The sequence below is a fragment of the Corvus kubaryi genome, unplaced genomic scaffold (genome assembly GCF_017639235.1).
Source record: "Corvus kubaryi isolate FWS band 111438036 unplaced genomic scaffold, C.kubaryi_AGA036_p1.0 37249, whole genome shotgun sequence".
NCBI classification, from domain to species: Eukaryota; Metazoa; Chordata; class Aves; order Passeriformes; family Corvidae; genus Corvus; species Corvus kubaryi.
The window spans coordinates 65,916-138,004 of record NW_024581072.1 but is presented as its reverse complement, the minus strand read 5'-3'; the positions used below and the strand labels follow the sequence as shown (position 1 = coordinate 138,004).

Sequence of the window (72,089 nt, the reverse complement as noted above, 5' to 3'; positions counted from 1 at the left end):
AGTGCTGGAGTCAACTGGTACAAGATGTCATGGATGTAGGGGAATCTTCTGCATCTTCTCACAGAAGCCACCCCTGTAACCTCTCCACTACCAAAACTTTTCCATGCAAACCCAATACGGCCCTTAAATGGTTTACACCTAAGAGCTGCTGTAAAACCTGGATGGATTGCCCTCCTTTTAAAGGGCGGTAGAAAAATGGATTCATTAAGAACAGAAAGACTGAACCATTATAGAAATTTCCTTCCTTTTTAAAAATTTTATTTTCAGGTTCAATGAAAGAGTTTATACAATGTTTCAATTTTAAAAAACATTATGCTAATATAAATTTAAGTTCTTGGCTACCTAGGTGTCATGGGTTACCAAGCATAGTCCCGGAAGTGATGTTCTTGCAAAGGGGTGCTTACAGCTCCTCTATGACCTGACAGAACCTATCAGCTGGCCAGTTTGAATATGGACAATTCTTTAAGCCACTTAAAGTTGTGACCACCTCTGTGATGCACACTTAAGAATAGACAGACCCCAGGCAGAGCCCTCTCTCATTTCTGGTTTTGGGACAGGTGGCTGTGGGCCCCATGCGGGGGGTGGGCCCAGCCCAGGCCCTGCTTGGGCCAGGCCGGGCCGGGCCACAGCCATCCTGGAGCCGATGGGCCCTGTTCCACCCGCGGAACACACCCCCCCACAGCCCTGCTGTGGGCAGCTGGAGCGGCCTGGCTCCCCCCCCTCTCCAGTGCAGCCAAGATTCAGCTAAAGCTTCACCGATGTCCGGCAGAGGTCAAGTGACCAACAGCGATAAGCGACATTCCAGCTGCAAGGCCTAGGTGAGATTAACCCTTTTAGTGCTGTGAAGAGCTGAAAACCTGAGGGAGAAGAAAGAGGAGATGCTTAAAGCTGAAATTCTGTTGTGAATCTATGATGTATCAGAGTACCCGTTGTAATTTCATGAAGATATGGGGGTGGAGCATTCAACTTCTACTTGTGAGCAAAAGCACCTGCGCTGAGATAAGCAGATGCTGAAGCAGCTGTAATTTCATGAGAAGTTTGAACAGGGAGAGATGGAAGTGATGAGGATTTTTGCTCCAAATGGAAAAGGAGAAAACCTCAGTTCCTAGAGATGCTCCCAGAGATAGTCCTAGAGATGAAGATAAGGAGGACCCTTTGCTCCCAGGGAAGGAGAAGGGCCTCTGTTCTTAGAGATGAAATGCTCCCAGAGATGGGTGAAGAGAACTTTTGTTTCTGAACGGCTCAACCTTAAAATTGTACCCCAAAAAGCTTCAAGAGTGGACCCTCGAAAGCAGTTGTGGGAAAAGCTGCAAGTCGGGGGAAGGGACTCACATGCGAGCAGAGAACCAACCTGAGCGGCTGGCTTGTTGTGATGTTTCCATAGCATGGGCAAGAGAGACTCCTCTTCCTAAATGGACTGAACAAGGTTATTATGGAAGTGATAAACAGACTGAACATCTCAAGGGTTGTCTTTTTACATTGTCAGTGGGAGAAGGGAGGAAGGTTGGGGGAGGAGAAGAGTTCTGAAGCTGTGGTATGATTTTTTTTTTCTTCTTTTAGGTCTGTTAATAAACTTCTTTATATTCTTTCAAGTTTGGTGCCTGCTTTGCATTTCTCCTAATTCTTATCTCACAGAAGATAAACAGTAATGAGTATTTTGGACCAAACCACTACAATAAATTGGTGTTTCTGCCTGGTTTCAAACCAAACCCACTACACTAGGCCATCATTTGTCCTGTGAGATACATTTGAAGTAGCTGAGCTGTCTTTGCTGATTCTTAGTCCCATACAAATGTTAAAGAAAGGAGTAATCTCAGTTCTGAAATTCTGCTTCTTCTTTGTTTCCAGAAGTATCTAAACACTTGGTCAAAAAATAATTTATGTACAGTAATTTACTGACAGCCATGAACAACAGAGCTAAGATCAGTGAGTGACGTAGTTAATGTCATTCATCTATGTTTTTTAAGTCACAAGTTTCTTAACCTTTCTTCTTCACAAAATTTTTCTTCAGGGTGCCTGGCTGATTACAGGTCAAGCACACTGTGGAGTTTAGTGTGAATATTGATCAGTAAATGGAAAGACTGCTCTTAACAAACAAATTTGTATCCAGTATACTGTGCCATGAGTGCTTATACAAACTAATACAGAAGTACTCTGATTTTCTATAAAGCGTTCTTAACAATTTAGAGATTTCACAAACTTCTAATAACATTGCTAATAATAATAAATATGGTTTATGGATTTCTAACAAAGCTTAGTTACCTTTTTCTCCTCAAGTAAGTTGAATGTGACCCTTTTTATGCTTACAACAAAGAAATTTTCTTTTTTTGTTCTCTTTGGTTATTATAAATGCCATGAATATTTTTTTTTTAAACAATCATGGTAAATACTGAGTAGTGCTATACTCTCTTACCCTTTCAGAGAAAATCAGATTAAATGCAGTTAGCTATCAATTTTCAGTGACAATTACACTCTCCCCTGCATACCGCAGAAAGATATTAGAGAATGCACTCAATGGCCTATCTCTTTCAATCACCTTTATGGTATCTGACATCCCAGAAACCAATGAGGGTTAAATCTTGTCTTGCTTTCCCTGTAAATCAGCAGCAAATCTCTTACTCTCAAGTGTTTAGAACCAAGTTCTGGAGTTATGACCCTCATACAGGCAATAAGGCAAAAATGCCTTCTTGTTCCATTCCCTTCACTAATAATCAGGTTAAAATTTAGAAAATTTTGGTTCAGAGTAGTACAGCCAGTAATGGAGATTGCAAGTCAAAAAGGTGTTTAAAGGCAACTGTATTCATCCTATTGAGGTGTGAGTGAGAAAGACTGGGCTGAAATCCACTGAAAACTAGTGGAGAAGAAAATGGTACTCTGTGGAATCTGATAGTACTTTCTCCAAACTACCAATTTCATCTACTGTCTGTAAAGAATGACATGTCTTGTGATTTAGTTGTACTAGCTGCTTACTTTTATTGCAAGCTAAGAGCTAGGCAGGATTTTATTGCAACAATATTTTTTTTTAATTTCTGTGTAACTTTCGTGTGCAACACAAAGTTTCCTTGCCAAAAAAAAAAAAAAAAAAAGAGCTAAAAGTCCACAGCTAGCAAAAGCAGTACTTATCTATCTGCCCACAGGGCCTGAAAATACTACAGCGCAAGATGCCCCCTCCAGAAGCTTTCTCCAGTGCTTTCTCCACAACACAGAGCAACACTGGTTGTCAGGTGAAACTTTGCTATTTGAACATATTGGGTAAGGACCCATTTTTCTAATCCAATCAAATCAAGAAGTAATCTGGAGTCCCCTCAGTAAATGAGAACCTCAATTACACCCAGGAAGAATTTGGTCCCATCATCTCATGGTTTGGGTGTAGACCACTTACAGCTTGATATACTTACATATGTTTTAATCACATTTGATTTATACGTAAGATGTAATTCTACCAGAGGTAGTCACCTGCTCCAGTGCATTGTAAATTGTCTATGATGCACTTAGCCGAATTGCAAAAGTACAGTAAATAATATAATAACTATATTTTTTAAATTATATGCAGTAGTTACTTGATTGCTATATTTTTTTTTTTGAGTTTTCCAGGTTCTAAGCAGTATGCAGGCACTAAAAATACCATGACAATTTTATGCTTCATTTACAAAATGGTGGAAGTTGCCTAGTATTCAGACATAGTGCACAAATACAAAATACGGTCTTTATGATAAACTGTCCTGTAGCTGCTACCATATCATAATCATGGGGCAGGAATCTAATTACTTCAGGAAATTAAAAGATCCACTGCTGACAATCAGCTGTCCTGGAGAATCTCTCTTAATAATATTTTTTTTCTGAAGACCAATTTCTTCCTGTTGGAAAAAAACTCCTGTAAATATTTCTGATGCTAAGATCTTTTACAGTGTCCTCCATACTGATGATGTAGACAACAGATTAGCTAATTTTTAGTACAACTAAACACAGTGTAGGAAGATACCAAAGTACTATTATAAATTTACATTTTTATATACATTTACATTTTCCATTCTGAAGGATAGCTGGAAGAAAGAACTAAATTTCTTTATGACATTGCATAGCTAAGACATTAACTTTCCAAACATGTAAGAGAAGAGGGTTATATTTTAGCCAGGTTGTGGTTTAGTGAAAGCATTCCAGAGAAACAGAGGTTAACAGGAGGAAAACCATCCCAGAACAGACAAAACTGAGCTTAGTTCTTGCTCTCTGCTGGCTTCTCTTTGTCAAGATTTTGTTCGGCCTTGCAGAGAGAAAACCTTTAAATGTGAGCCACAGTTTTACATCTTAAACTTTTCCAGGCAAACTGAAGACTTTCTCATTTTCATATGCTGTATATAGGCCATGGATTGCATTTTGACTCAAAAGCTGTACTTTCAATGCTCATGCAGGTTTGTGCTAAATGTGCATTCAAGCTTTAGGCAGCCCCTATTTTGCTAACTAAGCAGATCTCTTGTTCCTTAAATGCCCTCTCTAGCTCGGATGCAGCACAGAAACCTGACAATCACGTAGCTTGCCTAAGATTTTCTTTGTGAGGGAAGCTTGAACAGAGATGCTCTGGTAGGGCTTTGTGTCCTTGCCTTCTGCACTTTCCCTTCTGTGCAGTAACAGATGATGTACACTGGTAGATGTTTTGTAGAGTGGAGCTCTGTGGTGCCACTGGGAGAAGGGAAGATCTTCACCACACACAGATCCTGTCCATTCTGCCCCATGTTCCCATGCATCAGCATCATCCTCCCTGCAGCTTAGGGTAGGAAAATATTTGCCCAGCTGTGCCTCTGCTGGCCTGTGTGGGACTGACCTGGGTTTAGTTCTGTGGGATCCTCTGCTGGGACCACGTGTGAATACTATCATTAGGTGAGGCATGCCTGAGATTTTGGCAGTCTGTCTTGCCTGGCACACCTGAACAGTGCCATTTAAAGCAGAAATGTTACAAAACCATTGCTGAGGGTAGGAACTGCCATGTTAGTTTTCAGCAGAGATAGTCAGGGAAATCCCACAAAAGACTCCTTTACAGTGAATTATAGCATGACAATTCAGTACTGTGCTTCTGATCAGAAAAATCTCATGGTGGTTTTGGTGGGATAGAGCCTGGGTGGAAGCTGTAGAAATGAACCTTTTGTTTCTCAGTCAGGTGCATATCTGCAACCTGTACATGAAAAATTTCAGTTCCTTGGACAGGTAGGGAAAGAATGAAGACAGGATATATTTATACTTTTATTTCAAATAAATTCAGTCTTGGAAAGAATCAGCCTTTTGAAAAAGTGTGTTTTCTAAAGTTTGAACATCCATCCTGTTGGAATACGGTATAAGAACTAGATTTTCCCAGACTTGCAATATGAACTGAGTGAGTGAAAGTTGTGGCAAGTCATGACTCTAAAATTCTACAGATGCTTCCACTGTTTTTAAGGAAAATGGAAAGCTGTACCCACAATAAGGATGCACTCACTGAGGACTGAGATCTGTTAACCTTTGAAAATTGCCCAGAAGCCATATTCTTTGTAAATACAAGAGCATTTTGATTTCTTGAATAAATGGGTCTGAATTCTGAACCCATGCTACCATAGGGCAGAATCAGGAAAAATCACAGGCTAAATCCCTGAGCAATATTATAAATGTTATAACTTGACCTTTGCTGTGTTGCAGTAATTATACTACCATTTTTAATTTATTACACAATTTTTTCATGTTGAGATATTAATTAGCTAATTCTCCATGCACACAGGATTAAGATATCACTGAGAAATGGTGACAATGCCAAAGGCAGGGCTTTGCTGTCAGGCTCTAGGAGCAGGCCTGCAGCACACGGTTTGATCCACAGCTTGCTGCCTGGGAGCCTGTGGAAACAGGGCTCAGGATTAATCTGTAGCAGAACCGCACACTAATGCAAATTATTTCCTCAGGCCATATTTTGCATTATGTATCCTAATATACATATGCCCTGTAAGACACACACGTAGAGGAGAAACATCTTCATTTCTGGGTTCAACAAAAGTGTTAACACAATAAATGAATCTTTCATAAAAGCAATCAAAACAAACCCATTTTTAAAAAGCAAACAAAATATATTTTAAATGCCATCAAAGGTGCCATTTAAAAACTGTCATACCAGCTGTAAGGAGCTAGCTGCTCAACTGGTCAGTCACAGCAGGCATAAAAACAGAAGTGTTTCCTTGCTGCTGTGACAGGTGCTGGGTGCCACCAGTCCTCCACAGGGCAGTGCTCCTCAAGACTGGCATAGAGGCCTTTTATGTCACTCAGCTACATGTTAGCAGCTGGCTTAGAGGAGCCACCATCCTGCATACTCCTGCTATTTGGTTATAAAGGTAGCATCTCACAGACCACAGAATATCCTCAGCTGGAAGGGACCCACAAGGAACTTTTAACATACTTATTGTGGGATTGAACCCACAACCCTGGTGTTTAAAGCACTGTGTTCTAACCAGCTGAGCAAACCTCAGGCTCCACACACTGTCCCTGGGGATACACACAGATTCATAGAGAGACCCTGTACTTAGGCTTCCTTTCTGCAGTGGCAGTTCAAACACCTTCACTGGACCCCACTTCTAGCCTAGAAAAAAAAGCACTAGGAGCTGCTAGAAAAATAAAGAGCTGAAGGAGACACTGGATTCTGCCTTTGGATTTTTCACCAAAAAGAAAACCAAACCAACCCACCATTAAAAGTGGAGAAAACCTCTTAATTTATGTTTGTCTATAAACCTCAGGAATCCTGTTTTACACTGCTGTCAGGAAAAAAAAAATCTAATCTGTTTCAGATGAGTGAAATTCTGAGGGGCTATGCTGTACAAAAGCTATTTTTTAAGGCACATTTTTCTTTCTACTGGTTTGTTTGGGTGTTTTTTTGGTTTTGTTTTTTTTTTTTTTTTTTGGTTTTTTTTGGTTTTTTGTTTTTTTGTTTTTTTTTTTTTTTATTGTGAATAAATATGAGACCTAAGGAATTAAATTCCCAACTAATAAAAATCAGCACAGCTCCATTGATCTGAATAGGGCTGTGCTGGTTTTTGCCCTGGGGATTAGCCTCACCAAAGGCTTTGTAAGCTTTTTTAAGTTAAAGAGACAGGCCTGTTCTCTGTTTCAGTGCTGAAAGAAAGGGAGAATTGTGAGCACAGTTTAATGTTATCTACAGCTTTAAATGATAAACTATAGGATGTTTGGAGGCTTTAGAGACTAATTGTAAAAATCTACTACATTGGTTGAGAAAACCAGAAAATTACAGCTTATATGTATATATACCTATACATATATGTATTCCACAACTATTCAGTAGGTGGCAGTTAAAAGCTTAGATGAGCTTTGCAGTCGCCATTTAGGCAGTAGCACTAGCAGAGGCTGGAGTCAGTCTGTCCGTAAAAGCAGAAAGAGAGAGGCTGCGATCCAGCCAACAAGAGCATTATCCGCGACCCAGGTACTGGGAGCAGGCGGGAGGGGAGCGGAGCCGCGGGAGCAGAGGACGGGCAGCAGCCAACACCGGGCGCAAAGGGAGGCTGCAGCCCCCTTGATTAAGACAGGGGCTCCTTTCTGGTGGAGGGAGCCCAGGACAGAGCGGGAGAAGAGCTGGTGCAATGACAGGCAGAAACTGAAGAGCATTTGAAGCTTTCTGTTCCTACACAGGTAAATTCTTTTCCACTGTTTTTCTATACTATCTTGTACAATAGGCATAGCTTTGCACTGAGATTAGAGGTCTTCATTTTCTTCAACCAAAATCCACAGTGCTCACTCGGGCAAAATTTTCTCTGAAGTCGATAGAGTTTTGCATGAGTTACAACTGCAAGATTTACTCTAAGCTAATAGCTTAGGCAGAGAACATGGCATGCTGTAAACTGAGGCTGGCAAGGAAGTCAGACGCTGGTCATAGGCAAACTGGCCAGTTAACAGTATCATTTTTCTGTGTGCTGGGATGCTAGTAATGACCTTTTTTCCAAGCTTTCTTTCATTAAAACTCAATGTGCTGAATTTTGCCCTAGTTTATAGTGCTGCCACTGCAGTGGCTTAAGGAGAGATTAATATTTTTGGTTTTTTAAATGAAAGCTACATTTTAACTTAACTGATAGAAGAATGCAAAAATGTGGAGTCTGAATAAAATAACAAAAGGTGTTTCTTTCTCTGAGACAGATACAACTTTGCAGCATCCCACTGACAGGCAGGAATTTTTTTTTCAGTAGATTGTCCGTCTCCCAACTGAATGAAAGAAAATAAATCATGAAAGACCATCTCAAGTGCCTGAGAGCTGCTGAATTCAGATTTGATAACACCTTCTGTCTTTTTATCTTCCCCATAAAATGTGGGATGCTGTTTGCTGCACCAGTCAGCCACAGAAGGGTGAGCACAGAATGGAGCTACAAATTTGGATGTATTTTAATTTTAAAGAATTTTCTGAATGTCCTGTTTTCATGAGTACCTAGTAGGTGAACACATATATGCCTGTTTATAGATGCACACACATACAGCTATGTAAGCTGTGTACAGCTATGTACACCCACATACATTTAGAGGTAAACAAAGCTGATGAAACTGATTGCTGTTGTACCTTTGCCAAGCTTTATAGTTTACCCTTATCTAGAATGTTTGCAGGTCTCAGCATTTTTAATTCTGGATAAAAAAGACTATTTTGTCTTGCCCCCCTCCCTTTTTTACTTTTCTGGCTAATGGACTTCAGTTATGCTCAGGAGCTGCTCTCTGGGGTCCATCTGTCCTTACTAAATGCAGTAGATCCCAATTAATGCAGAATGGGTTTTGTGCCATTGTTCTGGAGCTATGAAATATGGTCTTCCCCCAAGCTTCGTGCTCTCTCACACACCACACACTACATTTCTGCAGCTCTTGGATGAAGAACCATACAAACATGGAGCAAGTTATAGTACACAGCTGCAAATCAATGGTCCCATGGATCTGGAGGCATGAGCGTGATGTACAGCTATTTCTCTCTGGTAAGAGAGAAGAATTGGTATAAATGGGCTGTGAATACACTCAGACTGGAAGATTTCAAACCATTAGAGCACCAAGGTCCTTAAATTACATTCTGATTGAAGTAATATATAGAAAACATCTTAAATGCTTTTTAGTTGTAGCTTGATAGAAGGGATTATGTGGAATGGTTGCCTGCAAGGGCAAGGCATTGGATTTGATAATCCAGAAAGTGTCTTTCAGTACTAAATACCATTTTTACTTTTCTCTGGAAGTTGTCTGCACTAGAGAGTCCCTTTGCAAGTGAGTCAAGATGTTTGGAAATACAGTTTTCCACATAACTCACATAGTCAGATGAAAGCATATATCTGCACTGTGCTGCACTAGTGTTTACACCAGCAGACTCACCAGCCCTGATGAACCTCAGGCTGAATAATACCCCTTTTTCACAGTGCAGAGCAGAGCTCCTTGGAAGTTGATTGGAGTTCAGAGGCTCCTTCTGGCCAAGTGGTCATGCTTATATTACACTAGCACTGCAGTCTCTGTAGTACCAATAAAAATAGCAGACTATATATAAACTGATACTGCTGTTCCTGAAGTCAGTACCAGCACTGTTTCTAGTTTCCTTTGAGGATCACCTGATAACTTTCTTTTCTGGCTTTCTCTTATGTTAGCCAACACAGCTGCCCATGTAGAGCATCATGTGTGAAAAATCAGACTTAGACTTTCATTATGACAGAGTATGTGCTATGGCTCCCAATATTAATTTTTAAAAATAAATGTGCAATAAACAATACTCTGGTTCAAAGATGCTCCTGTGGAAAGACTGCATTCAATTCCATAATCCCTTTTTCTCTCATTCCTTATGTTTATAAACTTAACCTTTTCTTCTTTTTTTAATGGTTTTGATTTATACACTGCATTGGATTGTATCCAATTCACAGTGTTCCTCAGTAACTCTTCTGTAATATGTAATAAGCTGCATTTAAATGTTCCATCTCACACATTTTGAGTGAGTATCAGGACATTTGTACACGTAAGCTGAAACAGTATTCATTGTGGGACATTTGGTTTGGTATCTAGACTGATTCCAAATGTTTGTGAATTACCCCTTAATATTTTTTATTACTAAGACTAATTGAGCAATAATCAATATTAAGTAGAGGACAAAAAATGACAATTTTGTAAAACACGGATATTAGCAATATTAATTTCCCTTTAAGATGAGAAATTTCCAAAAATATACCATGAAAAAATATTTCTGGAGATTTTCTTTTCCATTTGGTATTTTTACTTTACATACGAATATTTCCAAGTATCAGCAAACAGATACTTGCACTGCATTCTTATTGTGACATTAAAATTAAACGTGCATTAAATTATCTCACTCTACTGCTGGAAGAGAAGTGGAAAAGACTCCCTGAGTGTCAATGCAGCTGTATATATTACTTGAAACAGAGTGCTCTAACTTGCCTTTTTGAGAAAACAAATATTCATTATTTTTCAACCGGAAAATATTGATAACAGAATAATTTTTGAGATGGGTATCAAAGAAAGACAAGAGCAAAATGTGAAAAAATGTGTGTCAAGTCTGTGATAAATGCACTTTTGACTCACACTGAGTTCATGAGCACCTCCTCTTGAGAAAATAACTTTAAGCTGAAAGTTAAGCTTCTCTATCTAAATTTGTTTAGATTAAAATTAGTCTCTCTGGCTATGCAGGTCTGCAAAATGCTATGGCAGGAAAATCCAGTCAGCATCAGCCTGACTGCAGGTAATGAAATTGGTTTCAGTTGCATCTGAAAAGATGTCTTAAAAGTGAAGTTATGTCAGCCTTTTAATGTCCTCATTCAAAATATGTACATATTAAAGAAAGGGTATGAAAAGGGCAAATCCATTCCTGGGCTGCAGCTGTTTCCTTCCCAAAATGCCCAGTAGCTCTTACTTAAAATTAATCTGAAGCTAAGAAAAGAACATTTGCCCTTTTTTATTTTTTCTTGTTTATTTTATATTCTTCCCTGAAAATTTAAGCTGACAACTTTTATCTCTTCTGAAAGATTTAATTATTTGAATCATCAAATACTAGCTACTATCAATAGCTATAAAATATTGTGGTTAACCCAAATAAATAACATTACCACTTTCCCCATCTGTACACACAAATCTTACAATGCTATCATGTGTTAATCGGTATTTTTTATTCTTCAGGATATAATTTTTATAATTTTGTTTAATGCTACAAGGAAAAGAAACATGAGTCCAGAAAAAACTACTCTTAAGGCTAAACCTACCTGTCTTCAGAACTGAAAGTATTGGAAGTTGGGGTGATGAACATTTATAAACTATCAGAAAGCTGCTATTATTATATTGTACCCCACACTTAAAATTTAATTACTGTTTTTCAAAGCACTCTGATTTGCAGAAAAATTTCAGTGGAAGAACAGGCTTTTTACTAGTGTCTGGAAGCATATCAATGATGGTATTACATTTTTTCATTTAATTGTCAGGGATCATTTTGGGTCCTGAAACCCACTGCATTAACCTATTCCTAACTTATTGCCAACAAACCAGTGGCAAAATGTTCTGTTTAAGCCACTATTATTTGGGCTGTATAAGACCATCAGAAATATTTCAGTGGTCAGGATAGCAATCTAGCTGTCCTTCCCAGCCAAGCAAGGAAAATTAATTACAGGTGTTATAGCACAGGAAGTCACAAGCACTTAACCTTTAATAATTTTGCTTCTACAGAAGATTTACATACGTAGTCTCAAATTAACGCTATGGAATAGAGAACGACAGTGAAAGGCAAAATGACCACCTGTCTTCAGAGTTTCCTCTGCTGAGTGGAAAACAGTCTTCCATGAATTCACTATTCTTCTGTGTAAATAGATATATTTACATGGAAATAGCTTGTTGCCTATGCTGGGAATTTTATCATGACTCTCACAATATATAGAATCATTTACAACCTCTAAAGTAAAATGATTTCTTGGGAAATGTTCTTTCTTGTTTTTGTTTTTGTTTTTGTTTTGGTTTGGTTTGGTTTTGTTTTTGTTTTTTGTTTTCGTTTTTTAGTGCTTTGTACTTTTCCATTCAGGAAAACTTAAAAATAATACCATTATCCATAACTCAGAACCCATTTTTTCCAGTGTACATCTGGAGAAGCAGAAGTTCACTGCAACATGTAAAGTCATTGCTCAATACCAAAAATGATTCTACTATTAGAAACCAGAGGGGCTGAAAATTCATGCTGAGTCTCTGATCCTGCATTTGTATGAGTGGCAAATTCCAGTTTATAATCATACTGCTCTGTCCAATGGCATTATGTCCTACTTGTTGATAGACAAACATACAATGTTGTAAGTTGATCTTTCCATCTTTACTCAGTTAAACTAAATCTACTGAAAATTGAGGAAAAACTACAGTATTTGGTTAGTTAAGTTGGGAAGAAAACTTAAAAAAATCAGTTTCAAAGAGAGCTGAATACAATGCTGTTATTTTGACATTTTTATTTCTATGTGTGCATTAATGAATACCTAACTACACATACGGAAAGGTTTCTGAGTAGTTTCTCTCTCAGTTTTGACGATAAGCACTTAAAGATTAAGACACTGGTTTACCAAAACGCTCAAATAGATGAATCAATGAAGTATCTAAAACGCTTAAAACAAAGCCTGAATTTAGACAGGAACTGTCATTAAATTCTCTTTAGTTTTAAGATTAACCAATCCACTAAATAGAAAGTGACAACCAATTGGACACCTGTCCACCCTGGATAAGCTTAGCATAGTATTTCTTTTTCTGCATGAAAGTAAGGGTTTTTTCATGTGGTAAGTGTATTCACGTGTCCATCCTGGATAAATTTAGCATAATATTTCTGATGCTAAACGAAAGTAAGGTGGGGTTTTTCTACATGGTAAGTGTTTTCAATGAAGCTGAATCTTGTTTTACAGTAATGGTTCATTAGTACATATCTGTTACTAAAGGGTTAGTTCTGAAAGCTCTCAGGAAACAACAGAGCAAACAATTTCAGTGTATGCCAATGTATAAAGCTCTTTGTTGGATCAGGTCCAGCACCTTCTGCATTTTCTGCACATGAACCCTCGGCAGGGAAGGGAATCAATAGATCCTTCTGTGTCATTCATTCTTCTGCCATCAGTACTGCCTTCTTCAACAAGCAATGCCTCTTTAGTTAAGCGTAGTTCCAAAAACCCTTTGCTGTCTGTTGTTCCTACAGGAAGCATGCCTACTTATCTCCCCTTTCTTTTTCCAGTTCTTTCCTGCCTAGCAAAACTATTTCTGCCACAACATCTGCTGGCCGTATGTTAGCCAAAGAACTAGTAAAGATTTTCTTACAGTGACAACTATGCATGTGGGACTTTTTTTTCTTTTACCAAGGGTTCCATGGGGTTTCAAACAATTTTGAAAAGGCATTGTTTTGGGAATGAGATTTCAACATAAGTCATATTGTTGACGACAATATGACAGTTTGCTAAAGCAGAACACAGCACCTGTGATGGCCGGACAGCATAGAGGGTGGATTCTCTCTCCTTTACATACAAATGTTCTTTGGACAATAGTCTCTTTCTGTAAATACAGAAAAAAACTACAACGAATTGATCTAAAAGCCTCCTGTCCTTTCTATTTCCCTTCTATTTTAGGCCAGGAGCATGAAGGAAACCAATAAAACCTCTTAGGGAACCTCTCTGAATGATTTTGTAAAGTTAATTTCATTTTAAAGATTCTAAATTATTAATTTTCCATGCCAATTCAAACATTTTCAACATTGTAGGGAACCTAGCTCTAAAATGAAATCTGTTTCAGTTTAAAAAAATTGAACTTGTAGTTTGAATTTTTGGTTTCTATGAGTATATTGAATAAGAAAAATGTCCGATGTTGTCCCTTTCAGATAATCAAGCAAATTTTGCAAAAAGGACAATGTGTCAGAGAAAAGCAGCAGGTTTTTGACACAATATTTTTTTTTCTGCAGAAGATGCCATTCCCTAATGAAATCTCTCCGGTCATCTTTCTATAACTGGAGAGAAAAGCTATAAATGCTTTTCTTTCCAACTATAGTTGAGAACAACACAAATGAAAACTGCTACTGCATCTATGCAGTGAAAAAAAAAATCATGATTTACACTAGCTGATCATCAAGAAGCAGACTTTCAAAGAACATTTTGTTCCACATGAGAATAAAAACCTTCTTTCCATATGGTCTAGAACCTCATGTTGTAAGAAAAAGCTGTCTTGCCAGTTATCATTTGGTCTTCCACTGTGTCCAACTTTCCACTGACTTGAAAAGACCAAAGAATACAAGCAAAGAAATGGAATGAGAAAGCAAGTCTTACATTAAAAGATGAAGGCACTGGAAGCAGAAGAGTCCCCATTCTTAAAGTGCATTAGTAGGTATGGTGAAAATACTCCCTGAGAAATGTCTGTTTATCAGCAAATTGAGAAAAAGTTACTTGCAGATCTCTCTTGATTTCTTTTATATAAATAATGTGACATTTTTGGCCTTTGATATTGGGAAATGGACATTAATCTGACAGCCATGTTGAAATCCATCTCATCTATAGCTACATTCTTCACCTTGTACCCTGTATCTTTGTATAGTGGTGTCACCACTGGATAGCCTCATGGACTGTTAATTTAAATTGAGGCAAGATTTTGAACTACGTGCATTGCTTGTACTTTATTGGTTTTTCACAATAACAATGACAATATCAACAGAGACATTGCCTTAGAGTTAAAAAAAAAAACAAACCCATGAGTGACATGAGATGGTTTTACCTGAGGAAAAAGAGCTTTCAGGAAATTAATATACAGCATCTGAAAATTGTTGAATTTCATATCAGAATGACATCTCAGTAGGACATCATAAGACCTCAAGAAACTGGATCAGTTAAGGTGCAGTCAAAGCCTCTGACTCCAGAAAACAAAGGTAACATCATACTGTTTTGTAAAATGAATGCTACACTAAAAGACACAATCTAGTAAAATATATCAACTAAACTTACAACTTGTGACATTTCATGGTAGTCTAACAATATAAAAATGGTGAAAACTGCTGCAACAAAACCCAAGACTGGAAACATTGGAGATAGGGTTTTTTTTTCTGTGCCCATTTTCAAGCATAAATTGGAAGAGCTCACCAGCTGTGAGATTCTAATCTCATGTTACTCTGTGGGTAGATATTCAAGTAGATTAGTTTTCAGAAGGTATTTTTCAGCCTTCGTATACCTTTTGCCTATGCTATCTATAGCTTAAATACAAACATGACAGGCAAGTCATAAATACAATTGATAGAAAAGTTAGACTATAAAAAATCCCAGTTAAAGATAAAAGAGAAGTGTGGAGATCCAGTGGCTAAGTACAGGATCAGTGACACTGATTTAGTAAATTCTAATATACCCAGATGTAATTAATTAGTCAGCCAAAGAACATTAAGAGTTTAAACTATGAAGAGCATAATCTGTAACGAGGCACCTTACTTAAACATTTAAAATGCATTTTTTTTCCCACTACATAATAAAATAAGTGATTTTATGTCACAATTACTCAGACCTTGAACCTTATCCTTCTGTCAGAAAAACCCTTCAATTCTTTCACCTGGCATGTCAGAAATAACTAGGGAAAGCATGAAGACTAACATAAAAGTCTGCAGCTGAGTTTGAACTGGAGGCAGTGGTTTGCCCCACTGAATAGCCCATCAAGCTCACCTGCAGCAGCTGAACTAGAGCAACTCCAGCCTTGTGCTATCAGAGCATCTGCAGAAAACAGAGATAAGTCAGCAGAGGTACAGACTCACTGGTCTGCTGAACTGTGCAATCTGACAATTCAAAATGAAGGGTATGTTATGAAAAGTGATTTGGCTTTTCAAGTAGGGATAGTGTTGATAAACTGACACTTTAGAGGATGATAGATACTTTCACAGAAGTAGTTTGTGAAAGCAAAGGCAGCAAATGAACCTTCGTTACAGAATAAGTCCATTCTAACATGTAAAAAGCAGCTATTTTTTCTGTGCGAATTATGAAACAGACTGGTTTTCTGAATCAGAAATGATCTTGTACATCTAAAAAGTCAGACTTCTTTCAAGTTAATTTTTCCATACCCTTACTGGCCAGAATGCCATAAGCTGATGAAATAATGCCATACTTTATTTTGTTCTCCTGTATGTCTCAGTTAACACATTTTAAGACAAAGAAACATTAGTAAGCATTAACAAATGAACACTCATGTTCAAGTGCACCACATTCATACAGAATGATTGTCACTGTACAAGATTCTCTGGCCAGATCCACACAGAGAACACAAAAAAAAAAGATAAAAAACATTCGGGCAATTTTTTACCCAGTGTGATCATAAAGACTTGAATGAGTTGTGTTCTTTCTTTTAGTTCCGAAGCAGGATGAATTCAGAAAAATCTGTAATTTTTATTTTGGCAAAACTGAGGATCTTTAGGACTGACAGACCAAACAGTTACTAAGGTTGCTGCTCCTCTGCAGTCACCCAGGCTGGGAAGAAACAGCTCTGTGGAGATGGTCCGGGGGCTGTACTGGGCAGTGACCTGGTCATGGCCAGCAGTGCCCTGGTGGCAGCAAAGCCGCCCCGTGCCCTGGTCTGTACGAACAGGAGCATGGCCAGCATGGCCAGCCGGCTGAGGGAGGTGATAATCCCCCTCTGCTCAGCACTCACGGGACATCAGCAATGTAGTTCGTCCGGTTTGGGCACCCCCAGTAGGGGAAACACATGGATGAACTGGAGCAAGTGCTGATGAGGGCTCCGAGGTGTCCAGAGCTGCGGCGCTGTCCTGCTCTGCAGGCTGAGGGACCAGCGCCAGTTCAGCCTGGGGAATGCACAGTTCAAGGGACAGCAAAGTGTATCCCTCAACACCTACAGTAAAAAAGCCATCAAAAAGGTGGAGTCACACGTTTCACAACAATGGATGCTGGCAGGAGAGACAACAGGTATGAGTTGAGAGAGTAATTTAGATAAGATATAAAGGGAAAAAAAAAATCATCCTGATGATAATTTTGCATTGGAGCATGTTTCCCAGAGAGACAATGTGAAAGATTGGAGATTTTCATATCTGTACATGACAGAACAACCTTCTCTGTTCTCATGGCTGACCCAGCTGTGATAAGCAGTCTGGACCAGAAACCTACTCAGGTCCCTTCCAGCTGGAATTACCCTTTGATACTATGGTAATTTCTAAAGAATATCTGCAAAACCTTCCTACACAATAGGTCTGCTATTCTTACCACTGTGAAGTTTTCCTATTGTCTAATGTGAATCTCTTCTACAATGTATGCTCATGAACTCTTTTTTTTTTCCACTACACTCTCCATCTTTGCAACAATTTGCTATGTTTTGAAGACTGTTAGTATGCTGTTTCAAGATCCCTTAGAATTTTTCTGTATGCTTAGTAATTCAGGGCATTAAGTGCCCCATTTCAATTTCGTCGATCTTTTGGGCTACCATCTGTGTCAGTTTTCTTGAAGATTTCTGAGTATGTTTCAAGTATGCAGTGTAATAGAGCAGGAGTGCACTCAGCTAGCTTTTAAAATTTTATTTCTTTACTCCATATTTCGCCGATTTTCTTAGTAAAAAATGTACATAGTGCATTTTTTCCCCTAGTCCTGCAGTTCGTAGGCTATATATAATATGATTGTGCAGTGCTTAAGCTGCTTCTGAGGTGGAATTCACAGATTTTGCTCTCTTGCCTTTTTACTCACAAGAAATTATTAAACTACAATTCTTATGGTAGCTCATTCTGTGCAGTCATCCACTACTATAAGCTCTACGACTGTTCAGAATTTGCATGTCTGCAGCTCTTATATACAGGTTTATTCTGAATGGAACAGCATTATGCTGAAGGAAACTTCCTCTTCTTTCTCCTCATTTTTTTGCAGCTACTCTTTTTCCTTTCTTTCGTAACATCATGAGCTGCTCACTCATTTTCTCTGTTCCTCAGAGGGTTTTACCTCTTCTATAAACACACACATAAGTGTTTTTTCTGAGGCTACTTTTCCTTTCCAGTCCTTGAATTCTGCTGTCAGAAAAACAATTTTGCTTCATTGCCTCAGGATGAACACTCTTATTTATCAATCTTTCCTATATTTAAACAAGCCTCTCAGAGTGACAGTGAATGTAGCACAGGAGAGATGGAAGGGGTGAAGCTGCCTTCTGCCTGAAGCCAGGCTGGGTAAACAGAGCTGCGGCAGCCCTGCACTTTGCCTCAGGATCACCATCCCCAGTTGCACTGGTTATTCTGCCTATGGTATGGCAGATGAGGAAGTACAACCCTTTCACCCGACATATTATGTAAAGACAGATGTTTTCAGCTTACTCAGACATTAAAATGAGGACGCTGTAGGGTGCCCTGGACAAGAAGGATAACAACATCAGGATATGTCTGAATAACAAATTGTAGACATTAGTGCAGCATGCATTGCCTTAGCTTAAGCCTAACTGGCACAAAGAGCAACAGCATCAAAATGCAGAAAAAGAAAATTTGGCATGAGCTTGCAACTGGGATGAGGGCATGGGCGGTTCCAGTAACAGCCATACCTCTATGGCATCAGTATTGTCCTGCTGCTGGACAGGTAAAAGGTAACTTAAAATCACTCCCTGCAATGCAGTCACTCCTTCTGCTGCATTGAAGAAATAACTTGAAGGCTTTCTTTCAAAAGGAAAGAAATTCTTTGGGTTGTTCTGGATTTACTGCTACTGCTACTGCAAAATTGAAACAGGCAAATTTAATCACTTGGTGCCATTAAGGCACTTGGGCAAAGTTCCCTATAAAACCTGCCCATTTCCTTCAGAACAAGCACAGATGCAGCAAATTTTGCAGTTTTTTCCATGTGTATCCCTTATATATCTAGATTTGGCCTGAAAAGTAACAATATCCTATGCTCTCTTCAATTTTTAGTGTTCAATTTTTTAGTGTTTATTTGCTTAAATCTCACTAAATATAAAAAGGCTTGTATGTGCTGTGTACCCATTGAGCTGCTACTGATGCAAGCACAAATTCATCTTCGCTTTTACTTCAATGAATTTTAAAACAGCTACAGCTTGCGAACATGTGAAAACTTTTACCATTTCCATTATTTAACAATTTCATCAATATTTGTGGTCCTACTATATAGTGGGTTTTGTCAAAGGGAACTGACTGCAGGAATCACAGAATTTTGTGAACTTTGACATATGCACTTGCCAACCTTGGCAACACAAGTCACTACAAATGTTATGAATACGTCTGCAGAACCTCTCTGCTAAGTACAGCCAGTCTCGTGTCAAATATCCTCTGCTGCAAGACAAATATTGGAATGAAAAGGCAGACTGAACGTGAACAATCTGAGTTTATCAAAATGTACTCTTTGACCCGAAATGCCAGTGGCAAAACAGACTGAAATGGGACACACATTCCCATGGAGTTAAAAACAAAGCTCAGTAGGTGCTGTTGCTGAATAGTCTACAAATATATCTTAGTTGCCACTCAGAACTGTAGTCCAGTTGTAGTGGAGATAAATTCCTTAACTACTGAAGAACTGGAATATTCAGAGTAATTGACTAACATACACCTGTACAGTGATCTGTTTCAACTATTATTTTAGACCTATTTTAGATACAGAAGAGTAATTCCCTTTCTACAGTTTGTTCGGGCCTTGGCCTTGTTGAAATTTCCAGATGCAACACTTTAGTTCTGTGAATTTTAGTCCAGTAGGAAGAATACTGAAACACATGAGGTATTTTAAAATCAGCCATGAAGTGATGAAGATGGTCTTTTGTTACCAGTCCAGACTGGATTGCGAACCCTAAATTTACTACTGAAATAAATCATTCTGTAACCCCCTGCAAGACTTCTTAAACTACTACAACTAGTATGCCATCATTTACATCATGTTTATTTCTCTTATTGGGAAAGATACCACAGCATGCACTCTACACATGTACCTGTACTAATGTCTGTCTTCTTGTTCTTGTTGTTTTCTCTCCTAGGTTTTCTGCCCTAGCTGAGCAAGTGGCACACGGAGAAGCATGCCTGAGCAAAGCAATGATTATAGGGTAGTTGTGTTTGGAGCTGGAGGAGTGGGCAAAAGTTCTTTGGTCTTGAGATTTGTGAAGGGCACTTTCAGAGAGAGCTACATCCCTACCATTGAAGACACCTATCGGCAGGTGATCAGCTGTGATAAGAGCATATGCACTTTGCAGATAACTGACACTACAGGGAGCCATCAATTCCCAGCCATGCAACGTCTCTCTATTTCTAAAGGACATGGTTTTATTTTGGTTTACTCTATCACCAGCCGACAGTCCTTGGAGGAGCTCAAGCCAATCTACGAACAAATATGTCAGATTAAAGGAGACATAGAAAGCATTCCAATAATGTTGGTGGGGAACAAAAATGATGAGAACCAAAATCGAGAGGTAGAAAGCAGTGACGGAGAAGCCATGGCTAAGAAGTGGAAATGTGCCTTCATGGAGACCTCTGCCAAGACGAACCACAATGTGAAAGAGTTATTCCAAGAATTGCTAAACTTGGAGAAACGCAGGACTGTGAGTTTGCAAATTGATGGCAAAAAAAGCAAGCAACAGAAAAGGAAGGAGAAGCTGAAAGGCAAATGTGTGGTGATGTGAAATTGCACTGTCAGAAGTCAGCTATGAAGTGTCATCTGAAAATACGCATGTAAAACCCATACACAGAAAACAACCACGCAAGATCCTATTTATCAGTATCTGTTTTAAAAGAAACAATTGGAAATTTAAAAAACGAGGTACTGTGATTGCTATAAAACCCCTGAAAAATAAAAATATGAGTACTCTCGCAATCAATTAAAGTAAACCAGGAAGAAAACAAAAGATTTCCCAGAATACCTTATTTTGTAATTTACAAAAATAAAGAATTTTCATCATTCACATAATATGAAAAACTTGGAAAATCAATTTAGTATTATCTCCATTTGCATATAATTGCAAGAGAAAGCTATGTATAATATCAGAAGAAAAACAAAGACATAGTTGTGAAGAAACCTAGAACATACAAATGCATGCTGGATGGTGTTAATCATTTCCTTCAAGAATGCTGTGGATAAACAATTCTGTGCCATTTTCATTATTGACTGGTTGGAGAGTGTGCATAAGATAGTCTTGGACCAGCTGAATAATAGAACTATTGCACAGTAAAAGGAAGCGTGGGGATATCAGTCAAAAGGAATAGATATTACCTCTACCCCACCAGCATGATACTTCTTTCTAGTGTGATGCAGTGTTTTAACTGAAGGTTGTGCAAAAGCCAGTCCCTGTAAGAGAGCTGGAGATCATGTTTTCTGGACTCATTGCTTCAAGAATGACCTGAGTTTCTGGCTCAAATATATTTCAGAACAGACATTTCTTTGAGGAGAATGCCAGATAGAATGGGTTACATATAAAACCAGAAAGCTTCCCCAGGGAGAACTGACTGCGGAGTCCCCTACAAAAGCCTCTGTGGGAGAGACTCAGCTGTAATGCTGCTGCTGGTTAAATGAACACATGGTGTGGTTAGTGTATGAATGTAATGTCTTTTGAACTGGTGGTACCCTTGGAGAGGGGTTGGCGTAGTATACAAAGTTTTTATTCAAATTATCAGATTAGTTCAGTGATACTTCTTTACATTACTGTATTCCAATTAGAAGGGTTTATGTTCCTGCACTATGAGATCTATTGCCTTTATATTGTCTGAAGTATTTTATATTTGCCATTTAAACTCATGATTTGAACTGCTGTGACTATTTATAGAACCAAATATATATCTGAAGTTAGTGCCCACAAGAGTCTCTAAAAGGAGGTTTTCTGGGATAAGCACTTTAGGATCTGGCATATTAAGAGTTGCAGTCAGGACTGTGTTATAATGCAATACAAAGTTCAGAATAGAAAACACATTACTTAAAACATCCTGTCAGGGGAAACTGCTCTTCTCAAAACCTTTGAAAGTGGAAAAGAGTAAAAAATGTGAGCTGTCCTGGATGTCCCTACAAAGCTTTTTTAAAAACGAATATGAATGACTGAAGTATGTATCCTAGTGATAACAAAGGCCATCTAAGATAAAATGAGCACATAAAATTTTTAAAGAATACATTAAAATTGTGTAAGTCACAATTTGTACCTTAGGAACTGCTTTGAACGAACAAAAAGAGCCTACCATATTTTTAGTAAATGTTTATGTCAAGAAACATGGGAAAATGAAGTTGAGCACTAATATTATTAGCCTGCATGCTAGTGCATTATAAATATCTTCTAGGGAATGCTCAAATGCAGTTTTTGCATTAAAAATTGCTACCTTGTTCCTTTCAGAGTTATTGCTTTCTTACCTTCCAGTTTTGTAAGAAATGTGCAGACGTTTCAGAGGTAGAGTAAGAGTATACATACGAATTGCTACTAGCGCTGTCTAGAAAGGAGCACAACTTCTATCATTCAGTCAGAAGAAATTCTGGCACCAGTAGAATCAAGTGTGAAACTCCTACTGATTTCAAAGAGACAATTTTTTTTGTGTTTACTTCATTGCATTAGAAGAGAAGACTGGAAAGAGCATGCAAAAAGCTAATGCTCTTCATTAACAGTAAATTCCAGGCTCTTACACAATACTCTTTCTCCATAAATCTCAAAGCACTTTGCAAAAATGACAACATCATTATCTTAACTTCTCAGGTGGTGAAAGTGAGGCACAGAGAGGAAACAACTGCACGTAGATTGTCCAGCAAGATAGTGGCAGACCCAGGAACAAAAGCAGATCTCCTCTGTCACAGTCCAGTGCTCACTCTGTGTTTTGTCAGATTGTCTCTTCACATTCTTAAGTAGTTCCTGAAACACTTAAAGAAGCCTGGTTTGACTTCTACAGCCAAGTGCATCTTTCTTGACAGTCTGTCAATATATCAAAAGGTATTTCCAGATCAGGGATGCAAAACACTTAAAAGCACTATGTTTAGTAAGACTTTTATAAATGTTTGTACATCGACTCTGTAAAAAAAATGGCTGATGATACTCAAAGTCACAGCATTGGATTCCATGGATGAAGCCAGAAAATCAGAAGAATGATCAACCTTAAGGCATAATGAGTCACATATAGAGGTCAAAAGTAGAGAGGTTGCCCTCAGATGCTAACACACCGGTGCCAAAGGTCATCATGTGTGGCACATGCCTTAGCAGCCAGCATAGAATTATGATAGAATCTCAAAGAGAAAAAAAGATCTATATATACAACCTTTTAACATTATTGCTTTAACTGGAGGAATTATTTGCATCGTAAAATATCTTGCAGAAGTACAATATAGGGGATCTTAATTACTTAAAAAGTACCAACTGCAAAGATATTACAGGCTGAAATTTAGCCCTGGACATTTTTTTGAATGTGCCTCATAGCAAGATTAGAATAATTGTACAGCAAAGATGGAAATAAAAAAAGTAGCTGCCAATATTAGGCTTGAGGACCATTTCCTTTAGTTCCCAGTTGACTCGTCACCTGCCACATAATAAGCCATGAAGTATTTCATGGACTTGCATGTATCAAAGCAAGGCCAGAACAGAAGCAATATAATTCAAGGACCACAGACTCAAAAGAGAGCATATTTTATACCCTTGCCTTGCCATCTTAGTTTATACTATTAGATTTTATGTATCTTAACATATACGTGAGCTGGTTTAAAGCGTTTGTTTTGCTATTACATATAGAATTATTTTTTTTAATATAAAAAAAAAGGTGGCTAAAGAAAATATAAAGCTTTATTACATTTTGTGTTTTATTTGGAAATGTGGTATCACTATAATAACCTGTTTAAAATGTATATACAAAATACTTAAAACATGTAAGGTCTACAGTGAATTTTAGCATCCAGAAAATGCAATCTAGCCAAAATTAATCTTTAAAAAGCATGACTTTTATATGTAGATATGAAATATTAAGGTATATTGTTGCCATGAAAATGTGTTACAATTTCTTTAGCAAATATTTTGTTTTAAAACTGGATATGAAGTAATTTGTGTTTAGTAGTTTCCATGTTTGTGGTGATGTTCTAAAGATTCAAAATAAAGTTTTAAATCTTAACACAAGTTTGGAAAAAGTCTTGTTGTTGCCTGCATTTTGATTGTTTTATGTTATATATTTTTTTTAAATTGTAAAGGCAATTCTCTAAATCAAAACAGACTCTAACATGTTAGGCAGTGTCCCAGAGTCTTCAGCTATATGAATCAGTCCTGAGAGAATTGGAGCAGTATTATCTTATCTCATAATTACTCTTCTTCTATTATACTCTGGCAAACACGTACCTTTCAAAGCAACATACCTTCATTAAAAAAACCCCCAGAAAACCTCAAACCAAAACAGCTTATCAGTGGGTGCTCCTTTTGGCCAGCAAAAAGCAAAATAATTACAGAGGCTAGTCTAGATTTTATTATTTGCTTTAAAATAATGGCAGATAGAACTGTGTGCTTGTAAAAAAAAATGATACTTACTGTATGGATCCTACTATTCCTACCCATTTCTAGAAAATTCCTGATGTTCTCGAAAAATTTCCTCCTATTGCATTTTATATTATCACCTGTTGCAAAAAAAAAGTCAAATATAATACTTTAAGACTTCTTGCAATTCAGAAGATGCAGTCAGAGTTGTTCAGTTAAATAATTATTTCTGTATGTAAGCAATAATTCATATTCGGCAGAGGAAGGGATCAACAAACAATTTTGAGTACATAGGCACATTGATAGGCATTTGAACCAGTGATGAATTATTGAGCATGGAACGTAAATTGCATGTCATTGTGAGGTAATTGCATGTGTCAGCCCACAAAGCTTTTTATTTTTAGTAAAAGACACCCCAGAACTCTTATTAATACTTATTATTCTTTTTTTTTTTTTCTTCCAATATGCTATCATTTACTGTTCTTGGTCCTGATTCTGACACAGTCTATGGTAAAGCAGTGGATGGGCCAATTCAGTATCCTGGGTTTTACACAATACAGTCACTATATACTTTATAGATGTTTACTGTATCATATTCCACAGAAACACCAGAAGCATTACAAAATTCCCTTGCCTTTAATTTTTCTTTTTTTTGTCATTGGTTACCACTCCTGTTTCCCAACGGAAAATATTTTAAACTCATACCCTCATTCAAATTTGTGAATACCTGTCACACTTATTTCCCTGGCATTTTAACTGACATGTTTCACTCACCTTCAAAGTGATGCCTTGAGAGGCCTTCCAGAAACAGAGACTGGACAGGAATAAGGGAATAAAAGTAGGCATTTATTTGAAAAGCCCTCAAAAGTACACCCTGGGGAGCCTGAAGCTATTCTCAAAATGGACCCCAAGATGGACCCCAGGTCACGAGTTCTTCACTCTTTTATAGGTTTGGTTCATTTGCATAGCAGGGTTAATTCTCCAATTAAAGCTTCAGTTTTCCCCTCAGCTTACCCACCCTTAGCTGCTCTTTCGTTTATACTTTTGGCCTAGGACAGTCTTGGTGTCCTTGGAAAGCAGGGCCAGAGAGGCTTTGTTATGTCTACCTAGTATGAGAGCAGAAATTTACAGGCTACAAAAAACTTCAGAGTCACACACCAAGCAGTACAGAATTTGAAAAATACAAAGGTTAAAACCTAAGGCATCAGAAGCACATTTTCTAATTGATCCACAAATTTAATTCATGTAGTCAAGTGTGTCTGAAGTTTAACTCCACTAAAACCACAAAGAGAGGGAGAGCAGAGCTTTCAAAAAACCTATTGGATGCTCCTTGTGAAGGATGCAGACTTCTGTAAATTAACCAGAGGCATAAGCAGTTTAAAGAAAACTTTAGAACTCTTTTGTTTCATATAATTTATCTTGGTTGAGAACTCTATTTTATGAGTCATAGGGGTTCTATTGAAATCATAATGAAGCTGAAGTGCAAAGGAGGAGTTCAGTCTGACATATTTGTTTCACACTCAGATGGCAACAAGTGGCCCACAATGGATCCTACAAGAGCATCTCTATTCTCAGATTCTCAGATCGTAGTGCAGCTGGCAAGGGGAAGGGGCAGGGCAGGGATGCACCACCACAATATATCCCAAAACTAAAGTCAGCTTCTCAGCCTCTACACCTGGTGCTCTGAAAGCTGTGGATGACAGCGTCTGTCACATGGAAATTACCATTGTATTCATTTCAGTAGAGAAAGCAACAAACAAAGAAGCAGAACTGGTGTTCTTCCATAAGACGTGTATCGTAAATATTTATTTTAATATCTAAGAGGGGAAAGACCATTCTACGTTATCTTTCAAAAAGAGGTGGGGAGACCATTGAGGGGCCATTCACCCCAATTTATATCTGCTTTGCTGCAACTTTTGTTCAGTGTTGTTGTAAGGATATTTTGCCTCTGGAATTTCCCTTCCTTGTTTACTGGTTCAGTTCTTGCTGCTGGTCAGGCTGGTCCTAAAAAACAATTCTTGGCCTACTTATTAATTTATAATCACAATACAATAATGCTGTATGCTTAGGAACATGAATTTAATTCATGATTTTTCCTGTAGGCCAGATGTCCCCTGTGCAGTGGGGTCATTGTAACAAAAAAGTAGGAAAATTATAATTTGGGAGGGGAAGTAGGCTCAAAGAAAATGAGAATATCAGAAAATTTTACATTTTACATAACTTACTACTTCTTAGAAAACTCTCAGATCAGCAAGGGCTCCTAAAACTGCTTTCAAAAGAAAAGGCAATATTAAGTGGTCATGCTGAGCTGCACTAAGGAACACGGCTCTTAGGAATGACCCAACAGTAGGTTACACAACGAGAGCAATTGCTTTTCCTCAGTGATCTAATACAATCTCTAGCTCCTTATAAAAGCAACTTTACCCTGGATGGCTGAGTTATATGCCTCTGTAGGAGAACACACTCTGCAGCCACAGAGTTTTAGCTCTCCTTTTCTTCATCTTGCACCAATTTTGGCTGGGGTACAGTTTATTTTTTTCACAGTGGCTGTTACAGGTCTGTGTTTTGCATTTGTGCTTAACACAGGATTGATAATACAGAGATGTTTTTGTTATTGGTTGTGGCGGTGTAAGTGGCTCTAGCCAACCTGTCTCCTGAGGACAACTCAGACAACCAGGTGTGGTGGTCACCAACCCAAGTTTAGCATGTAACTTTGCAGTCATAGTGAGAACTCATGATTTCCTTGTTCTGGCTTTTGCATGTTTTCCCTCAGTTGGTTAATGTCTGCCCCTCCCTATTTTATGTATGAAGTTATGTATATTCATGTCCCTTCTTTAATATGTATCCATTCTAGAAAGTTCTTTGTTCCTCAACACCCCATTGGATCCTTCCCTAAGTCCCTCCTATGTGTTGTTCCCATTGGTTCCCTTGCTGTCAACCCCGCCTATCCCATTGGCTGAGATCCCCTTCCCCGCCTATTCCGTGCCCTGTATAAGATCCCTGGACCCGCCTACCAATTTGGCTCTTCGTCACAGTCTTTTTGCAGGAGTAAACCTGCGTGAAACACATACGGAGAGTCCCCTCTCTTTACTTCTTTACCTCTGCTCCTGTGCGCTTACTCGATCAGCTTAGAGGGAAGCTCCCTCAGGTGCGGAGCTCAGCTCTGTCTGCCTGCTTTACCTGTGGGTGTGTGACTGCGTAGCGTGGATGGGACCATGGCTAGACCTCCGGGCCCCTTTTTAGCTAGCACACAGCTCTCTGTCAATTGCTGAGCAGGGCTTACACATGGCCAAAGCCTTTCAGGCTTCTTGGGCTGCATGCTGACAAGGAGGGTAGGGGTGTAATGGTGAACACAAAAGACTGACGCCCAACAATGGTAGCAAGCATTAGCAGTTTATTATCCCACAGTACAACTTCTTATACCTTTTCTCTATATCTCGCGCATAACACAGACTCCTTTTTTGCGTTATAATTGGCTAACAAACATGTGCCTTCTATCCTTTTCTAATTGGTCACAAATCACTCTGCTTTTTGCTGTAAATGTCAACACGTCTGCATTCTACATTTCTGTCTCAAAGTTGTTTATCTGTCTTGTTCAAGGGCACAGCTGCACCCCATCCAGGCTGAGGTTGCCCACAGCCCATTGCTGTCCTTCCACAATTCCCCCTTTTTTTTTTTTCAATCTCAAATGCCATTTTTACCATCTTCTGCAGGGCCCTTTGCAGACAAGATAGCAAACAGGGTACAAGCATCTTCTGTGTAGTTTCCATTAATTCCTGAACGTATTTGGGAATTCATTTTGATTCATTTTTTGAATCTATACAGCACATACCATCAAAATCTTCACACTCTTGTCCATGGGATAATAAGAAAAAAATCAATAGTTGCACAGTTTTTTAAAGCAGTGTGGCGAATGCTATCTACATCAGTGGCTAGTGCAATAATAAACTAGCAGCTATGCGTTCTCTTTCATTCCAAAAATGTATGTCATTGCTACAATCTACTGGTAGTGTGTTCAGTGCTCTCTGCAATCTATGGTGTGCAGTGTGGCTTGCAATGAGTAGCGTATCAGGTGTTACCATACCTAACTGTCCAATGGTGCAAGGCCCCCCTACTGTTCTGCTGGGGATTTCTGGATATGCAGGGTCTCCACAAAGCAAAAACAAATCTTCAGGCAATGCTCTGGGTTTTGCCAAGCCCTATTGTTTAGTTTAGTGCATGCAAAAGGGTCACCCAAATACTCTTGGTATTCCAGGGAGTCAGGTGAGCAGCGTAAGGTTTCTTCCTCTGAGGAGTGTCATCCAACACAGCCTGAACACAACAAGCAGGTGCCCACCAAACTCCTGCATCTGTGGAGACACAAGCATATCCACGTCCCCAGGTAACAAGATCCCACGGGCCCTCCCAGGCTCATATTTGCAAACTGCAAACCCAGACTGGAGCAGGGCCATGGGTCCTGATACTCAGTAACTCTAACAACAAAAAATGTGTTAAAATAACAGGTATTGTATGAAAGGGAGGGACAGTAAGATGGTTCAGTGTAAATACAGCTTTCCAAACTCTTGACTGTGGGGTTTCACCCTGCATTCCCCCTTTTTGTTTTTGAAGAAACACTTTAAGCATAAAATGAAAGTGCTCTATGATGGCTTGACCAGTCGGAGTGCTGGTGACATGGCGAACACCCCAAAGTGGCAAGAATTGTTGAGTGCACTGAGCTGCATAACCAGGACCATTATCAGTCTTTACAACACGTGGTACGCCTAAAGCTGCAAAGGCGCTGCACCAATGCAAAATCACATCTTTAGCCTTCTCTCCTGCATGTACAGAGGCCCAACAGACTTTAGAATAAATGCCCACAGAAACATGTACATATTTAAGGCAACCAAACTCTAAAATGTGCGTAATGCCAGATTGCCACAGCTGAAGAAATTGCAGCCCTCTGGGGTTCATCCCGTCATGAGTCATGGTGACATGTTGCTGACAGTCGGAGCATGAGGCAGCTATATCATGTGCTGCTGCAGACGTAAGATGGAATTGATGTCATAGGGCATGAGCCCCTTGATGGAAAAATTGATGTGACTGAATCACCTGTTGCAATGTATCTGGTACCGGGGCCGTCCACACTGGGGCTGTCAGCTTATCCGCATGGGTGTTTCCTTGTACAATGAACCCAGGCAAACTGATATGACTACAAACGTGGACAATATAAAATGGTGCAGTTTGTTGGCGTAATGCAGGCCATAATGTTTTTAGGAAAGAAAACAGTTCATTGTTATTTACCTCTTTCAAAACGGCACGATCTAATTGACGAACTATAGTGCACACATGTTGAGAATCAGATACAACATTTAAATTTTCAGAAGGCCAGGCTGCAAAAGCCGTTTGACTGCCCGTAATTCTGCCAACTGAGGGGATCCATCCTGGTGGCCTATGAGGTCATGCCACTGATCTCCCTCCTTCCAGGTGATGACAACTTTTCCTGTTTGCCCTGATCCATCGGTAAACTGTGTGCCCTTGTAAGGGGGTCGATGAATACAGGGATGACTCCACAATTTGCAATTCTAGATGCATCTGCAAAAATTTATGTGCAGGGTGGTGGAATAATATTTTTCCTGGAAACTCTTCCATGGCCATTTGTAAAACAGAGCTATTGGCCATACACCAGTCCCAATACTCAGAGGTTAAGGGTACAGTCATAATGGCTGGCTCTTGCCCTGATAGTTGGACACACTGTTGTCTGACTTTACAAATTACATGAGGTATCAGCTCTAAGTGGGTGGTAACCATTTTCTTGTGCTGGTATGATAAAAATACCCAGTCCAAAAAATGTAAAGGGTCCTGCCAACTATCTTGCCATTGGGCTGTGAGGCCCAGAGGATGATCCTGAGACAGTGAAAAAAGAACACTGACAAAAAAACCCCACTGAGATGTATAGTGGTAACTACTCTCCAGGCTTTTTTCTTTAATATTGCTAGTTCTATGTTCTTTAATGCTTCTTTAAGCACTTCTGGTGACAAGCTCCTGGGAGACAAGTAGGGATCACCTTTTAATAAATCAAAAAGTGGTACCAACAGCACGTTCTATAATTCCAATAATGGTCTGATCCAATTAATTGTACCTAACAATTCTTCTAAGTCCCTGCATCTGATACTGTGTTGTTCCAACTTTGCTGCTGGCCTCAATCATGTCTACTAGTGTAGGATTCTCCAGCATCAACAAAAGCTGCTTACAGTATGTATTTGCATTATCTTTAGCTAATTGCAAGAACAAAGTTTCTTGGGCCAATACGTTGTCAACTTGTTTCTTAATCGCCTCCATAAGATGATCTATAAATGTTACATGTGGCTCACTTGGTTTCTGCTTGACTGTCGTTCACGACTGATGAGGGTCCCTACATCTGGTACATGCTTCATCACTTGAAATGCAAGCTCTTTTCCTTGCTGTAACACTAAGGAATGCAGTTGGGCTTGTAGTTGCGGGGTGTTAAGTGGAGGGTCCCCCATAAGCTGGGCTGGACCTGCTCCAAAAATGAGAGTCATCTTGAGAATGTTCTAAATTACCCATGGTGACCTCATTCACTAGCCGTCTCCTAGCCGTCTCCACTGCCACCCAAAAATAATCATCTGAGTCAGAGTGAAGCAAATTTGGGTCATCTGCCGACAGTCAAAAGGGGTTAGCTTATTAGTAAAGATAACTCGCAGCACAGTGCGAAAATGAGAAGCAAACCCATGCTGCATCCCCGTGTTTCTTAGATCTTTCATTGCACTCCAATGAAAAGGATCCCATTCATCAGGGCTGTTGCCATTATTTTGGATCGCAGGACATGCTGGATCTGCCACAGCTGACTCTTGGTCTGCCAAAGCTGACTCTCCTGCGTCCTTAGCTTGTTCATACACTTTTGTTCAAAATCTCTTTGGATCCGCCCCCTGTACCTAGACAGCCACTGGTTCTAGAGTAAATATATCTTGCAGCGGAGCGGTGGTTGGCTGACAGCCTGCTCCTCCTGACCTTACTGGCCCCGACAGATTGATGAAAACAGGCTCAGGGGCTTTGTCCCAAGGCCATACTGGATGTGCCACCTCTGGAGGCATTGGAATGTCATCATCGAAATCAGGGGGAAGAGGATAACTCTCAGGCGATACTGGGGAAATAGGATCCTACACAGAAGCAGTCGCATGGGGAGTAGGAGACGAAGGGGAAGCAGCCACAGCCAGAGCACGGGGGTCGGCTGTGGGGGTGGTGGCTGCAGCAGCAGCTGCCGCTTCTCTGTCAGTTTTTAATTGCAGTAATGAGTCCTGAACTAATTGCCATATCCTTAGTGATCTTGTGGCTATTTCGTCCCCCTTTGTAGCTGCCTCCCATAGTGCTTGCTTCCTCCCATGTTTCAACAAAAAAGGCAGTCTGTACATCTGCTCTCACGCCATTTCTTTTGCACCAAATGAGCAAGGTTTGTAGTGCTTGCTCCTCGTATTTGATGCCTCTCTCCTGTAATATTCACAGCAGAATGTTCAAAATAGATTTTTCTTCTGCTGACATTTGAGCCCCCATGTCTATGTTCCCAGTCGGTCATCTGAGGTCAGGTGTCTCTTTCTGCTTTCGTAAATTGTCTGGACTTTCAGGCTCTCACTCTCCACCTTGTACTGCTAGGCTGGGCTCCACCGCTGGCTGCTCTAAGGTCCACAGTCACGACCCTATCATGTTGGGGTCGCAGTTTAAAAGTGGATACAAAAGACTGACGCCCAAAGATGGTGGCAAGCATTAGCAGTTTATTATCCCACAGTACAACTTTTTATACCTTTTCTCTATATCTCGCGCATAACACAGACTCCTTTTTGCATTATAATTGGCTAACAAACATGTGCCTTCTATCCTTTTCTAACTGGTCACAAATCACTCTGCTTTTTGCTGTAAATGTCAATGCATGTCTGCATTCTACACTTCTGTCTCAAAGTTGTTTATCTGTCTTGTTCAAGGGCACAGCTGCACCCCATCCAGGCCGAGGCTGCCCGCAGCCCATTGCTGTCCTCCCACAAGGGTGCACAAGAAACTGGGAGCAGACACACCTGGGACAGCTGATCTAAACAGACCCTACCATGTCGCTGTTGTACCAAGATGGCGCAAAGAATAACACGGATTCAGGATTGGGTTCAAAGTCCAGAGAATGGCTCTATTTAATTATATAATTCAGCTTTTATAGCTTTATTCGTAAGGGTAGATTAGATGCTTGACCATCTGCCTCCCAGAGGGATTGGCTGAATGTCATAACACCCATTTTCAAAATATTTTTCCCAGTGTGGAAACAAAGGCACAAACAGGTTGTGCACCTGTGAGATAGTTTACAAAACACAGACTGCTTTCCCAGCTGGTTAGCATGAGAAAGGAGACTTTCATAGGCGGCTGTAAAAATAGGAAAATTTCTCTGCCACCTTCTCTTAGCATCTACACTACCAGACCATGTGGCATCATGCTCAACATATAAAGCTGGATGTCAAAGGAGGAAAAGAGGGGACATTTAAGGTGATGGCATTTGTCTTCCTAAGTCCCTATTACATGTGATGGGGCCCTGCTCTCCTGGAAATGGCTGAACACCTGCTTGCCCATGGAAAGCACTCAATGAATCCTTTGTGAGACTTTGCCTGCATGCGCAACTTTTGCTTTACCTACCAACCTATTAATGTCTATCACATCCCATGATTTTTCTTATTTGTACTTCTATAATTCTCTGCCTGATCCCACCAGTAGTGTGAGTGAGTGAGCAAGCAGCTGGGTGCTTACTTGCCTGCTGGGGTTAAGCCATGTTGCCTATTTAGGCCAGGCTGTTCTCTTTCCCACTACATGGAGAGAGACAGATGTTCTCCTCAATGAGAGGAGATGAATTCTACAGCCATGAATACCTTTTCTTCTACAAACCTCACAGTGAATCAAGGCTTGCCTTTTACAATGAGATTAAAACCCAGCTGGAACAACAAAGTTTAATACATCGGCAAGGGAAAGCAAGATAGTTTTATAGAACCATGTCTGTAAGTGTCCAAATAATAGTATCTTTATATGTAGCTCTAGGAAACATATATTCACGTACCAATAAATGGTAAAAGATTGTCTTAGAAGAAAGAGGCAGAATTATGGACAGTGGCTTTTCTGGGGATGCTGAATGCAGAGAGAAGGTGAATGTGTTTAGTTTCAGTGGTAATATTTCACAAGGATTAAATAAAGGAGGAGAAAACAACTGCATATTCTTGGAATTATCCTAATAATAAAATCATTGTTTCACAGATTAATCACTCAGAGCAAGAGGCAGTCAATATGAACCTTAAAAAAAAAGGTTGGGATAAAAGAAACAATCTTAAATTCTGTCCTTCCTTTTTACTGTCATAACCATATTTGTCCATAGTTGCTCTCCTGTTTCTTTTCAAACTCTCATCTGAATCTAAGACTGCTTAATTCTGAAAGTTTGACCTACACCTAATTGTTTCATCATTTGTTTGCCTAGTGAAGAAATCTGAATACCTTTTTTGCAAAAACACCAAGTTATCCCACTGAGGTAGAGAACAATTTTTATTTATTTATTACTTACTAGAAAACAATTCAAAATAATGTATTAATAAAGTAATCAGAGTGGTCAGTAGGCAGCCACTCTGTTAAATCCTTCCCATGGAAAAAAATCCTATCAGTTATGTAACAGCACATAAAGTGTGCCCAGATCGTAGAACTGGAAAATACCATGAAAGCCAGATGGATGCAAATTCAGAATTTTATTATGGTGGGACAGGGGGGTGAGCAGGAGGGCTGGAGGGAGGGTGGGGCTTGGACAGGGGAAGTGCATCTGTTTGTCTGTTTTCCCTGTGTCTCCACATCTTGGGAAGAGCAGTCAGCCAGACTGCCTTTGCCACAGGGAAAGTACCCACTCTTCTGCTGGAAAATATTCATAGAGCAGAGGGAATAATCAAAAGAGCACCACTTGGGGTACAAGTAAGTGATGCCTGTATAATGTTGGCAAGTACGGTGATGTGAGGGGATTCAAAAATTATGTGAGTCAAAAGTAATAAACCTTAGCATTATATGGCCTTCTTTGGCTGTATATTAAGATACAGTTCTGCATGTCTCAGAAGTTACCATGTCTAAACATTAGATTTTACACAGCACCACTTTGAACTACTTACAGAAGCTAGATTATTTAATTTTAAAACATCAGTAGCAGTCAAGACAACATATTGTACTACACTACATATATGCAGGAGTTAATGTATTATTAAATGAAACTACTATTTAAAACAGCATTATATTTACTGTTGTGATTTTTTTAACCAGTCAGTTCTGTTTCCTCAGAAATTAGTGCTCTTCTACTGGATCTTAATATGAGTTAGTTTAGGAAAAGAAACTTTCATATCAACATTATTTTCAGCAAGAGATTTTTAAAGTACGTTCAATGTTAATTGGAATTTGTAGTTCAACAGAAAAATTTAACAGTCATTTGTACTGTTAGAGACATTATTAGTCATCCTTTTCTCCCACAAATACATTTTATGGTTTGAAATGTCGCTACAATGGGCATTTTGGAGCAGCAGCCACAAGTTTGAATAGGAACAGGTTTAGCTCGTATTTTAACTTTCAAATACATGGAAGTATGTGTAAGTTCAAATTTTTCCAAGTGTCAGGGAACATTTGTCCTTAAGTTTTCCAGTTTGTTTTCAGTAACACTGTGTTTGTTGTGGTAACAATGGGCTTGGTATGGAAGCAAACAGCAGGTTTTTTATACTCTATGGTGATTCATTGTTGATTTTTTTTTTTTTTTGATGTGGGAACCTACTTAACCAAGGGAAAGATAAATCTGTAAGTTACAACAAGAGACTCATAGGAAATGTTTTTCTTTTCTGTTTTCTAACTCAAACTTTGTTTGAACTATAGCAAAATGACTTAATACCCATGAGTCCAAATTAATTTTTATAGAACTGCAGCAACTTTTTTTTGTTCTCGAAGTTGCAGGAAACTTACAAAGCATATAAAGTGAAAATTGCATTTCTCTATGTCCTTTTAATACCATTTTATAAAATAGGTGTCAATTTTTCAAAACCTATCATATCTTCCAAACTTAAAGCCCAGGGTGGAAATATGTTCCCTTTGGATACACCAGTACTCACTCCCATGGTTCTCCTGCTCAAGTTTTGTTTAGTTTCTAAGGTATGGCAGTATTTAGGTATACTTTTCAGAAGATTTTCTTTAAGACTAAAAAAAACAAAGATGAAAGGCCTTGTTAGGTGAAAGCTTTCTTGAGCATTCATTTGAAGATAGCTTTCATGTGAAAAAAAAATTTTGAGTTCCCATCTCAGTCTCAAAAGGAGCAACAACATAAACCTATTGACTTCTGCTTTCATTAATGTGATTGGCTTTGCATACAGGGGGAAAGACTAAAATGACAAAATGTCTTAATTGCACCATGGTGTGAGAAAGGGAGGAAACAATTGGATAGCAAAAATTACCTGCAGGAGATGATGGTATCGATTGATTTTTCTTTTAATCCATCATCTGTTGGATAAGAGGCAATATTCCCATTAGAATCTGGAGAGAAAAAATGTTCAATACTTGAGAGAATTTAAGCAGAGAGAAGTTAAGTAGGCTCTGGCTTACATTTGTACACTGACTTGACATGTGCACTGAGTGGCCAGTAGCTCATTCGGTCTTTGATGAAGACTGCCTATTTTAAAGTAAATAAATTAATAGGTACTACTCCACTTCTCTTATCCTATGACTTTGTCCAGGATTAGAAATAGAAAACCTCTAAATTAGTGGGAACAGGTCAGCTTGCCTGATTTTTGGAATACTATATTTCCAACTAGCAAAAGTAGAATTTCCCGGATCTACTGGGAAAGCTTTCAGTGTTTTTTGATACATCCAGCTGGCTTTCAAAGACAGATGAATGAATGAATCTGAATAGGTTTCTTTCTGGGAATAACGGTGACCAGTGACCTTCAGTGAGAATTACGTATTGAGCTTCTTCCCTTTAGTTTTTTCTTTTTGAATAATAAGAATATCATATACAAGCAATTTCTGTTGCTATAGTTGAATGAGGTATGAACTGCATAATACTTTTATATGGCTTTTTACATTAACAGACCAGTGAGAAAATTTGTACTCTTTAGCACAAAGGGAAAATACCACACAAAGACTTGGTTTTGATTCACAAACTAGTGAATGGTCAGATGTAATTTAGCTTTTCTGTCTCAGTGTAATGCTTTCTCTCCAGTGGAGGCAACAGCTGGATTGCTGTGTCCAGTTCTGATCTCCAAAGTACCAGAGAGACAGGGAGCTCCTGGAGCCAGTCCAGCAGAGAGCAAAGAAGATGATTAAGGGACAGGAGCATCTCTCTTATGAGGAAGGGCTGAGGGAGCTAAGCCTATTCATTCTTGAGAAGAGAAAACTGAGATGGGATTTCTTTTATTCATTGCAAAATTCTCAGCTGAAATGCCAGGGGCAATAAAGTTTAGGCTTTGTTAAAAGTAAAAACAGAGAAAGAGAGAAAGGCAACTCTGAGACTGTATTTATAATGCTGTTTTTTCTTTCAAACTATGTGGATATTGCTTCGTTTTTTGCCCTTTTGTTCTCCCCCTCCATTAAAGAGAAGGTCCTGGGAAATACTCATAACAGCTCATAATTATTTTCCATCTCTCTTCACCCACCTCTATGGCTAAACATTCTGGGAAATAATACATACAAAGTTGCTTTCTTCAGGAACTACAGTTACCATGTTATTTTTCCTGGCATTTGGACATACTATGATAAATAAAATAGAAAAATCCCCACCTGGCAAGGGTGCCAGGTTGGCAACCGTGTGGGTAGGAAAATCCAGCTTCACTGCATTTTTTATCTTTCAGTTCATCATTGCACAGAGAAGTGTATTGCCAGAGGATCAGTGTCTGGATATTTTTGTTATCTTTTCCATTTCCAGATATGAGGAAAAATAGACTGGATTTAGTAATTTATGAACCACAAATATGTTTTCAAGCAAAAATAATGGCAGATTTATTTTATGAAAAATCTGAAGCATGGATGAATGAGAATCTTAGTACTCTATAAATTAATTTAATGCCATATGGACAATACGATTACTATTGCAAGCAATATCAAAGGGCCATTAATCATGAGAGATTCATTGGAAAAAAAAAAAGCCAAACCAGTGAAAACAACAGAATAAACTATCTTGGAAGTCAAACATCTCTCAAGAGTGTTGATAATTGGGTGGCTTAGTTTTCTGAGAAACTATTCTTTTGTTTCTTAACATCTTCAAGCATTCTTGGAAGGGACATTATGCCTACATGGAAGATCCCAATGGAATCTGAGGATAATAATTTTTAATTTTTTAAATTCTGCTTTATTTCTGTCAACTGAGAAAATAAATTTTTGGATTTACTGGCTTGGTTCCAGTGGTTCTTTTTTCTCTTCTGTAAATAAAAATTCTCTGTGGACTTGAAAAAGGCAAGTCTTGGTTCAGCACTATGTATGTCTTCCATGTTTTAAGGAGTCTGTGCATTCAAACACATAATGTGATACTTTGAGATGTACATTACTCCACTTGAGACTAAACAATGTAGCTTACAAGATTGCAGATTAAAGACTGTCCATTTTATGAACACCTTTTTTAATTTTTAGCGAGAGCAATAAAAGCTGGAGTACATAAATTTGTTATTCATCCTATTAAAGCTCATTTTCTGTTACCTATATTTAGTTACAGTGGGCTATTAAATATAATTATCTAGCACTTTTGAAAGTCAGTTTGCTATGGAAAAGTAGTGTAGCTATTAGAATGACAGTTCTTTTAATGTACAGATTTAAAAGCACAATCTAAAACTTTAGAAGAAAATAAGAGCTGTATCATGGTTCCCTCAACATACATGAAACACAGGGAAGCTTCTGTGTATATTACATGAGCTATTACTGATACCTAAAGAGGCAGAAAATTATTCATATCCCGGTTTTGTTTCATTTTTCTGTGCTTTCTTTTCAGAAGACTTATGGTTGTTTTCTAACATTCACAGTGTTCTTCTGCCTATCTAAAGGAAGATGGTCAGGTCATTTTCTAAATTTGTATGTAACTGCAGAGCTGAGAAGATTTACTGAACTCAGAATCTGGAAGATAAACACTCAGGACCTTCAGGCTCAAAGGTACTTGCTTTCTTATTTACTGCTAGTTGAGTGTCTGAGAGAAAGGCAATAGCTTTTTCCAAGTTTGGTAATATCAGACTTTGCTGAAGTAGATACTGCTTGAAATGTCACCTTCAAGTACAAATTGAACATGTTATTTAATTAAGACTTTCTGGTCAATTATTCAGACTGCAAAATAATGTAACATCCAGATACAACTCCTGTAGGAGCAAGACCTTTTGAGGATTTACGGTGAAAATACCTACAGAATATTTCAAAATTAACTGAGGAGTTATCTTACAAATATTTTGCAAAATTCACTAACTGATAATCAAGAAATATACTGATAATCTAAGTAGCAATTTTTCATCTAAGGTAATATGTGTTTGCTGTTTTGGTTTGATGCCACACAGTATTATTATCAGAACTGTTCTCAAGATAAAACACGAAAAACCCACAAAACCAGAAAAAAACCCACAAAACCAAACAAAAACCTCCAAACCAAAAAAAAAAAAACCCAAAAAAACGAACCCAAGAAAAAAAGCCTTTTCACAAAAGCCAAATACTATGACACTTAAAAGAAAATTGAGATTTTTGCACTGGTTAGTTAGGTAGAAGTTATAGATGAGGTAATTGAGTCTGACTGGATAAATTACCTTTAGTTTTATCTTTCTGGACAGCATGACGTAGTTGACATATCCCACCACACAGAGAAGCATATCACTTGTGTGTGGGGTGAACAAATCCAGTCAGCAATATAGTCTCCTGGGATTATTGTCAGTGACAGAATACACACTGCTAACAGCTGTCATGCTCTTGGAAGAATGCTATTTTGCAATCCTTAAAAATATTAGTTTTAAAACAGATTCACAGACAAATCCTAATTTCATGTTAGGAATGCAGTATCACACCAGTCCAGCCTTGTCAAGAAGCGAGCAAGAATTTGTGTTGTTTAGTGCTGTACTTTTCACTGGTCCATGAAGTACTAGTACCACTAACTTTTTTGTTAGTTCATAGTCAGGTTTCCCTCACAGTCTGAGATAAAGCCAGTTTTCTTGTTGTGAGGGCTCCTGCCTGAACACCTTTCCTGGGGATGTAATGAATAGGAAGCCAAGGCATTGCACAATGGGTGCCAGATGTCACTTCACAATTTCTCCTCATAACGGAAAAATGTGCCTCCAAATTGAAGAAAGCCTGAAAGTTCTTGAGACAGTTGCTGTCCAGATATCCTTGATGGGATATCTAGACATTTGATCTTGCCAGCACAGCCAGAGGAAGGTGAAGAGTTGAGGGATGCCTGCAGCAATTATCAGGACAGCAAGTTCCTTGCTGGCACAGGGAAGTAGCTATGTCTTACGTGCAAGAGACTTTACAGAGACTTCTAGGAAACCATCCCACATCCTGAGTTGTGAATACTGACTTCTTCAGGAAAGGAAAGAAATGGAGAGGCAGCTGCACCAGAAATGAAACTTAAGGTATTCACAAGATGTGAAAATTTCATAACTAATTATTTTCTAAGAGCCCATTTACTGACAGATGCATAAATAAAATTATAAAAAGTTTGGCTGAAAAATACTACCACTTGAAGTCACGTCCTATTTGATTGCATGTCATCAAATCAAGTGGAGAACTGACAATATCTGACATGTAGAAGGTTGTGGCCAGCAAAGCATAATGCTAAATGTCAGGAAAAAGATACAATAAATCTGAAATCTGTTGTATCACACAGAAAGGTAGTATTAAAAGTCAAGGACAACCAGTCATCTATTCCAAAATCTTTGGTAAATATCCTGTGTGAACATAATTGTTATTGCCCAACTGAGGATGTTTTTATAGATTTACTTTTACCCAAATCTTTTCAGTTGGTTGAGGAGATGTGAGATAATGCAATTATTGCTAATATCAAGACAAAACAGTGGTGTGTGCTGCTCTTGAAAGGCAGCCTGGATGTACTCTGACAGGGGGAGGATACACATGGAAGACGCCTGCAACATCTGGAGACATTGGTCCAGTTTGCCCAATATCCAGCAACACTTTACACCCTATTGCAGGCTGATGTTTACCAACATCAATCATAATCATGACAGCTGCCTCCCACCCTGGTAGAAGGTGTGTGAAGGGATGTACATGCAAAGACCTGACTATCTTTCATGGCGGTCACACCATGTACCAAAGCGCCCCAGCCCACACACCTTTAGAACACTTCTAGGGAAGGTGATTCCACCACTTCCCTGAGGAGCTTGTTCCAATGCTGGACCACCATTTCAGTGAGGAATTTTTTTCTAATATCTAATCTAAACCTCTTCTGGTGCAACTGGAGGCCATTTCCTCTTATCCTGTCACTTAGTGCCCGAGAGAAGAGACTGACCTCCATCTTGCTACACCCTCCTTTCAGGTGGTTGTAGAGAGCAGTAAGGTCCCTCCTGAGCCTTCTTTTCTCCAGGCTAAACACCTGCAGCTCTTCCAGGTGCTCTTTATACCCTTACTCAGCTTCATTGCTCTTCTTCAAATACTACTGCGGGTATAGATCTTGATACACAGTCAATGGGCTTGCATGCTCAGGTTGTTGGAAAGATAAAGTGTGATTATTTCAAAATAACTTTACACAGGAAATTTTATGTAGAAATCTTAGCACTAATACTAAAATCAAATATGGAACAAAAATATTGGAAGTACTTGTTGTTGGTATGTATAAATTCTCTGATGAGATGGGATCAGATTAGTACCTTTAGTTCTTACTGTGATCTGTCCTAAATTTTTATTACTTTATCTGAGCAGTTAGAAAATATCTGGCATAGTAAAACTCCACCTGTTTTCTTAAAATGGATTATAATTCTTTGTAGCTTTTGTGCTAATGTCTTGATGTTTTGCTTAACTGACAAATTTAAAATCAAAATCGAATTAACAAGGTCAAGAAATGCAAAGGAAACTATCCTTTTATATAGTACTTGCAATTGTTCATTTTATGGTAAAAAAAGTACTATATAATTCACATTATTAGAACGAATAAGGACATCCTAGGGTTTAATTCATGTAGCAAAATCAGACATATTTTTGTATAAAATCTGAAAATGAGCCATTTGTTAGAAGTTAATTTAGGTGTACAGTATTACTACTATGTTTAAAGATTTAGACCAGAAGTTTTCAATCCTTAAATATGAACAATAGTTCAGTAAAATACAAATTCAGTTTCGATTTTCAAAGTGATGCTAACTAATTTATGTGGTCTTAACAGCATCATTTTAAATGAGGCATAAGAATGTAATAGCAAAAATTAATTTCCATACCCAGAAAGCCTGTTGGATAATCCAACATAGGTATAATCCCAGATTATTGATGATTACGGACTGCAGAATTTTAAGTAAAATGAAGGAAAAAACTGCATAACATTTTTGTAATTAATACTTCTATCCTGCGTGCACCAATAAAGTATGTTTAAAAGTTGCTATGACAAATAAATTTTAAAGATTTTAATTTGACAATCTTTGCCTTCACCACTGGTTCAAGGCCAGAAAATAATTTTCTCTTATATTTGAAATGGGTGACACTGCCTTACTTTATAGATAGCTTTAAAAAAATACTGTAAAACCCACAGCAACAAATCACATGATAATCAGCTTAGTTTAGATTTTTCCCATATTTCAGAATAATTTATTTCTATATGCTTAATACAGATGATAAGGTTTCATTTTTGAAACCAAATAAGTCAGCTACATCCTTAAGAAAAATCACTTAATATTTTTCAGATGAATTTTTTCCTCTTAAATGTCTTTGAGATTAAAACATGTTAACATATGTGACACAACAGTTTGTTCATATTGTTGACTGTCCTGGGACAGCCGTAAAACTACAGAAATACAGATAAGGATTTTGACATAGAATCTGGAAGGGTGTAATGAATATTGCCAGCAGACTTTCAGTGTTGAATCACCACAAGTCCATACATTTTGTGTTAGAGCTATCAACTGAAGAAAAATTCAGTCTGACATGATCAAACCCCACCTTAGAAACATAGCTCTTTTCAGATTGAAACCAATGTTATAGCATAGCGTGTGTGTGAAATTTTTTCAGCACCTTTCTGTTTACTTTTTCATGTTTTATATCATCTTACTATTTAGATGTCTAGAAAACAAGTCAGAGAACTTAGATGTAGGGAAAAAAATAAGGCTTTTTATTCAATTCAGAGGAAAGAAAATAAAGCCTAAAATAACAGTTGGCATACTCATAAAGACATAATTTATTAAGCATCTATTAGCAAAAATAGGAAGTGCATATGTACCAAAGACACACACCATGCTACTACAGTGTATCTCTCATAGCACTACCTACTGAATGTAATCAGAGTAGAGAAGCCCCATCACAATTCCTCACAAACAGTTATGAAGGGCAGAGGACCAGCTGACACAAGCAAACTGTCACAAAGGGAGGACTTTTATTGACATGATGTAGCTACTGTGCTAGTGGTTTTCACATTGTACTTTGTTTCACCAGGGTAAAGAAAAAAAATAAAAGAAAATTACAGCCATGCTCCAGCTCTGGGTGGATATGGTACCACGAACATTTTATCTCCAAAAAAAAAGACTTCCAGACGTAGATGCTTTGGTCTGTGTTTCTGAGGTACATATACAGATTTAATTAGCTTTCACCCTCAGAGCCTGTTAATCCTGTGCAAACTGCCTGGGTCATGCACAACCTGAGTAAGTGTTGACACTCAAGGGAAGGTAGAAGGAGAGAAAAATTAGTCAAAGCTAAGAGAAAAGAGCAAATAATTTACACTGGTACAATTTACTGGTAAATGAAGAATTCTATTTTCAGGGCTTTTTTCCTTTAAGTCTGCAAGTTCTGTACAACATAGTTGTACAAGTGTCTGCTCAGAAATGAGTATCCCAAGTGGAAGAATTATATGCTGGGCAGGTAATGGCTTCATCTGTGTATAGATCTTGACAAAGGATGAAATTACATAATTTATGGTCCTGTCTGTATGTGAAAACCAGATCTTGCCTGGTAGGAGGCTGCCATTGGAATGCTGGAGTAGGTAGCAGCATGCAAGTGGTAGTAGCACATGAGCTATGAAAGTCTATAAGATGGATATGGCAGATGAAGATGGGGAAATGGTGATACTATCAAAATTTTGGTTCACCCAGACAGCCACTGGCTGTAGCACCAGGAGTGTGGTTTGAGGGTGCTGCAGTGCAAAACCACAGAAAGCATAGGTTGGAAGATACTTCTGGTGGTCATCCAGTCCCATCTCCTGCTAAAAACAAAACATCAGTGGTGTGTCATGTCACTCAAAACCTTTTTCAGTCAAATCTCCACATCTCTTCGGTTAGAAGTGCCACAGTGGAAATCTTTTCTTTTTCCCTTGCTGTAATTTAAGCCTGCTACCCTTCATTCTGTTGCTGAGTGCTTCTGCCTCCTGGTATGCCTGGTTCTCACTATCTGTGTTCTGCAAACTCAGTGCTCTCAGCCTCTCCTATTACATGTGCTCCAGTTCCGCAGTTATCTTGGTGGACATCCTAAAATTTGTCAATATCTTTTTGAAATGGGAGACACAAAACTCAGAATAAGAATCCAGTTGAGGGTTTATGAATACTGAATGCAGGCAAACAGCCACTTCTTTATACCTGCTTCCTAGACTTTGCCAGTGCAACCTAGTATGTAGTTAGCCTTCATTACTGCAAGGACACACTGCTGACCCATCTTCAATTTGTTGTCCACTACAACCCTCAAAACTTTTTCTTTAAAGTCCCTTTCTAGCTGTCACTTTTTCAATTTGTTCCTCATATGGACATGACTGCAAGTGTTGAATTTTGTGATTACTATCATCTCTTTAGATAATAATCTTGAGTTCCTTTTGACCTTAGTAGGTCCCTTCAAATAGCACTGATCCATACAGGTGAGTCTCATTTGCAAATTTGCAAAGGAACTACATCCCATCATGTGAGTTGCTAAAGACATTAAATGGTCTTGGTTTCAGGATCAGCCCCTGTCAAATTGCCTGACAGCATTTGTAACCAACATTCCAGCTGTCATCACTAGCTCCTGAGCATAACAATCCTGTCACTTTTTAACTCCCCAGTAGTCCATTCATCCAGTCTGTACCTCTCTCTGGTTATGAGGATGAGAGACACCATTCTGAAAAGCCACAGTGAAGGTTAAAAATAGCTGCTGCTCTCCACCTGTCAGCCAACACACCAAGAAAGGGCAGGAAAGTTGGTCATGCACAGGATGCTCTTCATAAATCTAGGCTGACTATTCCAGCCTTGTTGTTTTTGAATATGTGTGCTCTATGGGTAGAGACTGTCATGAAGTGGAGCATGTAATTAAAATCCAAGTGCCCTAATATTTCCTTCTAACATAGCAGCTAAGCTGTGTGCTTTGAGTGTGCCTCAATAGCTTGGTGCACCAAGGAGTCGGGAAATAAAATGCTTTCAAAGACATCTGAAGAGCAGTGAGGGTTCCCCCTCTGGGCCAAGTAGGACCACACTGGCTAATACATCCAGCTATGTATGACAAAGAAGTACTTCTTTCAGTTTCGGTAGAAAAAGTACTCTGCCTTGTACTTGGCTTGGCTCATGCAAACTGGATTTAGGCCATAAATCATGGAAGTGCTTATTTGGGTTTTGGATTTAAAACCTCTCTTTTGAATGCTGTAAAGAGCTATTCTGTCTCACACTTCATTAAAACTGGTATTCTGATTCTCTATATCTTGCAACATTCCAGTTGCCTCAAAGTGTGCGTTATTTTTATATGATCATGTGGAGATTTCATAAGGAGAGTGATCTCACATCCTGTATGCGTTGCTTTTTTAACATCCTGACTGATGGATGGTGTATTTTCGGCACAGCATTCAGAGCAAGACATACTATATAGATGAGAACAAAATTTACAAAGCTTATAATAATTTTTTTACTTTCTTGAATTGCACTTGGAGCCCAGCCCAATGACAAAAAAAAAAAAAAAAAAAAAAAGCCTAGAAAAAATTTTCAAGATTACATGCCATGCAGTTTTTTTCTTTCTTTACAAATAATGCTGGTGTTTTTTAAATACTTGCTTTGAAACGGGTATCTTGCCCTAATACTCCATAATTTTAAACCTGACTACCACTGCCCTCAGTTAAATTACAAAGCTGTTTGCGTGGGTTGATTTTGCGCAACTAGTCTGTGCTGCTGGCATATACATTTCACGTTTTGTTAGAATAATTAGATTAGAAAGTTTTACAGGGTCAATATTAAACATTGTTAAAAGGAAAATTATTTTTCCCTAACTGCAATCTGTAACACCTCACTAGAAAAAAAAGAAATTTTATTTCATCTAGCAGTGGGATTACCCATCCATTAAAGTAGTCTTCCAAGACAGATGAAATGTGCTGTTTCTAGTTTGCAGTATTTTGAAATTCTGATCCAATTTTTCAGAAGATTCTATTTTTTTGTGTGTGTCTTTCATAGAATCCAGTCCATAGATGTACCCTAGTAAGGATAAGGAAGCTCTGTCCCAGGAACTTAAAGCCTTTTGGTTCTTCAAGAAGGCTCTAGGTCACTCAGGACTTCCAGATAGTCCACTGTAGCCCCAGGAGCCAAAATCCTGAAAGCCAAGAAGGAATTTGAGGAGACCAGGGATTCTTAAACTACTTTTAGGAAATGATAGTCATAAAATACTGACTCAAAAAAACCCCAACCAGTAATCCGGTTAAATATTATCTTCTATTAAATAGAGGAATCCAAATATTTAGACTTTGTCTTAGGATCCCTATCAATAACCACGAAAATTATATATCAATGTTCACTTTAATGCAGAGTTGTCTACATTCACAAAAAATTTTTTACTGGAGACATGGCTCTAGAAAGACAACACTGATTTTACTGGGCAGCAAAGTTGGAGGGAACATAGCAACTCAGTGAACAACATGATGAGCTTTGACATATGCACTGTGCGTTCCACAAACGAGTTGTCCAAACCAGTCAACTCTACAGCAGAAATGGGCTGAAGAAGAGAAAGAAATGCATATAGCCAAATACACTAATCAGAGATTTTTCTACCAAATTACTATTGAAGTCTCTTGACAATAAACAAAGGCATACTAATTTTAAAGATTTAATTTTTTAAATGAAATTGTATACTGAAATGCAGAGATATATTTTTATTCTGGGAGGAAGCAGTTCGCGTAAAGTGTGAGAAAAGCTCTGTAAATCTCCACTTAAGTAAACCAAAGAAATAAAAAAGAGGTGAATATGAGCTTGCAATATACCAGAATTATATAGAGTACAGTGTTTTGAGTTAGGAGGGATCTTTACAGGTCATCTTGTTTAAACCTGCCAATAGATCAGGTTGCTCAAAGACCTATCTGACCTGAACACTTTCCACATCTGGCCTTGAACACTTCCAGAAGCTTCCCTCTCTGGCTTTCTTGTAGGCCCCCTTCAGGTACTGGAAGGCTGCTATAAGGTCTTCCTGAACCTTTCTTTCCTCTGGCTGAACAACCCCAGGTCTTGCAGCTTTTCTTCGTACTAGAGGTGCTCTAGCCCTCAGATCATCTTTGTGGCCCTCCTCTGGACACACTTGAATAGGTCCATGTCCTTCTTATTCTGAGGAACCCAGAGCTACATATAGTACTCCAGGTACAAGGGCAGAGCAGAGGGGCAGAGTCCCCTCCCCACCCTGCTGCCCATGCTGCTTTGGATGCAGCCCAGGACCTCTGGGCTGTGAGTGCACATGGCTGGGTCATGTCCTTTGCATCAGGGCTGCTTTGCCCAGCCTGTTTTATGTTTGCAATTGTCCTGATCGTGGTGCAGGACCTTTGACTTGGCTTTCTTGAGCTTCATGAGAGAACCTTATCAGAGACCTGCTTCACAAGCCTATCAGCATCCCGCTGGATTGTATCCTTACCCTACTGCATGTCTATTTTACCACACATCTAGTACAATTCCCTTGTAATGAGCAGGGACAGAATGGTATGATACATGAAATCATATAATTTCTAAATAAAGCTCCTCTTACTGTTTTTCTAACTTTTACAATTTTTTGCTGTTATAGAAACCAAAAGTTTTCAGAAGCAAGAAAAAAAGAAAAAATATAAAAGAGCACAGTATCAATTCCACTGGATTTTGACCTGCCTTTTTTACAATTAACAGCCTTTCTAGAAGAAACAGAAGAAGATTATAAATTTATTATTAGTCTAATCCAGAGCAGAGGGAAAATCAGAAAAGCTTATAATCATGCCAACCAGAAAACCTGCTTTCAGGTCTGCCTTCAAACTGAAGAAATCCTTTTTATGCACAAAATCTTTCAAGTTTTAAAATAATTCTGTCATTCCAAAGCAAATGAAAGGGATAACTTCTCAGGGAAAACCCTTCAGTTCATTACCGTAAAGGAGGCCTATCAGTATAACAGTAATGTGTTATTAAATAAGTTAAGATTCTCATGTGAACATCAGTTTGTGGCTGAAGTGAACCCTGTTCCTCAACAGAACATTCATGCAATATATGGGACAAGAAACAGAAAAATTATTCTGACTGTATTGTGGAAGTTTTCTGGGTGTTTTTACTCAAGACTACTTAATGAACTCAAATTAACTTAAGGCTTAAGAATTCCAAGCTTGTGGTAGCAGAAATAGACAGGACACTTTGACATATAGTGTCATTATATTTTGTATCTGTAGCATGGCCTCACCTCTTGAACCTTTTGTTCTTTTAATGTGACTGAGAACCTGCCCTGTTCTTTTCTGTCCATTGTTGCTCATTCTGTTGTACACTTCTGAAATGCCATGGAGATATTCTTCCTGAGGCAGGGAGCATAAAAGCCCTAATTTCCACAACAATGTGATGTAATCTGACAATGCATCATTAAATGTCATCTACTGTAAACCTGAAAAAAGGCAAATAGCTCTAGCAAAGATTGTGTAGTAGCACAACACAGCCCTACTTCACTATATAGAGAAAAAAAATCACTATCCTGACCTGCAACTAAATGTCACTTTTTACCCTTGCTATGCTTACTCAGTTAGGAATGCTCAGTGTCTTGCTGCCATAATAACAAAAAAGACCTGAAAGTGATAAAGAATAAATAAATTACTGGTGGAAAATAAAGCACATTCTATTTACAAAATACTTTAGCTATAGTTAACTTTCAGAAACAAATACTCAGTATTATTTTATCCCATATGATATGCTTTACTTCCAGGTTAAAAACTTTTTGCTGTTGATTTTACATACCTTTTCAAGCTAAATGTAACCTTCATGCTTGATAAGAATGAGAACACCTTTTTTTTTTTTTTTTTTGCATACATTAGAAATCTGTCAGAGGGCTTCATTTCAGCTGGAATGAGTAACATCCTGTTCTTACGCACTAAGCTATATTTCTCATCAAAACCCCTTCACACCATTGTGGAAGGAGGAAAATGGCTGGTGAAGCAGCATACAATTTCTTTTTTTTTAGTAACTGCTGCTTTATTCTTTGCTTTTATGTGGAATTAACATTATGAAAAAGAGATGTTTTATGTAGTAGTTACTCTGATGTATTTTAAGCAGCCCGAGACTGGGAAATCTTGACATAATGAACAGTTTCTGCTTTGATAAAAGACAAAAGAACTTTTTTTACTAATTCTTATCCAGACTAAATAATTGCCTGAAATATGATGATTTTTTTTTTTAGCATTTTGGATTTCTACCAAACGTGAGGAGATCAGCTTCATTTTTATGGTTTCACTTCATTATTAGGTCAGAATTATGTTGCTGTGTCCATTTGCTGAAAGATTAATTTAGATTAAGTTTTATAAAGATACATATTATAAAATGGGAACATAAGGCTAAATGTTTTGGCGTGGTTTTCATTTGCAAAATGGCATTTTTTCTGATCTGTTCAGTTAAATCAGGTAACTGAAGGGTTTTGAAGCTTAGCTGCTACCTAATGAACTTTTACAAAGAAGCAAAGACAACTGCATAATTCTGAACTTAACGCATACCACTGAAATTAAAAGTTTGTACTAAGTACATCCTCCTCAGGATGGGGAGTGCACAGTGTCCTTTTCCAAGGAGACATCAACTTCCATTGCAAGACTCTCTCATGTCTTGGGGTAATGACCTGCCTGGTGCCACCCAAGCTTCCCATCACACTGGAAGGGAAGTTGCTGGGTGGGCTCTGCTGCAAGACTGCTTCCCAAACACAGCTACTGACCTGTCTCTACGTTTTTCTTCCCACTCCTTCCCTAATACATCCCTTCCCCTTTTGTAGAGCAGGCATGACCCCATGGACCCTAAGTTTCAAAAATGTTCCTGTGCTTCTATCTTGGGGTGACCCCAAAATTGTCCAGTCCTGCTCAGCTTCCTTGCAGTACTTAAGGCCATGGTGCTCTGTTCTCCAGAAAACAGGGAAAAGATAATTGTCCTTTCTGAGTGCTATTTAATAATTAAATTGGAAAGAAGTGTTCATCTTCTTCCTTGGCTGCAAGAAAAAACTAAAAATATAGAGGCAAAATGTGAAAAGAACAAAGTTGAAGCGGTAAAATAAAAATATCAATAAATAGAAAGGAACTATTATATAATTTTGGATGGAAATTCAAAAAATATGATGCATAAAACCAATGAAAATTACCTAAAATGAAGAAAAAAAAATCTTTCTCTCATGCTTCCCTCTACTCTCGAACTCTGTGATACCTTCTTTCAGAGTCAAATATCACAAGTATTTATCTTTTATAAATATGAGTGAACTCACAATATGTAGCAAATCTGTATGCTCTTCTATAAAAGAACTGTTAAATACTGCATGTTAGGAGATAAATGCCTTAGAAAAATAATTAAAAGTTAATAAAATATTTGCTGGTGATCAGATTCAAATATTTTAGAGGAAAATTATATCAAAAAAATCAACTAGCGTAATTAATTTCCATCTTTTTTTCTTCAGAAGTTTCACAAGCTAATGGATCATTCTAGCTGAAGCTTCTAAACATTTTCATTCCCTCTAATGCAAGACCAAAACACTACATAAGTCTTAATGATTAGTTGTTTGCTCTAGAAGGAACAGAGTGTAGGCATATGGCATTCTCACAGAAGTGCTAGCATTGAGGCACAGGACTTGTGGTTCTTTCATGCAACAATTCATTTCAATTTGAGCAGCACTGCTGCTTCATGACTGTAAGAAATGTACTCTAAGCTTCATAGTTATAACAGGAATCAATATATATCATTGACAATTTTATCTAAATTAGAGTTAATAAGGACAATTATAATTTTCCTAAAAAATTGAATCTTTTTTTTAATTATGAGATAGACATATTCACTAACTGTTAGTAGCATATATATTGGTATAAAACTACCTTATGAAAGTAATGAAATACTGTGATTAAAGCAGTATTTGCTTATGAGGTACTAGATACAGTTGATTTAGAGCTGAATGCATTTTGATTATATCATATAGCAATATAGCATTATAATAATGAAGTTTACATTTTATTTCAATTTCTTTATGACTCTCAGAAAATTCAAACTATTACATCTCTTCCTGGAATACCTATTTTATTTACATTTGGAGTAGGGATAAGTTGTGACTGTTTTGCATCAACAAGGAAAAAGAAATAGAAAAAAGTATTCACTTATAGCATGTTTTCATTTCAAGAGTGAATAATTTGATAACAAACAATTCTGAGACAATTAATTATGAATCACCACCCTCTAATACACTTCAGCATATTTTCTTCAACTCTATGTCTATTTTTCATTGTAGAGGAAGACTAGAAATGTCATCTGTATGTATGAGAAAAAATTTATTTGTGGATTTTAAGTCATATTTCCTAATTACAGTTCCTCAATTAGTTACTGTTCCTCATGCATTTATATTTAGTAACAATGTGCACATCCTTGTCACCTAATACTTCTAACAAGTCACAACTGCTGTATTTGAGCTGACTCAGTTACTTAGGCTCTCTGAGTTAAATAATGATAGTCTGTCCCCCTGAACATTTAAGTTCCAAAAACATGAGAGATAAACCAAAACATGAAATCTGAAAAGGCTGTGTCAGAAAATATAAAGTCACATCTCAGCCATAAATTCATTGAAATCATGACAGCAGTATCATACAACAAAGTCATTGCTGAAAGACTAGTTCAGTTCTACTTAATTGTATTTTCTGTACAGATGGAATTCATGATTTTTTTTCCCCCTGAATGAAACACAGCTGTGGCTAAGAAAATATCTTCTAGAAGTCTGCTTATGAAAAGGGCTTTGGGAATAAAAAAAAAAGAGATAGCATGAACCTTTTGCTGTGTAAGAGGAAGTGAAGATTTCTGTTTAGCACACAAAAAAGATCTGACTGTTCTTCCTCACACAAGTTTGAGATTGAAGTGATGTCACTGAAGTCAGCTAGAGTCACATCAACATAGCAATGATTTATACAGTGGAGTGAAAACTCTAGACTTGGTTTTTAAAGTACATAAGGCAAATAAGAGAATAGAAATATTAAAAATTATTGCACTGCTACAAGGTATAGCTCTATAAATCTTGGTTCATGTGTATTAAACGATAGGCAGTCTTGGGAATATTTTCCTACCCTATGACTCAGATTCAAAATTGATCATATCTAAGGTCTGAAAAAATGTGGTTAACTTTTATTTCCTATTCATTTTCATTTTTTAAGCATCCCCAATTCCAGAATTTAGCCAGGTCTCCAGTAGGGAACTGCCAGAGTGTGTCAATAGACTTCTCTAAGCATCTCCACAGTAAACAACTAGACAAAAAAGAAACTCAAATGACCCAACAAAAAACCAATTAAAATGCTCAGCAAAAACCCAGTTAAAATGCTTTTGCTTTTGTCTTAGATAATATCCAACTTTTACAGATCTGTGTACCTCAGCTGGATCTGTGAGCTCTTGAGAAAATGGGAGATGTGCCTTATCCCAGCTCTGAGAGCTTCTGCTTTATGATCAACTTAGGTAAAAGCACAAACATCTTTGATTCCTCCTTTGGAACTCAAGCCTGAGATCACCTATACAGCTTGTGGTCAAAACAAATTGCAAATTAATGACTGAACCTTCTCTTCTGCCCACTGTTTGAAACACAAATCACACGTACCATCAGTGCTTTCAAAGACCTCGGAGTATCTTATTGGAAAGTAACAAGGATTCCTGAAATCACAGCAAGATAGAGGCTCTGCAACATCATCTGTATTTCAAAAAAAGCACACAGACAACTCAAATCCTAGCTGCTTGGATGTCTCTTGCAAGATAGTGGTTAGACAGATTTTGTCAGTGGTGTAAGATTTTGGCATATCTTGAAAGTGCAACCAGCAGCAGCTGGAACATGGCTTGTGCTCAGTCAGCGGGGATCTTTCCAAAGTCAGTGAACCTAGATCTGGTCCCATTGCAGGGAACAGACCTGCAGCGCTCATTAGGTTGTGGCATTAGTATCTTCTAATAGAATTTAATTATATGCAAAACTAATGCTTAGACAGTGTGCGCCTAGTACACAAAGACTCTGAAAACGGAGACTTGAAAAATATTAACATCTACTATGTATCAAGATGAGAGGAAAAAAAGCTTTACCAAATGCCATAAAATATCAGTGGCAATAAGGTTTTTAAACCTCTCTGAAATTTTGTTCTTCCTATAATGAACTATTGTTGCAGTGGGGATCCTGCAACATGCATATACCAAACCAGGCGTCCCGTGGAAAGGAAATATATATGGACAGACAGATTCTTGCTAAACTATGATACAGTTAACATTTCCCTGAAGACGGATGAGTAAATGAAGTTCAGTTTACAGTTATATTCATTTGCGTATGCAGTCTTTTATGTATACTAGTATTTTCCCTAATACAAAGTGTTTTAAAAACTCAATAATTTCTTCCAAGTATGTCTATTTTACCAATAAACAGTATTTTTAACACCAGCAACAATGTTGCTAAATTATCATAAATTAGACTGAATTGATACCACTTAATTGTACCACTATCCTATTGATTCATTACAGTATTGTGCTGCTATGTCTAACTTACTGTTGAGCACATTTTGTAATTGTATTGGGTCTGGCTGAGGTAGAGTTCATTTCCCCTTAGCAGCCCCCACGGTGCTGTGCTTTGCATTGGTAGCTGGAAGGGTGCTGATAACACACCAGTGCTTTGGCTACTGCAGAGCAGTGCTGTCCCTCTAACATTCCCTCCACATCAAGGGGCTGGCAGGGAAGAAGATCCTGGGAGAGGACACAACCAGGCCAGCTGACCCGAATTAACCAAAGGGATATTCCACACCATGTGGCATCAGCCTAGATATGAAAGGTAAGGGAAGGAGGAGGAATGGGGGGACATTTGTTGTTCTACAATGTTTTCCTTCCAGAGCAAATGTGTGCTGAAGCCCTGCTTCCCAGGAAGTGTCTGAACATCGCTCGCTGATGGGAAGTAGAGACTGACTCTTCCTTCTGCTTATGTGAGCACAGACTTTTGCTTTTCCTGGTTTTTTTGCTTTAGTAAACTTCCCTATCTCAGCCTACTAGCTGTTTTCCATCTAATTTCTCTCTACCCTGTCCTGCTGAGAAAGGGAGTGATAGAGCACTTGGCACCTGGCGCTCAGCCAAGGTCAAACCACTACAGTAAGTAATGATGAAATGTGTATAGATATTAATATTTACAAAAAAATATAGATATTTTCAGATATTAGGAAATGTCAGTAATACTTTGGGAGAAGATGATCTGACTCCTTCCAAAACTATTTTCCAAAGGTCTTTCTCCCTTCTAAGAGACTAAACTCACGACTTCATTTTTGTATGAGGTTAAAGAAGCAGAATTAAATGATCAGACCAACTGCACAGTGTGCTGTTTGCTCATTCCTATATTTAAAAACAATGAAGCTGTCTTTTCAAAGAAATAATGTTTTTTTAAATATATTGATGTGTGCATAATTCGAACTGCTTCTCTTCATGCTCCATGGAGGATGAGATCACACATTCTTTGGCATTGTTTTATCATAAAAGATGTAATTATATTTCTATAATGTCAGGTTGGCTTTTCTTTCCCAGTTTTTCACAAAATATCGCTCTTTAATGAAAGCCAAGTTTACCATTATGCTGGTTTTAACACCAGCCAGAAAATAAACTCCAAATAAGCTACTCCCCTTCACCCGCCCCATCCGGTAAGGGAAGGACAAAAGCAGAGACTATGGGTTGAGATAACAATTTACTGAAACTCAAAGCAATGGAATAAAACCCACACAATAACAACAACAGTATTAATAGCAAAAAATATACAAAAAGAGAAGGTGATTTATGCACCAAAAGGTGTTTACCACTGGGAACACAAAACCAAGATGGTGGACATCTTCCCCACACAAAGGCATTATGGCGACCATTCCTGTGTGCCTCCCACGTGGGCATTGGGAACTAAGGCAAGATGGCAGGGGGGCTGCCACAGTTAGTGTTTCCCACCTCCCAGGCTTGAAACAGCGACAAACAATGGCAAACAAGCTCCCCAAAACCTAAGTCATTGCTGTCAGGTTGCACTGCTGTTCTGTTGAGCACAGTTGCTGCTGCCTGCACCACCATTTTTACTACTCTGCTGCGCTGGAAGGCAGTCCCATGGGTGGCTGCCCCTTTTTCCAAACATTCTGATGTGTTCCTTTTGGCTTTGGTTTGGGCTCTTCTGGGCTCCCTTCCACTTGGTTTCACCATCTCAGCTGAGCTGGGGTCCCTGCCCTCCACTCTTTTCCCTGTGGCAGGCTCCATGCCAGTGCTGTCAGTTCAGCACTGGTGTGAATTCGCTTTTTTTCTGCTTTTCTTTCAGCAACATGTCCTGTAGCCATGCTCTGGAGAAAACGGGGCTGGGCCAGTTCTTAAAGGGTTTGGTGTCAACACTTTCCTGCTGGAGAGGGGGAGGCAAAATTATGCACTTTTGGTGGGGTGTTCAGTTTTCTTCCTTAAACCAGGCCCCCAGCACTGATGTGACTGGTATAGAATAACAACCTGGGCATGCCCACACTGCACTAAGTGCCACCCTCTCCCTGCCACCAGGACAGGCATCAATTCTGACCTGCTTGAGATACAACCTTTTAAAAGTCCTCCACCATACATCACTTTGTTCATTCTCATCACCTAAATTACAGAATTTTTTTTAACTCTGTTTATCCTATTTTTACTGAATTAATGGTTGTAATAAGGTAACCACTAAATGAAAATCAAGATTTTGTGATTGCTGAGAGTTTGCAGACTCATTAGAACAGTCACTAAAAGGATCAAATAGTGACAAATATCATAAGACAAAACAAGTATCATGGCAGAAAAAGTTTTTAGTAGATGGTGTACCTCACAACTTCTATTTGTGATACTCTTACAGTATGTCATTACCTACTCTTAGAGAGATGAGTCAGACAAATTGAACCAAACCTATTGCTAAATCCTCCCCTTTAAGAGTCATCGTCCTCTCACCATGCTTCAGATTTCACTCTGGAGACAGAACTGAAACAATAGTGAGGTGTTTCAGAAGATAACCTCTTATCTGATTAACTGCTCTCACGTATCAGATCTGTAACATCTGCTATGGCCTTAAATCTGCTACCATCAACCATCAGCTCTGTAACCTGAGGACAAGTATTGCCAGATAAAAGAAGAAAGTGAAACTGGGTGCTTTACTGAAAGGCTCTGTTCCAACACTCCTGTTTAATTCCCTCCCTCCACACACAGACACATACACTTCTGATTAAACCAATAGTGCCTCAGGATTAAGTGATAAGTGAAAATGTATGCATGAAGGCTTATTTGTGGCTTTGACCTTTCTTTAAATGCTGTGTTCTGCATAAGAGAAAATAAAACCACACACAAAAATGACTCAAACTTTAGACAAACCAACATGACAGAGAACTTTCCCAATTCTCTTTTGCATGGGAAAGATCATTACAAAGATTTCAGAGACAAAGTTGAACCTGTTTTCCTAAAAGAAAGAAAAGAATGGGCCAGAAAGCTTAGTGTAGATTCTTCAGAGGAAAAAAGAATAGCAATCTTTTTCTTTGCAGTAAAAACCTGTTTAATTTAGACCATAGTTAAACCAGTAAATCACTGAGTTCTGAACATATTATCTGACAGTTACCTTTGAATGTAGCCCAATGCTCGATTGCCTACTTTAGGAGTGAAGTGTGGGTCCAATTCCATTTGTGGGACCCCAAGTGTCTCAGTATGTGTGACCTACAGCAGTACACCATCATTTCCATGCATCACCCACTCCTGCTGTGCTGTATAACCACTGCATTCTTGTTTGATCTCAACACTTGGCAGTATTCACTAAACTCATTTGCTCTACTCTTTCTAAATTCCTATCAGAAACACAGGACCTGTCTTTATTAAAAGTTACAGTGAGATGAGTAAATAAACTCATTTCCACTTAGGGGTTTTGTGTTCCTGCGTGATTAATCCTATACAAAATAAATGTGGACATATAGGAGTTTCCACTCTTCATTTGGAACAGAATGCACACTCTTCACTATAGACTTTGCCTATTATACTTTCTCAGGGCAGGAATACTTTATTAAAATATGTATGGTATAGAGAAATTCAATTCTCAGGGGCATGTGTTATGCCCATATTTTTAAATGAAAAACATCTGCAACATCATGAAAGCATATTTGCATAAAAATTAAGTTAGCACATGATGCAAACTTAATTGCACTTGCACTCAAGCTAATTCTAACTGTATGTTCACAAAAATCACATTTAAAACTTTCATAATCATTGCATTAAATACAGATACTTAGATGAGAAATGAATTAGTAAAGCTATGTAATACTTAAGTAAATAATTCAACATGAAATGCTTGACAATCTTTGGATTTAATTAAAATAATACAAAAGAAGAATGTAAAATGACAATATAAAGTATAATTTTAATTTTGCCTTTATACCAAAATGACCTTCAGCATAGTATCTACTGATGAATAGCTGTTATATAAGAACTAAAGGGAAATACCATGTGCATTTCCATGTTACTAAGCAGCCCTCTGAGCCACTCTTTCTTCCACTTCACCTTTGCCTCTTTGCTGCTAGATGGTGTTCAAGCACTCTATGTGAAAATGAAGGAGAGGGAAAATGGAAGGAAAAAGGTGTATCATGAAACGTAGAAAACGGAGTTAACTGGAGGAGGAAATGGTAGCATATGTAACCAGCAGGGAGGAGCTGAGCCAGTCCATGAGAGAAGTCTGGCACACTGTCAATACACAGAAGCAGTTCAACAAGGAATAATTCAATCTAAACACCTTTGGTGCCCTTCCTTTCCAATAACTGTTCAGCCTGCATACCTCGGTTTTGACAGCAGAAAGAGTTTTAAGGAAAGCAGTGGACACTTCTGTCAGATCATGGTCACTGTTCCACCTGTTCCTCTCTGAAGCCAAGCTGTATCTGAAAGAATGGCCAGCCATGCCCAAGCTGTTCCCACATACTAAGGATACAAAACAAATGGGAAAGAAAGGTTACATCGCACACTGCTAACTATTATGGTAGTTACAACTGCATTAGATTTGCAGCAGGACAGAAATCAAAGCGAACAGAGATGACACGTGTGAATACTATAAATAGCTTACTACTGATGAAGTGATTTGTTCTGACTGGCTCACTTGGCATCAAGGATGACACATTATCTTGGCAAATATCTCATTAGTTTTTCCAGGAGAAGCCTGGACTGTCAAGAGAAAGGGAATACTTCTACTCTTGAAACACTGTATCCAGGGTAAAGTAAAAGAAAGGAAAAACTCTGCAGACACCACATATTTTCTTACATTCATTTTATTTCTTATCACAGCATTTCCTTCTGTGAAATAAGCAAGTTAATTAAATTAATAGAATAAAATTAAAATAAGAAATGAAATTAAATTAATTCAATTAATTAACTTCACTTAAAGCCACACAAAACTGTGAAGGATGTAAATGCACCTCCAGCACTCTCATTTCATTCCCTGATTTCTACTGCATTCCAGTAGAATGGAATTTAATTCCTTTAACTTGCAATGCTAAATCATGCTCCTGTATATGTATCTCTGTCTCAAAAGACTTGAACTGTACTTCAACCCATAATTACCAATAATTCAGCAAATTGCACCAAAGAAATATCTACTGATTTGACACCATATATGCATGTGCTTCAGCATGATGCAGTCTTTCACAGCATCCAGTCAATTCCTGCATTATCCCAAAGAGCAAGGTTCCATTATTTTGAGACCCATTTTCAAGTCAGAAAAATGTGTAGAAGAGAGTCTGGACGCCTGTATCTGAACTTATGGCTCTCCATCTTGGGCACTGGGTAGATGGAAACTGTCCGGTCACATGTAGCAACTCCTTGAGCCGTGTCTCTATTTGATAAGGACTTTATTAAGAATATGTTGTGGTAAGAGATGGCAACACAAACTTTTGTTCCTTAGTGCTTTTCAGGCCTGTCTGGGGACTGACAGGTTTTCTCCTTCATGACACTATTTACATTTTGTCACATTTCTAATAAAACCTGATTTCATTTGGAATAGAAACAGGCATTTCAAACTTATTCACAGTGAAAGTTTGCAAAAAAGTAACTGTGTCAGCTAAAACATTCTGATAAAATTTGACTTGACACTGCTTCACACTGTTGGGATTTTTCCACCTTCTTAAGTATTATTATGGTAACATTGAAGAATTATTCTTTCACAAAGCCTTTACATAGCAGCAGCAGTTGGTTGAAAGATAAATCCACTGAGGCTTCTTAGACTGAGCTCCAATATTCTTCTGCCTACAGACTCAGTTCTTCTGTTACCCATTGAAATGAATATTCTTTCACAGGAGATACTGAAAGAAGCCATGGACTCCATAGCAGAAAGCTTATGGAAAGAAATAAGAGTGGATGACTGATTCCAGCAGAACTGGAGAAAAAGTGTTTGTCAGAGCAAGTGTGAATGCTGCACAGAGGAAGGAACTTAACTGGGAAAAGTTACATGCAGAATTTTAAGTTTAAAATAGGTTTTCTGAAAGAAGATGTCCACGTCATTCAATGTTTCAAATGACTTCTCGAGCACAAGCTTAAGTTACATCAAAACTCTGAAAGTATAAGGAGAACACCCAGGTGTTTTCCTGTGGTTATTTAACATATACCCTTTGGGCAAACAGTAGCAGAGATGACATGATGCACTGACCTTAGCATGAACTAGCTAACCACTTATCCAAGATGGGTTTCAGGGTTGCTCAGCCATGGTGATTCCAGAGCGATGAAGTCTTTCACCACTATGCTGCCCATACTACTTAAATTCTTTAAAAATGTACACTTGTCTGTTACAGCCATAATTTCAGTAGCACAGACATGTTCTGTAATCAAATATGCCTCTTTTTAAATTTTTTTTTTTTACTAAGCCGGTAATGAAAATACAATTATTTACCCTTATTTTATTTTTATGCCAGATGTATCTATATGCAGTTCACCAATCCTTTGTGCATCCATGGGAAAAGATGGATCTTTCTGTTGAAGGAGCGCTAAACACCTTCATTAAAAATGAAGAGCCATTAAAGTCATAAAAAGCTGCCAAAAGTTTTATTAATTTAAAAAATTAAATTTTAATTAAATTCTAATATAATTGAATTAATAGAATTTAATTAAAACTTATAAACATTTAATGTTTTACAGTAAAATCTGCTTTAAACCTGGAGACACTGAATGGTCTATTTTTAGGGGATTTTTTAAGTAAGTAACTTTTATAGAGATGGCGTTAAGACCATGTTAAATTTACTGAAAATATATTATAGGTATACGTTAGGAAACAGGCATTTAATAGAAACTGAGCAGCATAGGTTGAAATATCTATAGTGTTAAAGCAAAATTTTGGTTCAGGTGGTTCCATGCTCACTACATATCCACATGCCAGTTGTTTAAACAAGTAGGTCTCTCAGAAATAGAGTTTGATGCTTCTCACTTGCAGAACATATTTGCTTAGAAAAAAGAAGAGATAATTCTTCTCTTGAATCTCGAAGTTCCACTATTAGTCTGAAAGGAACATTCGAAAGCTCAGCTAGGTCTGACGTATGGTTACAGTCCATAGCAACTTCATTTTTTGCGTTCCAGTCACACCTCCCAACCTGTGTGGCATGCTGGCCCCTAACCTGCAGGTTTAGCATCCTCCTTTGTAGCCCTGTTTTGCTGTCTGTCCATTATGAGGTTTGTTTAGAAAATTACCAGATGCTGTGTATTTGTATTAAAATCCAGGTAGTTCACAGCTGGAAGAGGTGAAGGGAAGAAGAATATTCTTTGCCAAAGGCAGCTGAAGGAGAACATCCTAGAGACTACAAGGATGACTCTGAGAGACAAAGATGGAAGAGGCATTTATTGTAATAAAGTGTTGTAATTAAAGTGTCAGCTTTGATGTGAGAAATTGGTCAGATTACACTGCGTTTTTATTGTTGCTTCTATTTATACAGAGAAAGTAATGGCTTCCTGAGACCTCATAGGACTGAATGGTTTAGTCCCAAGGTTAGGTTATTGTCTCTGGAGTTGTTATTTGGGGTGGTCTGTGCAGCAGCATCCCGAAAACACACTTTTGAAAACATTCTTTCCTTTTGTTAGCTTAAGCAGAAGTACAGGCTCTCTAACCTGGCCCCTCAGAAAAGCATTTAAGTGGACTCAGCCGGTAACAAAGTCAAAACCCTTTAGCAGTGCTAAATTTCTAATACAGAAGCTGAACCAATTAGCTGAATATAGCCTCTGAGCTGAACATAGCTTTTTAGAAGTACCTTCACCTTCTGTTTGTCTCTCTCCTTGAAAACGTCACTAAAATCTTATACACGATGACACAGGAGGTAGAAATGTAAGCTCTTCTTTGCAATATGTAGCCACTACTTTGTAAAAGGTACAGTGTCTTGTTTGATAGAGAAAGGCCTTTTTGGCATCCTTTGCATTATCTACTAGTCAGCACATTGTATAGCACACGGTCAGCTTCTTGAGGTTTCATACGCAAGTCCGTTTCAGCTCCCTCCACTGGCTTAGTTCCTCTGAGTGAGCCTTAAGTAATTGGATGCTACAGGGAAATCATTCTATTTGTCCTGAAGGTAAAAAGAGGAAGTGGTCCTTAGAAACATAGGCAAGAATATAATCACTTGTAGAAAATAAAGCTAAGAAAAGTCTAAAGAAACCATTGACAAAACATGATATAATGTTAACCCAAGTGCAACAAAAAAGCAGCATCAGTTCAGATTTAAGAAATTTTTAAATCTAGGAATTGACATTTCATGTATGAATTCTTCCTGTACACACTGCTCAGCAAAATTGCTTTTGATACTGCATTAACCCCTGTAGTCCTTGCAATAATAAATGAGTACATAAAGAGTATGTTCCTTATTGTCTGTATATTCCTTATTCCTGTAGATAAGAGTAAGCAAGAAATAGTGAGTTTTGGCTAAGGGCTAGCAAATTTTCTGGGATCACTCAGAATTCAGAGCAAGGAACTGAACCTCTTTGAGCTCGTTAACATCAGCAGCTTTCAGACCACAACATAAAAAACAATCAATGCACTGAAATGTATTATCTGGGTAACAGAAACCAGAGGGAAAAGCTTAAATTTCACTGGAAAAAACTGCCCCCCAAACAAACATTGAGTCATGTGACTTTTATCTCAGTTTGACAATACAGGACAATCAGCTTGCCTGAACCCAGCAATATGCTGATCTTTTCAAACTTTCATCTTTTTCTTTTTTTCCTCATCCCTTTATAGATATAAGACTGCACTACCAGAAAATATGATTATGTTATTAAAGAGATGCATTCTGAAATTCATGCTTAGGGAGAAAACAAGAAAAGATGCATCTTATGTTTGTGTTTGTGTGCCACGAAGAGAAATATTTTTCTTTAATTATATAATTTGAAATCACATCTGTTAAGAACCACTTGCAAATCATAAAATTTTTGAAAGCACAAGAAGAGCTTTGCTAAAGTATTGAAAAATGAACTGCTACACAAATTATCTTCTAAATAATACACAATAATTATAGCAATACACAAGAAAAACGCTTTGTTGGAATAGGGCACAAACAAGGTTATATTTGCAGAAGCACTAAATGGCATGGGCAATCTACTTCTCATGTCCACATACTCTGTTTATATTCTGCTGTTTTCAAGCAGAACATACTTCTGTCACTTGAAAATCTCATAGGTCTTGCTGCTTAGAAATTAACAAGAGCTACTCTCAGCAGCTTGAATGCAAATGAAAGAGACATTAGATAAAATGATTAAATAACAAGAGCAGAGGCTGGAAATTAGGTCTACTTTTTTTTTGAGTCAGTTGCTCATTACTAGGTAAGATAATTATGTTCACTCCTAATTTTGTTTTCTGACTACAGGCTATTTGGCAGTTATATGCAAAATGGAAGGGGTGTGAACACAACAGCAACCTCTACCTTGTTGATACACCTACTCACCCCTCAAGAGGAAGGCAGTGCTTAAGTGCCTCAGACTGAAGGGTTAGCTGGCCACAGGACTCCCACACTCTGGGTAAGCCCTCAAGTTACTGAACTTTTTGGGGAAAAAGGAAACTTTATTTGTGTCTGCTCCTCTGTTGTTCCAGAAAAATAACTTTTGATTTGATAACATTTAAACACCAAACACCAAGACAGATGCTTGGACATTTGGAAGTACTGGGATTGGGATTGGATATAAGACTGTCATAGTGTACAGAAGTACATGGTAAATAACAGAGCGAGATGCATTAGTCCTTAGGAGATTGAAGTTCTGTTTCTAACCGTGCCCAGTATTGTACCACATGAGTTTCCACATTCCTTATTCTGTAGTGATTTTAGTGCTAGGAAGAATAAAGCAGTCATAGCAGAGGTACCTAGAGAAGAGGACAATGACAATCTATCTTTTTAAGGCCTACAGTTTTCATGGTCTTATTTCAAAGTCCTTGTATAGTAAGTGAATTCTCAAGAGTGATTCAGATTATCCAAGTTATCTGCTTACAGCAAGATATTGTGAATATCCACTCTTGAGTGAGAAGCAGACAGGAATGACATGTATTTATAAAATCTTCATCTACCATTGCAATACAATAAGCTGTCAAAATCATATACTTATTTCCTTTACCTTTGTATTGTGAAGGGGGAAAGGGCAAATAATTGCATTTACTTCTATTATCAAACTGATAATACAGAAGGACCTAAAAAATTGAACCCTTGTTAAAACTGCTTCTCTTCAGATGCTTGTTGATACAGTCTATTAGAACAGAGTTATTTTTCACTCAGCTCCTCCTAGGATATTTTGTGGTTGAAATGCAGAACAGATTTCTGTAGAAAATTGCAAGACTACTTTCATGGTACCCAAAGAAAAGTTGAAGTGGTTTGAACTCCAAAACATAACTGAAGGATTTACTTTATGAATAATGAACTGGGGGTCCTTCAAGTGTCAAGGGAAAGTTATCTATCAATACCAGGGATTTTACATCATTGGGAGCTCCTATCACTTTTTTTCAGAAAGCGCTCCACACGTAATGGAATAGTGTATTGCATAATGTTTATCATCTTTACTAATTAATTCTTCTCTTTTTTTAGCAGTGGTTAGGGAAAAAAACCAACCACCAGAACCCAACATTCCAGAACCACATTTTTATTTATGAATGATGCAGAACAGATGTTTGTACAAAAAGGGAAATATATCCAAATCATGCCTGTATTTATCTCATCAGAAGTTTTGCTTATGTCTGGTACAAAAAGGGAAATTGACTATTTCTGTATAAATTATAATGATCATCTTCTAGTAAAGATCATGCACAAGTTCAGTACAAGTAAAAAGCTAGTATGGATCTAGTAATTTAAGTCAAAATTTAATGCTCAGTCAACTAGGATGCAGTTTGACATTTAAATAGCTGACTTAATTTTTAAATGAGCTGCATGTATGCAATATCCATAAAGGCTAGTGTTTTTTTATAAATAAAACTTCTGTAAAGAATTTTTATTATCATTAAGCATGCATAAATTCTTTATAAAATGGATTCAGAACACTAAAGTAAGCATAAAAGTATTATGACCTGAAAAAAATCAGTTTGAGAAAAATGAGGAACTCTGGAACATGGGATCAGGCCAACTGTGGGAGAAAACTTGAGCCAATAAGGAGAAAAATTGGTGTCTAGGTCCTCTTAGTTGTCAACAGTTGCATGAAAGATTGAAATTCAGATTGCCCCTTGCATCTTTTCTGATTCATCATTCATCATCTGGGCTGGTTTTAGCCTAATAAAACTGTTGAAAGATACCTTTTTGAAAAAAAAAAAGACCATGGCCATCTGTCCAAGCCTCTAAAGGTATAGGAAGTTACACATTTTTTCCTCAGTTGTACACAAACGTATCAGAAACCAACACATGATTTGTACAGACCTCTGGCCAGAGCCCTTGGGACTCTGATGACATTAGAAACTCCACTTTCTAGACTGCAGACCAATCTATGTCTTAGATTGCAGACAGAGCCATGTAATTATTATTTTCCATTCCAAATGTTACAATGAGGCCACCTAAATCTTAACACAGCTTGTAAAATATCTCTATTTTTGAGATAAATTGTCAGCCTACACACCCCATTATCTTCAGTGCTGCAGATAAGGATGTCACACTACTATAAAAATGATGTGGATTGGATTTGACCCAGGCACAGACACACATCTATGGAAACATGCAGACTGCCGATTATTTAGTGACCTCCTGCATGCTTATGCAGGGAGGAAATGGGAACATCCTTTGCAATGCCTAAAGTCCCTGTGGGGAAAAAGATTCCTTTCTCTTTGTCCTGATTTACAAGCAGATGGTAAAACCTTTCATATAGTTCTTGTCCCAAAAAATGGCTGCTCAGAAATGCAGATTCACAGAAAGTTATATAAAAATGTCTGACTAAAAATGTTACCTCTGAAAGTGGTGTGTACAGACATCTGTTCATCACAGAAACATCTTGAAACAACTTCAAGAATTGTTTCTTTCCAAGCAATGGTATCAAACAAAACAGAAAGTAAGGAAATTGTCAACAATAATAAGGAAGATCACAGTTTTTCCTCAGCTGTTTTCCAGTGAAATCTGCTCCTGGGAAAAAGAACTCTCTATCCTAAATTTCTAATATAGCAAAAGATATTTGGTTTTTTGTATTACCTTTGCTGGACTGTTGCCTGTCTGCAATCCAACCTACTGGCTACTGAGCACTTTTTAAAAGTTTTCTATGAATATTCAGGATTATATTAGCAATATTTGGAGAGATGTAAAATCTATAACATGGTATACTCAATTAACTGACCATATGGCCCTCAGCATGGTGAGGTAGAGCCAGGACAGGGAGGGTCATATGGGCAGCTAACACACTTTGCTCTTCTGGGGCTACCAGTTTCTCAGACTTTCTATTACTCCCAATGAAATCTTGATAAAAAGGCTCTCTTAGATTTAATCTGAATGGAATCAGGCCCCTGAACATTACCAGTTTCAACACTGGGCTGACATTTTTCAGTGTTTCTAGGAGGATGACTAGACTGTGATGTAATGGTGATGTCCTAAGTAATGGGTTCAGGAAAACTGAAGGAAAAAAATGAATTATCGCAGATAATGTGATATAAAGTACAATCATACAAATTGCATCCAAGAACATAAAAGGAAAAGAAGAGGAAAAGGAATCCCAGTTAGTTAGTATTTACAGAAGAAGAGCACTTCTGCTGCCTTCAGCCTGTATAAGAGAATGTTGCATAAATATAAAATTATTTCTTATTACTACATCTCATCTACTCAAGTACTGTTGGTTTGCAGCTGCTAGTTAGAAGTCTGTGGGACAACAGTGACATTTTTGGGCATTGTTTCACTACAACAGTTATACTGGTCTTAGGATAGGAAACCTGTCTCTGCAAAGGTTCCATGCAAAGGTTCCAGAAATGTACATGCAAACAAATGGGAGCAAGGTTTCATCTGCAAGAATGCAAAACCAATTTGTGGAAAGAAAATTCTCACCTCTGTGACTGCTCACCACTCTACCCTTCCCCCTCCTGCCTCTCTTGATCCATGAAGAAAGTGTTTTCTGAGCTAGCCCAATGAATTTATCAACTACACATCTAGTATATAATGACCTTGTACTCCACATGTGGGTGTTTTAAGGCAGTCAAATAACAGCACCAATAACATTAATCCCTTTGGTAATTACAATGATCAAAGAAACAGAGAAAAATTGCAGGTTTTAACTGGGGAAACTGCTGGTTAATTTGTTTGCTCCCTGGGATATGTTGAGGGACTAATTAGCTAAATCATGGTGAGTTTTAAATATCTATGTGTTTCCTAGAAAATAATTAGTTGTTTCATTAAAAAAATAATGAGGTACCAGGTAGATGGATATGCAACATTAGAAATGTATGGACAGCAGATTTTAAGGTTCTTGGTTTACTTATTAATGCAACTTAATTCACATGATGTCTGCAGCATTGCTCACTTGCTGTCTCCCACTATGGCCTCTTCTGTATCTAAATCTGGAAGAGCCTTGGCTCCTGCTTACACTCTGCTTTGATTCTCTTCTCAAAGACTAACTGTTCTCATAGCTAATACCAGCATGCAAATCACATGGCCCTTTCCCACTGCTAATTTTTGAACCACACCTGGTAGTTTTTGAAAATCTCAGCAGGCGCAAGCCAAAAGCACAAGTGTCACTCCAACAATTTATCACCATAAGCAAGATCACTGCCCATGTTCTGAGTCCATAAATATGCTCAGAACTGGTCAGCTTGCTAGTTGTGATATAATTTAGGAGTTTAGGTGCATTGAGTTCCTTCTATAATTGTTAGATATGTTTCTATACCACCTACTAAGTCTCTGGATACTAGAAACTTTCCTTGCTGGTTAGTGTTGATGTTATAACTTTTACATTGTACATTTCGAGATGATTAGTATTTTAGAAAATAGGGAAACAAATTTCAGTGAAATGTTGTTAAAGACATAATCTGTGGAGATTGATTTGCAGAAAGTCAGCCTCTGCTGTCACGGGGACACGCTCAGTCCTGGTAAAGAATATAGAACAGCAGTAGAGTAGGTGCAAGTAAGATACGTATGACATGTGCAAATAAAATATCAGCACATGATTGTTATAAAATTATGAACATAAATGAAAAGTGGAAAGAGGAAAAGAGGAAAATGTGGTGGACAAAGTTAGCACCCCGCTATCCACAAGAAAGAAAAGGCATAATAACTTTCATTACAGAGTCTGACTCAAGCTGAGGACATAACTTCTGGACATTAATACATCTCACAAAGGTTAGAGAAAATGTATGTGGAACTCCAAAGAAAACACAAATAGGCTGACGCTAACAATGAAAACTGGGGCTGTTGTTTTGTTGCAGTTGTTGAGTGCACTTGGATTTGTTTCTTACAGAAAGAAGACCTGCCTAAGCAATTGTTAAAGACAGCTGTGCCTCTGTATGTGTGAAACCTTTGCAATATATGCAAAAAGAAATTGTGTGAAAAGGACACATCACATGGATGAGGTACAGTAAAATTCTTATCAAGACCCACAGTGAGAATAACTAATTACATTCCTGAATTTGGGCAGTGAAAGGAATGGTAAGGAACTTACATATCATTCTATTTTGCATTAAATATCTAAAAGATAGAGGAAAAAACCCCAAAGTCCTAATGGCATGTTTTGGGGTTGGTTGTTGGGGTGGTTTCTTTGTTAGTTCTGTTTGTTTGTTTCGGTTGGTGCTTTTGTTTTGGTGTTTGTGTGTTTGAGTCCTTTTTATTTTTGTTTGGTTTTTGTTAGTTTGGGTTTTTTTACATTTTTACATGATACGGACTACAGGGAATCAGACTAACATGAAGTCTGGCTGGTTGAAAGGCCTCAGTTCTTCATCATCAGCTCTGGAAAGTTAGGGGACTATTACCGCAGGCCTGGTTCCTACGGTATATCACCGTGTCCTGCAGCCATAGGGAGGAGGAGCAGGAGAAGATCCAGCAGGCAGGAATTGTGCAGCAAGATTGATTTATTTAATTATTTTACAAACCTTTTATAGACTTTTTCTTCATAGTCTAATTGGACAAAGGACCAGCCACCCCTTGGGGGTGATTGGCTAAAATCCTAAAACATCCGTTGTCAAAATATTTTTCTACTATACCATAAACAAGACTTTCCAAGGTTGCAGGTGGCTTGGTTGTTTACATTCCCTGCTACCTCTTCTGTGAGAGAGAAAAGTCTCTCACGGACTTAGAAAATAACAAGAAAATCCTCGCTAACAGCATTTTTGTACCTACAATTCCCCTTTTTTGTTTTATAAGATAACAACCCTACTATTAATCCTAAATAGAAATCTACATCAGTTATTAATTCTAAATATGTCCTTAAGGCTTTAAATATCTGACTCCATAACAAGAAATTTAAAGTTCACTCTCTGCTTGTAGAAGGACCATCCCAGTCTCTGCTTGTAGAAGGACCATCTGCCTCATGGTTGACATCCTGGTCATCATCAGATACATTCTGGTCGCCATTTGGATGGTTGGCATTCTGGCCATCATTTGGAGGTTGCCTGTTCTGCCTCTGCTGCCGTAGGTCAGGGCGAACGCATTTTGAAGGTAGCCACCGTATCCCAGTATATGTGGAAACGCAAGCATACCCACGACCCCAAACCATAAGCTCATGAGGGCCTTCCCACTGGTTAGTGAGTAAATTCCGTACCCAGACTTTTGCCCGGGGCAGCTGTCTGTCGCCTGCAGACTGCAATGAGAGAAAATGATTCAGAATAACAGGATTATTTGAATTTTGTGGTACTGTAAGGTGATTAATTGTATACAAAGCTCTTGCTAGTCAGCTCTGTGGGGTTTCTCCATGCATTCCCCTTTTCTGTTTGTCCAAAACACACTTCAAGGTACCATGAGCGCGTTTGACAATGGCTTGGCCAGTAGGAGAATGTGGGATACCAAAGGTATGGTCTACACCCCATAGGTGTAAAAACTGCCGTGTCTTCTCCGAGGCATAGGCAGGACCATTATCTGTTTTCACAGAAGCTGGCACGCCCAGGATTGAGAAAGCCAATTTCCAATGGGCAATGACATCACGGCCCTTCTCTCCAGTGTGAGCAGTAGCCCACATAGCCGAGGAGAAAGTGTCAATAGACACGTGCACATATTTCAGCCGACCAAATTCTGGGACGTGAGTTACATCCGTTTGCCAAATCTGCAAGGCTTTTAGCCCTCTGGGGTTTACCCCCACTGCCAAAGGCGCAGCGAGTCCGTGACAGTCAGCACAAGCACTGACAATGTCGCGCGCCTCGGTTGGCGTTAAATGAAACTGCTTCTGCAGGGTATGTGCACTCTGATGGAAGAAACCGTGCGATGCCTCGGCTTGTGCAATTTTGTCAGGCTGAGGCCCTACCCACGCAGGGTTGGCCAGCATGTCAGCCCTGGCATTGCCTTCTGTTAGAAACCCTGGTAAATTGGTGTGGCTTCGAATGTGCAGAATGTAATACGGATGCACTCGAGCCTGAATTGCAGACCACAAGGTTTGCAACAGCGAAAACAGAGCCGCATTGTTCACCTCCTTCAGAAGTGAACAATCTAAGCGTTGGGTTATGTCTGCTACATAAGCAGAGTCAGTAACCAAATTCAAAGGTTCCTGTGAGAATCGCTGAAAAGCCATGGTAACAGCCCTTAATTCAACTAACTGAGCAGAGCCTGACTCGTGTTCCTTCAGCACCTGCCATTCCGATCCCTCCTTCCAGGTAACGATGGCTTTCCCAGTTTTCCCTGAGCCATCCGTAAAGACAGTGGGTCCTTGCACCGGCACTCGGCTATTTCTCGGCCGCAAGGAAAGTACGGTCAATTTTGCCAACTGCAGTAATTTATGGCTGAGCAGATGGTGAGTGATCCGCCCTGCAAAGTTTTGCAGCGTGCTTTGCAAAGGAGCACTATGGATGAGGCTCCACTCAAAGTATTCCTTTGAGATAGGAATGACAATTACTGCAGGATCTGCAGCCATCTGTTGCAAACACCGTTGACGGCATTTGATTATCAGAGAAGCGACCAATTCAAACACTGTGGTCACCGTCCTTTTTGGCTGGTGAGGCAAAAAGACCCATTCTAGGATATGCAAAGGATCAGGCCATTGAGCATTCCACTGGCCAATGATACTTGTAGGATGGAGGTCTGGAATAGTATTGAAAACAGTGATAGCAATGAAAGGATCCACTTGATAAACCTGATGAGCAGAAACAGCCCGTTGGACCTCCTGCAGCGCTCGTCGCGCTTCAGGAGTCAACTCCCGAGGTGAATTCAGATCAGGATCCCCTTTTAATGTATTAAAAAGAGGGGAAAGCTGCTTTGCAGTTAGACCTAAATAAGGTCGTAACCAATTGATTACCCCCAACAGCTTCTGAGCATCATTCAAGGTTTTAATCAAATCTGGGAATTGCACCTCCTAGCGTTGGATAGTTTGGTCCAAAATTTTCACTCCTAAATATTTCCAAGGAGGATGCTGTTGAACTTTCTCCGGAGCTACCTCCAATCCATAGGCATGCAGAGCAGCGAGCAGCTGAGGCTGTATTCTCAGCAGCTCGTCCTGAGTGGACGCTGCCACCAGGATATCATCCATGTAATGGTAGCAGCGTGCATCAGGAAACTGCTTGCGAACTCCACCTAACGCTTGGGCAACATACCACTGACAGGTAATTGGGCTGTTCCTCATCCCTTGGGGGAGGACCTTCCATTGGTATCTCTTAGCAGGTTCAGCATTGTTAATGGCAGGCACAGTAAAGGCAAGTTTTGGTTTGTCATCAGGATGAAAAGGAATTGTGAAAAAACAATCCTTTAAATCAATGATCAGGATGTCCCACCCCGTAGGAATCATGGTGGGAGAGGGCATGCCAGGCTGCAGTGCCCCCATACCTTCCATTACTGCATTAACTTTCCGGAGGTCCTACAGTAATCTCCATTTCCCTGATTTCTTCTTAATTACGAAAACAGGAGTGTTCCAGGGGCTAGTAGAAGGTTCAAGGTGCCCCTGTTGTAACTGTTCCTGAACGAGCTGATGAAGGGCGTCTACAGGGGACTACTGCCTGACACTGCAAAAATATGTAGGAATGTGTGAAGAACAGTCAAGTGGAAGATACAGATGTCATAGGGGGAATGAAAGTTGAAGAATGTAATTAAAAAACCTCCAGCTCTCAAGAGCAGCATTCAAGACATCCACGTATCCATTTTTTTGTGCCTCCTCTGCCTCTCCATACTAAACTAATAGGACTAAGTGGGTGGTAGAAATATCATGGCACTCTGGGATAGTATGACTGCTCTGGATTATTTCAACTAAGATAACTTCACTTTGCTAAATATTTCTACATCAGATATCACACAAAATATCCTTTAATTATTTCAGGCTAATCAGAGCAGAGTATACAATATAGCATTTCAGATAATAGAAACTAGTTCTGAATACAATACAGCATTTCAGATAATAGAAACTAGTTCTGAGAGTTATTCATAGAATAACTCCGAGATAAGCACCAGCTACTTACCAAAATTAGATATACCAATATTAGATTGGTATTAGACCTAGCAATTAAACATCAAACATCTGCACTCTGTTCCTTACATCTTCTTCTCTTTCATATTCCCTTTTTTCCTCTTTTAACTC

At 38.5% G+C, this 72,089-nt stretch overlaps 1 protein-coding gene and 2 long non-coding RNA genes across 3 annotated transcripts; 2 read left to right on the top strand and 1 right to left on the bottom strand.

The window, feature by feature from the left end:
• Nucleotides 1–7,198: 7,198 nt before the first annotated feature.
• DIRAS2 (DIRAS family GTPase 2) lies at nt 7,199–24,030 on the top strand. Its single transcript, XM_042023387.1, has 2 exons — nt 7,199–7,650; nt 19,948–24,030. Exon 2 carries the CDS (start codon nt 19,987–19,989, stop codon nt 20,584–20,586), a length of 600 nt encoding a protein of 199 aa, XP_041879321.1. The 5' UTR covers nt 7,199–7,650; nt 19,948–19,986; the 3' UTR covers nt 20,587–24,030.
• An 8,570-nt stretch (nt 24,031–32,600) lies between these two features.
• Nucleotides 32,601–56,762, bottom strand: LOC121662343. Its single transcript, XR_006015257.1, has 4 exons — nt 56,753–56,762; nt 53,631–53,648; nt 40,897–40,902; nt 32,601–32,822 (listed from the first exon to the last, which is right to left on the bottom strand). It is a non-coding gene; the product is annotated as an uncharacterized LOC121662343 (long non-coding RNA).
• On the top strand, nt 34,234–68,129 carry LOC121662342. Its single transcript, XR_006015256.1, has 4 exons — nt 34,234–34,347; nt 38,409–38,535; nt 62,819–62,969; nt 67,845–68,129. It is a non-coding gene; the product is annotated as an uncharacterized LOC121662342 (long non-coding RNA).
• The last annotated feature ends 3,960 nt before the right edge of the window (nt 68,130–72,089 follow it).

Coding starts and splice junctions, on each gene's coding strand:
- DIRAS2 (XM_042023387.1), top strand. CDS start 19,987: ATGCCTGAGCAAAGCAATGATTATAGGGTAGTTGTGTTTGGAGCTGGA.